Consider the following 72,089-nt stretch of genomic DNA (forward strand, 5'->3'; position numbering starts at 1 on the left):
TGCAAAGCTAACTCGAAAAACTTAGAGGTTGCACATAGACGAGAAATCGGACGATAATTAGAAACATGTGATTTGTTTCCTGACTTGAAAACAGAAATCACGCGTGCTATTTTCCACAGGCGGGGAAAGGCATCATTTTTCAAACAGTTTTTAAATATAGCAGTCAGAACTGGTACAAGGATATACGACTGAAGGTTTTTGTTACGGCGGCTGGAATGCCACCATAGTCCAGGAGACAAAGATGGTCTCAGACGCTTAAGACTCGCTGTTATTAACTTCTCGTCAAAGAGAAAGGAAATAGATGGAAATTTGTATACGGAGGAAAAATGCTGGGCAAAACTGTCTGCAACATTTCGAATTTCCGACCCCTGAGAGGTAACTAAGTTGATACAGGAATCCGATTCAATGGAACGCTTGCGAACGTACCGCCAGAACTGACTAGGACGATTAGCGGCACTCTTCTCTAAAGACTCAAGATAAGAGTCGTGGTCCCGCTTGTATAAGCGTTTGCAAGCGGCATCTACCTATCTACCTAATTGTCAAGACAGGGGCGTTTCGCTTTACGATGCGCCCGTCCCTACGTTTTAACGTCGTTCTAAGTTCTCTGGAAAAGCAGAAAGGAAACTTCCTAGGAGTAGGAGTATGCAGAGGTATCTACTGATGCATATCATCAAGACCTATTTCAGTGAAGCGACTGACGTGTCCATCGGCATCACTAATGTCATTTAAAGGGACCAGTCGACGGAAGAGAAGAAATTGAAGGGACCGATATAGTCACCACGTGCATACGCGAATCGGGGAGGTTTCCCGCCCGACCTGAATTAGTAAACGGTGAGGCAGAGACAGAAGTAGTCACAAGAAGTAGAGGGTGAAATTTGTCACAGCGAGTAAGCGGTATGTCGGATCTCGAGACTGGAACACTTTCTAAATTCGATAGACAGATATCGAGAATATTACGACAGCAGTTTTCAATGAAATTGTGTTGCTGCAAAAAGTTAAAGGTTACAAAACCAAGTAGCATGCTACATTTACTTAATATATAATGCTTATTGTGAGAAGAAGTAAATGAGTTCCAGTTGGTACCTGGAGTATTAAAATCGCCTAAAATGAGGAGTTTGTGTTTGCTATGATAAGTATTAAAATGTTCGATTGAGAGCAGAGCATCATCATAGGCTGGAGGAGGAAGGCTCGTAGGAATGTAGAAAGCTGCAAGTAAACGTTTTTCATGTCGATTTAAAGTGAGCTCAAGCCACACATATTGTTTAACAGTTTCCAGATCGGAGCATCGAACACACTGCAGAGAACTGTCAATAGAAATGAGCACTCCCCAATCCTCTCTGCTCGGGTCCTGTCTTAGGGAGGTCGCTAATAAAAACAGAGTAGTTATTAGGAGAGAAATCACTGAAGGGATATCGCTTTACAACCAGGTTTCGCTAACTACAACAGCGGTGTAACAACTGCCAAAACGCTAGAAAAGAATTCAGATCCCTTAGTCCGAAGACCTCGGGCGTTTTGATAAAAGAGGACCAAATTAGGCGCCACTGCAATTTAGCGTCAGTTCGGAGGAATGCAGCATATCGTCGTGAAGCTTCCCACGAAAGTCCTTGTAAATATAGCCCATCTGCCACATCGAATGCTCAACAAGCTTACTGTAGGATTCTTCATCACCTTCAATATGGAAGGACGAGTAGGAGTCGTACGTCGTTTTCAGCTACCGGCAGTAAATGAGGGTAATATTCATTGATTTTAGATGGTTGGTAAGGTCTACGGATGTTGTTTCGGGACTGAGCTTCGAGACGAAAATAATCTTCAGACGCTTCTTTCGGTAAATGGCAACATTCAGGACGGATGAGCTCGATGCGCCAGTGATGGCTCGACCTCGGTGCTTTTTCATCGCACTAGGTGGGTTAACCGCATGGGGAGGAGAGAGGCCGAAGGTGTACAGGTAATATCACCGGGAGTCATCCCTCGACGAAGAGCAGCGGAATAGTCCACAGACGGCTGCTCATCATGAGTAGGATTGCCCACAGAAACGACGAGAGGACGTTCGACGAGAGGACGCTCACACTGCGAAGCAGCGCGCCGCACAAGCTCCTGGCGTAGGCCACGAACATCGGCACGCAGAGAGGTAATGACCTCGGCTTGTTGAAAGAAGGCCCGCGACTTCTCCCTACGAAGGCGCACGTTCTCCTGTAGCTGGGCAACCTCATCGTTCAGAAAAGAAATTCCCTCAAGCGCGTCGAGGAGCAGAGCCCGTAGCGAGGCAAACTAACCGCCATGTTCGCAGGTGGCGGTCGAAGGGAGAAAACCAGTCGGGTGGCTGGACAGGAGCGGGGCGATAGGAGAAAGGAACGCAGCTGCCGGCGCACCACCGTGGCTAAGACAAGCACCGTGAGACGACGACGACGCACACAAATTGCACACGAATGACCGAGAGCCGAACTTCAAGAGTTGCAGCTCATCATCCGCCCAAGTGACGCACTTCATGTGAACACATTTCGAACAGTCGGCACAGCGTAAAACCTGCTGCTTGCCAAAGAAGTGGTGAGAGCACAGCGCACATTCGCCCTTACTGGGCGCCATCTTTGAATACTACTACTACTACTACTACTACTACTACTACTACTAAAATAATAATAATAATAATAATAATAATAATAATAATAATAATAATAATAATAATAATAATAATAATAATAATAATAATAATAATAATAATAATAATTATTATTATTATTATTATTATTATTATTATTATTATTATTATTGACAATGAATGCAAAATAATGATGATTCTTATAATAATAATAATAATAATAATAATAATAATAATAATAATAATAATAATAATAATTATTATTATTATTATTATTATTATTATTATTATTATTATTATTATTATTATTATTATTATTATTATTATTATAAGAATCATCATTATTTTGCATTCATTGTCAATGGCCGATGCGTGCACAGGTAGCAAAAGGCAGTACTGCCCTTACCAGGATGGCTTGCCGATCCTTACACAAGTCATGATCAAATGCGGCTGAAAAGTTCAGCACATGTGACCGCCTTCACGCGTCCTGCTTGACAAGCAGGTGGCGTGGCCCTTTCTGTAAACTGCACTGCTGGCTGGCTGAAAGACATTTATTTGTTTTTTTTTTTTTGCGAAATTGGCATGCCACAGAATAGATATCCAATTTCTATATTTTAATGTACTGTGTCTCCTTACAATCCCCCATTCTTCTTTAGATGTTAGTTTTGGTGTCGAATTTGTTTGTTTCGTCCTTCAGTAAACACGCCCATGGTTAACCACTATTCAATTAGCACATGTATATAACCTGTTATTGACCTTGAAAATGCTTGAAAAAAATGGCATCAACACTACGTCGGAAAAACGCTTCTAGTGAACAGAGCAAAAAAAAAATATCTATTTTTTCCTCTCTATAATGTTTTTCTTTTCTGGGGTTGCCCACTCTCCTTGATGGCCTCAGGGAACTTGCGGCCTCAGGAATTACTCGCAGCGGAATAATGTTAAACTATAAAATAAGAAGTTGTCCTGGAAACACAGTTCATCCTCGTAAAAACCAGCGCCTCGTTAGCCGTGGTTTTCTCCAAATGGCAGAAACTAACCAGCAATGTAGAGGCAGACAACATTGTTTAACTTCTCTCTTAGTTTCCACATTATAACATCCGGCCAGATATCCAAAGTGCTAAAACCATAAACATTTTCACGCAAAGAATGATTCTGATTTTCCATAGTGAACACAATGAGTGAGAGACGCGCTTTATCTAGAGGCTACGTCAGTCGCAAGGAAATTGACGAGATACGAATAAAAAGGCAGACACTGGAGGGCTTCGAACACGCGCAGAATACCATTGTGCTGCCTCTGAGCGTTCCGCGCGCGCGGAGCAAACATGCTGCAATAACTTCATAGGTTATGGTCCAGACAACGTGAAGATTATCGGTGTAAATTTAGTGACCATTCGTCGCCTCCAAAGGTATATGCTGTATAATCTGAAAAACTACATTTTGCCTCACTATAATTATTCCTCTTCTTTTTCATCTTCCTTCGATGACATGCTGTAATTTTTGCACCTACGACTACGTTAAGCGGAGAAGTAAACATCAAGAGGCAAACACAAAAACCCAAAATCTATGGTTTGAAAACAAGGTAACGGATTACCATAGATCTTTTCATCCTATGAATTAGCATCAGTCGTGATTAATGTCGGAAAGGGATCAATAAACTAATGAAGCGTAGGCAGCCGACTTAGCGGAAGAGACCACTGCGTGAAAGTGCTGGCTCCCAGCTCCATTAGGAGCAACAAGAGAGCCGTAAATACTCAACGCGTGTCCTATCTAACCTTCTAGAAAGCGCACTAAGTGCGTGAATTTACGACTTTCGCGCCCAGGCAGAACGCCTTTCTCCCATCGCGCTTGAAAAGGACGACAATGAAAATTCCATTATTTCAGGGTTAAAAGCTTTTTCATATAATGAGGTATCTAGAGGACTGTTTCAGTGGCTTTTAGCAGAAATCCACTGTGGACTTTTTTGCTTGTTATCTACTTGGAGCGGAGCGGAACTATTTTACGCTTCAGCAGCGGGATGGAAGCCACAAAAATTCTGAGTAAATAAACTAAAGAAATGCAATAAAATAGAGCGAAGTAGAAAGCGGAATGTTTTACATTGATGAAAAACAAATTGGGAAAACAAGTCAAAAGATGTGAGCACAAACTGGGGCACAAAATACATAGTGTCCATTAGAGATGGATGGAAACAAATGTGTCCACTGCGTGCTGGTGTGGTGTCTCTGGTGTCTTCGAAAGGGGAATGTGTGGTGTCTTGGAAATGGGAACGGAAATGTAATATACGATTTTACGTCGGATCAGTCCATCGATATCCTGATATTCTTTGTGAGGCACAACGTTTGGCTTTCCCTGTATAAATCATTATTCATTCTTTGCTGTTCGTCCCTTTAATTACTTGCAAGGCAATGTTATTCGCGAATCGCTGATCATTAATGAGGCATTCTATCAGAACTGGTCCCTATCTTCTCCCATTCCAGTTGACGCGTGCAGGCGTAAGCGCGGCGCTCCATTTTGACCTTCTAGGTGCTCGCGTCTTCGTTACCAGCGCCATGCCTGCGCGGGAACCGACACGGCGTCATGCACAACGCGAGGCTTCCTTGAATTCTACCAGATGAGACTCAGAAGATTTCCTGAGCCGCTCTCATCTACATCTAATTAATTAATTACCAGTGACAGCGTGAGCTAGAAAGACATGAAAATTGATGCCCGCTTCGACGCGCCCCGCCGCCAGTGCTGAGCTGTTAGGGTGCTCGATGTTGAGCCCGAGGACGAGGGTTCGATTTTGGCAACGGTGACCTCGTTTCAATGCAGAGGCTGTAGAGAACCCCGCATGGTTCAAATTATTCGTAGTGCTCCACGTTCCGATTGCGAGAGAGGGGAATCAATGCTGTGTTTCCGGCTTGCTTTTGGAGCCGTTATATTGCAATCCGATCATCTCTTATGATCACCGGTGCCAGAACTTTTTTCTACGTCCCAAATTTCTGAGCAAAAGAGACAAGTATCGTTCGAGTGAAAAAGATAAGCACTGTTAGTGACGCCCGCTCGAGGCGCCGTTATTCATAAAGCTCAATATTTAGAATATACCCCCTGGATCTTTCCACCTGAATTTTTCTTCTTTTTTTATATATTTTCTTCTCGTGGTTCGAAGACGGGGAGCGGGAATAAAGGGCACACAAAGTATACTCCCCAATTTTCAAGCGCATGTTTCCTGCAAGTTACTCGTAAAATCCCGCGAACCACATTAGCCCTCGTCTATTAGGAATCGGACGCATTTAGCTTGTGCTATTGTGCAGGGCCGGCTAGTCGGCCCGCGCTGATCATCCAGATCCCAGCTAGACAGAGCTGCTTCCCAGTGCGTGTTTGTGATGCAAAGTCTCCACTGTATACTTTCAATGTGTGTTGATTTAATTACTTCCCGACTGTTACATATGCTGATTTAATTTCTTTTGTGCCCACTTCAGTCTGGCCAAGTTTCTACAAGCGCCCTTACAGCCATCGGTAAAACAGCTGCCGCCTCCCTGGACGCCAGCTGTCTTCCCGACCGTAAATAGCCGAGTGCATTTGTTCTGCTTGGATCTAAAAACAGTGCTTCGCCCCATGGCTTGCATGAGGAGCAGGAAAAGTGATCTCGACTACTCCTTTGTGCAAATGGGCGGTCCCTTTAGACGAGCGATGCGCAGTGGGCAGTTACTAAGAATACTGCCCGGAAAAATGAAGCGGACTGCGCTGTTGTCTCCCCGAACGAGGTATGCTCGATCAGCCGACCACATTGCAAGCTTCATCCCTACAACCCAGTATCCTTTTCTCTTTTCTGTCATCATTGTCTTGAACATATTGAGGTGTGTGCGCGCGTAAAAGCCTAAAATTCATTCTCGAATCACAGAAAGACCTTTTAGCGGGTTGTTTGCCGATCCACCAAGGTACTTCCATGATGTATCCACCACCAACGGTCAAAAAATATTTTCACCAGCACCTGTTTCAGGGCGCGAAATGCGGCGGCTCTGGGAAGCTCTGTTTTGGGATGACATAAGAGTTTCGAGGTGTCTAGTGCCCTTCATTGTGCACCTTCGCAAGGACCACGTAGATGCGTATGCGTCGGCATCATCCTTGCAAAAAAGCAATCGCCTGTCCAATATAACACCTACAGGACATTTCCGGCAACGGAAGCAATAAAACTTTAGGCGAGATAAACAAAGCTGAACTTCGCGGAAATGGAAATAGAATTGAACTTGCTTTATTTTTCATTAACGGGTATACACATGCCTCATAGTAGCGGCTATTTTGTGGTTCATGGAGCTTAGCGAAAGGTTGAAAGCATATCTAATCGGAGTATTGCTATTTGCTTCTGTTTTCAATGCTGAAGCTGAGCTCTGCACTACAAAATAGTGCCCGTGATGTAACTTGAATAATTCTGATCGGAGACTTCCGAGGCTTACCAGTGAGCGCTATTATCGTTGGCTGTTAAGTTTACCTCTACTACCGGAAGTCAAGGCGAGGATGATAGCGGTAGCTGGACGTGTCGATGTAGTTGAACGTACAGGGCTGTTAGCTGGCTGTGTTTTCTTGAACATGTTAGATTGAGGATCGTAAGTTTCATTACTGCAAAGATTGCAATACCTAAACTTGACATCTGAGTAGAAAAATCTTTCTTTAGCGAGTAGACAGCAAATAATACAGCCAACACGGCCATAATTTATTATTTCTCATTCTTCTTCCTGTCTATCAGTTTTTCACCTGTGCCATCAATAATGGTATGACGAAATAAACAGCATTATTCAGGAAATTACATTTTCAAAATTTATCGTCGTTCAATGTTTTAAACTAAGCTTGCTTCTTCAGGTTTCTTGCACATCGTGAATTCGGCCGATTTCCGACGACAGTGTCAACGCCGTTTAATGTCCTCGTAATAAGATGAGGGCTTCCGTGCCGGTAGACTACCACGTTTTTCTGTCAAAAAGTAAAATTAATCGAAGCTATAACGAGGCATACGCGAAATAAACGTTAAAGTTGATTTTCTAAGCTCTCACGATTCCTACGATTGTCGGCACTCATCTTCTCATGGTTTAGTATAAATTAATAATAGAGTAATTCTGCTTAACTTGCTTTTCTCGCTGGCGTAAGAGCCATTATGTCCAGCTGAAGCCTCAGTGGAGCAGGTACGAGTACGACTATATGGTAGTTTGTACTTGGAGGTGATATGGCCGTTCACTGATCGGTCGCAGGATTGTCTGACGTTGCATCGCCTCATGACGTACCTGATTTGACAAACGCTACCCTCTGGGCTAGCTTTTTTTACTGGGAGCGGAAGACGGGAGCTAAACCCAGGTCTCCTGGATCCAGAATGAGACATTATACCACGAGGTAACACAGGCACATTCGTCTTCCTTAGACCGGGACTTTATGCTAGTCACAACGTTGGTGACCCAGACAAGCTGATAAGAGAGAGTTCAGTTGACATTTCATGATCGGAGCTGGCCGCACGTTTTTGTTGTCGGCCTCTGCAAACGTGGCACGTGCCCACCACGAGGGATCGACCAAGGTGTATAGTTATATAGAAAAATTATAACTACTCTGACACGACGGCAGTTAAGAGAAGGAAGATTCAGTGGGGTACTCTTGGTGGAGAGAGAGGAGGAAGTTGAGCAAGGAAAGAGGTATCGAAATATCCCGTAAATTGTTTTGCTGTAGTCTGTCAACCTTGTTCCGGTTAGATTTACAAGTGCCACTCCAAACAACCGACGCGTACTACAAAAGCGGCAAGCATATGAACAGGTACAGCTTTAGGAATGGCAGTGGAGTAGGGAACTCTATCGGAAGTTTGCAGACGAATCCGAGTGTCCGCATAGCCCACTGAGCAATGCGTTTAGTATATAAGAGGAGAAGCTGGAGGGTGCGGTCAAAAAGTACACCAAGGTCATTAATTTCATCAACCCTGTCTAATAGCATAGAATTCACAGAATAATGATAGGGAAAGCTGTGCGTTTTATGAGTAAATGAGACAGCCCTAGTTTTGGAAGAGTTAAGGGTAAGTGGATTCTTCGCACACCAATCAGAAAAAGCAGATATGTCCGATTGCAACAGCAAGCAATCTTGAAAAGAATTTATTACCTTGAATATTTTTATATCACCAGCATAAAGAAGAAACGAGGAGTTCTTAATGACGGAAGAAACGTCATTAATAAAAACGGAGAAGAGAAGCGGGCCTAATACAGAACCTTGTGGAACTCCACTGGTTGCAGGGTAAACGAAGAAAGTCTGTCCATTGACACTGACAAAGAAGGAGCGATCAAGCAGATAGTTACGTAGGAGTGCTACGATTGAGAATTCGACACCAGAGAGTAGAAGCTTTTCAAGTAGTAATGAGTGAGTAACAACGCCGAAAGCTTTGCTCAAATCACAGTACATATTGTCAACCAGACCACTCTGATGGACTGCTTCTGAGGCATATGTCATAAACGTGACTAGGTTGGTTGAAGAAGGGCGACCCGATAAGAAGCCATGTTGATTCGGTATGATGACATGTTTTAGATGGAAGGAAAGTACATTATGCAAAGCTAACTCGAAAAGCTTAGAGGTGGCACATAGAAGAGAAATCGGACGATAATTAGAAACATGAGATTTGTTCCCTGACTTGAAAACAGGAAACACGCATGCTATTTTCCACACGCGAGGAAAGGCAGCATTTTTCAAACAGTTATCTATGTTTGTCATTTCCTTAGAGTCTGCCCTACTTCCCGCGCCGTGCCGTAGATGTGCGGCGTCAGTGACTCTGCCGCAGCGTTCGCCGCTGCAGCTCGGTAATGGCGGCTCTCTAGGGTTAGCTGATCGACGTGATCCGTGAAAACGAGAAACCGAGAAATCGGCGGGAAATTTGCCGAAACAGGTCACTGCGCGTGGTACTTGTAGCTTTCTTCGTTCCTTGACGAAGAATCTTGTGGGTAGCTGGTCAATTTCAGCGACGGGTGGCGAAAATTCACAGAGCCCATGAAAATGGGTCGGGTAGACAGATCACCGCGGTCACCCTGAAAACTAGATCTCCTGAGGCAGCTGAGGAAGTGGCTGTAGCTCTAGCCTGCGCCCAGACAAAGGCGCATTTCGTGATCTGCGACAGCAAAACTGCCATACGAAATTACAGTCGTGGGTTGATTGCTCCCCAGGCAATTCTAATATTACAGCAATCACCAATCTCGCGAACTATACAGCTGATTTGGACTCCAGCGCACACTGGCGTTCCCGGCAACGCTTCCGCCCATGCCATGGCTCGAGGGCTCTACCACCGAGCCGGCGGCAGAGAGGGGGTCTTGGAGCGGGGAGCATAGAGTGTGCCAAATCTTACACAGAAATTCTGCAGCATTATAGACTCAGTAGACGGGTGGCTGCTGCGCCAGCCCTTACCCTAAATTACAGGCAGGCCGTCGCCTGGCGCCGCCTTCAGACTGGGACATTCGCACACCCGCTCCTGGTGAGCCATATGCTCCCAGGAGAAAGATCTGAATTCTGTGTAAACTGTGACTCGAGAGGGACCCTCGAACACATCCTCTGGGACTGCCCCTTTTCTATCGGGAGGGGTCTAAATCTGACGCCGCAACTCTGGGAGACCATGCTGCGCTGCTCGGACCCTGGGCTCCAGCTAGCCGCCATCCAGCTGGCCTGGGACGCCGCCGGCCAACAATGTCTGCCGGCCTGCGTCTGAGGCGGGGCACCCGCCATCCATCCCAAGCGACGGAGGGCCGGAGCCTCTTCATCCGCTAGAATAAATAAAAAGTTCTGTTCTCTCTCTCTCTTCAAACAGTTATTAAATATAGCAGTCAGTACTGGTACAAGGATATACAACTGCAGGTTTTTGTTACGGCAGCTGGAATGCCACCATAGTCCAGGAGACAAAGATGGTCTCAGATACTTAAGACTCGCAGTTATTAACTTCCGTCAAAGAGAAAGGAATTAGATGGATATTTGTATACGGAGGAAAAATGCTGGGCAAAACTGTCGGCAACATTTCCAATTTCCCATCCCTGAGAGTCGACTAAGTTGATGCTAGAATCCGATTCAATGGAACGCGTGCGAACGTACCGCCAGAACTGACTAGGACGATTAGTGGCACTCTTCTCTTCAAGACTCAAGATTAGAGTCGTGGTCCCGGCCGCTTGTACAAGCATTCGCAAGCGGCGAAACTCATCTACCTTATTGTCAAACCCGGGGCGTTTCGCTTTACGATGGGCCCGTCCCTACGTTTTAACGCCATTCTCAGTTCTCTTGAAAAGCAGAGAGGAAAAAAACTTCCTACGAGTAGGAGTATGCAGAGGTATGTACTGATGCATATCATCAAGAACTATTTCAGTGAAGCGATTGACTTGTCCGTCGGCATCACTAATGTCATTTAAAGGGACCAGTCGACAGAAGAGAAGAAATTGAAAAGGCCGACATAGTCACCACGTGCATACGCGAAACGGGGCGAATTTCCCGCCCGACCTGAATTAGTAGAGGGTCAGGCAGAGACAGAAGTAGTCACAAGAACTAGAGGGGGGAAATTTGTCACAGCGAGTAAGCGGCATGTCGGATCTCGAGACTAGAACACTTTCTAAATTCGATAGACAGATATCGAGAATATTACGGCAGCAGTTTTCGATGTAATTGTGTTGGTGAAAAACGTTAAAGGCTACAAAATCAAGTAGCATGCTACATTTACTTAATATATAATGATTACTGTGAGAAGAAGTAAATGAGTTCCAGTTGATACCTGGAGTATTAAAATCGCCTAAAATGAGAAGTTTGTGTTTGCTATGATGATTTATAACATGTTCGATTGAGAGCAGAACATCATCATAGGCTGGAGGAGGAAGGCTCGTAGTAATGTAGAAAGCTGCAAGTAAACGTTTTTCATGTCGATTCAAAGTGAGCTCAAGCCACACATATTGTTTAACAGTTTCCAGATCGGAGCATCGAACACACTGCAGAGAACTGTCAATAGAAATGAGCACTCCCCAATCCTCTCTGTTTGGGTCCTGTCTTAGGGCGGTCGCTAATAAAAACAGAGTAATTATTAGGAGAGAAATCACTGAAGGGATATCGCTTTACAACCAGGTTTCGCTAACTGCAACAGCGGTGTAACAACTGCCAAAACGCTAGAAAAGAATTCAGATCATTTAGTCCGAAGACCTCGGGCGTTTTGATAAAAGAGGACCAAATTAGGCGCCACTGCAATTTAGCGTCAGTTCGGAGGAATGCAGCATATCGTCGTGAAGCTTCCCACGAAAGTCCTTGTAAATATAGCCCATCTGCCACATCGAAGGCTCAACAAGCTTACTGTAGGATTCTTCATCAACTTCAATATGGAAGGACGAGTAGGAGTCGTACGTTGTTTTCAGCTACCGGCAGTAAATGAGGGTAATATTCATTGATTTTAGATGGTTGGTAAGGTCTACGGATGTTGTTTCGGGACTGATCTTCGAGACGAAAATAATCTTCAGACACTTCTTTCGGTAATTGGCAACGTTCAGGACGGATGAGCTCGATGCGCCAGTGATGGCTGGACATCGGTGCTTTTTCATAGCACTTGGTGGGTTAACAGCACGGGGAGGAGCAGAGGCCGAAGATGTACAGGTAATATCACCGGGAGTCATCCCTCGATGAAGAGCGGCGGAGTAGCCCACAGACGGCTGCTCATCATGGGCAGGATCGCCCACGGAAACGACGAGAGGACGTTCGACGAGAGGACGCTCACACTGCGAAGCAGCGCGCCGCACAAGCTCCTGACGTAGGCCACGAACATCGGCAAGTAGAGAGGCAAAGACCTCGGCTTGTTGAAAGAAGGCCCGCGACTTCTCCCCACGAAGGCGCTCGTTCTCCTGTAGCTGGGCAACCTCATCGCTCAGAAAAGAGATTCCCTCAAGCGCGTCGAGTAGGAGAGCCCGTAGCGAGGCAAACTAACCCCCATGTTCGCCGGTCGCGGTTGAATTGAGAAAACCGGTCGGGTGACTGGACAGGAGCGGGGCGATGGGAGAAAGGAACGCAGCTGCCGGCGCACCATCGTCGCTAACCCTAGCACCGTCAGACGACGACGACGCACACAAATTGCACACAAATGGCCGAGAGTCGGACTTTAAGAGTTGCAGCTCATGCATCCGCCCAAGTGACGCACTTCGTGTGAACACGTTTCGCACAGTCAGCACAGCGCAAAACCTGCTGCTTGCCAAAGAACGGGCGAGGGCACAGCGCACATTCGTCCTTACTGGGCGCCATCTTGGAATACTACTACTACTACTACTACTACTACTACTACTACTACTACTACTACTACATAAAGTAATAATAATAATATCAATATTAATAATATTCATGTAAATAATATTCATCATTATTTTGCATTCATTGTCAATGGCCGATACATGCACGGGTAGCAAAAGGCAGTACTGCCTATACCAGGACGGCTTGCCGATCCCGACCCAAGTCAGGATCAAATGCAACTGAAAAGTCCAGCACACGTAACCGCCTTCACGCGTCTTGCTTGACAAGCAGGTGGCGTGGCCCTTTGTGGAAATTGCACTGCTGGCTCGCTTTAAGACATTTATTATTATTTTTTTTGCGAAAGCGGCATGCCACAGGATAGATATCCAATTTTGATATTTTAATGTGCTGTGTCTCCTTACAACCCCCCACTCTTCTTTAGATGTTAGTTTTGGTATCGCATTTGTTTGTTTCGTCCTTTAGTAAACACGGCCATGATTAACCATTATTCAATTAGCAAATGTATACCTGGTATTGACCTTGAAAATGCCTGAAAGGAATGGCATCAACACTACGTTGGAAAAACGCGTCTAGTGAACAGAGCAAAAAAAATATATTTTTCCCTCTCTATAATGTTTTTCTTTTCTGGGGTTGCCCACCCTCCTTGATCGCCTCAGGCTAACACTTGCGGCCTCAGGAATTACTCGCAGCGGAATAATGGTTGACTATAAAATAAGCAGTTGTCATGAAAACACAGATCATCCTCGTAAAAACCAACGCCTTGTTAGCCGTGGTTTTCTCCAAATAGCAGAAACTAACCAGCAATGTAGAGGCATACAACATTGTTTAACTTCTCTCTTAGTTTCCACATTACAACATTCGGCCAGACATCCAAACTGCTACAACCATAAACATTTCCCCGCAAAGAATGATTCTCATTTTCCATAGTGAACACGATGAGTGAGAGACGCGCTTTATCTATAGGCTACGTCAGTCGCAATGAAATTGAGAGATACGAATAAAAAGCCAGACCCTGGAGGGCTCCGAACACGCCCAGAATACCATTGTGCTGCCTCTGAGCGTTCCGCGCGCGCGGAGCAAACATGCTGCAATAACTTCCCATGCAACGTGAAGATCATCGGTGTAAGTTTAGTGACCATTCGTCGCCTCCAAAGGTATATGCTGTATAATATGAAAAACTACATTTTGCCTCACTATAATTATTGCTCTTCTTTTTCATCTTCCTTCGGTGGCATGCTGTAATTCTTGCACCCACCACTACATTACGTGGAGAGGTAAATATCAGGAGGCAAACACAAAAACCCAAAATTTATGGTTTGAAAACAAGGTAACGGATTCCCATAGATCTTCTCATCCTATGAATTAGCACCAGTCGTGATCAATGTCGGAAAGGGAAAGGGGATAAACTAATGAAGCGTAGGCAGCCGACTTAGCGGAAGAGACCACTGCGTGAAAGTGCTGGCTCCCAGCTCCATTAAGAGCAAAAAGAGAGCCTTAAATACTCAACGCGTGTCCTATCTAACCTTCTAGAAAGCGCACTAAGTGCGTGAATTTACGACTTTCGCGCCCATGCAGAACTCCTTTCTCCCATTGCGCGTGAGACGCACGACAATGAAAATTCCACTAGCTCAGGGCTAAAAGCTTTTTCTTTTAAGGAGGTATGTTGGAGACTGTTTCAGTGGCTTTTAGCAGAAATCCACTCTGGACATTTTTGCTTGTTATCTACTTGCTGCGGTGCGGAACTATTTTACACTTCGGCAACCGGATGGAAGCTACAAATATTCTTAGTAAATAAACTTAACAAATGCACTAAAATAGAGCTAAGCAGAATGCGGAATGTTTTACATTGATGGAAAAAAAAAATTGGGAAAACAAGTCAGAAGATGTGAGCACAAACTGGGGCACAAAATACATAGTGTCCATTAGAGATGGATGGAAACAAATGTGTCCACTGTGTGCTGGTGTGGTGTCTGTGGTGTCTGTGGTGTCTTCGAAAGGGGAATGTGTGGTGTCTTAGAAATGGGAACGGAAATGTAATACCAGGATTTTACGTCGGATCAGTCCATCCATATCAGGATATGTTTTGTGAGGCACAACGTTTGGCTTTCCCTGTATAAATCATTATTCATTCTTTGCAGTTCGTCCCTTTAATTACTTGCAAGGCAATGTTATTCGCGAATCGCTGATCGTTGAGGCATTTTCTATCAGCACTGGTGCCTATCTTCTCCCGTTCCAGGTCACTATTACTTCCTCTAAGCAAGCGGTGAGCAGCATTGTGGAGACCGTGTCTCTTTTTCCAACACTTCTCCTTAAGAGAATTTCCTTCCTATATGAAGGCCTGCATGTATTTACTCTAGAGCCCCTATAGAAATCTTCCCACAGTTTCACACTTGGCTCATCAACTACCTGATTTCGCGATACCTGCCTGACTGCTTAGTTTTCGACTGAGCCGTATGAGTTCTCATTATCTACTGTTTTTGCTCGATTCTAAGCACCTCCTTTTCTCACAATTTTGATGCCCACTCTGAGGACGTATATATATTAGAAAATCGAAAATGGAGCCATTCTTATCTCCCCTTCCTTTCGTGCCGATATCTTGATGCGACGGGCGCAAGTAGTAACCATCTATATGGCAAACGTATCCAGCAAACGAGAAGTCAGTTCGCTTTTATTTCTAGCTTCAGGCAGCCCTTTAGAAATATATTATGGTGAGGCTACCCAAAAGAAATAGAAAATAATATGCCTCTGCACGTGTTACTAGGTATAACGGACTTAATCCTCTACACGTTCCAACTCTGTTTTCGGTTTGCAGACAATTGACACGAAACCAAGCAATGTATGCCTACGCTGGCAGTGAAACCTGCCAACGCCGCCGATACCTGGCCCACTTGACAACACAGTGATAAAGTTACCGGGGTCTCTGTTTGCGTTTTGTGCCGCCATTTGTTACGTAGTGTCTGAACACAGCAATACATGAGAAAGAAGTTTAGGCCATGAACATCGCTACACTTCCGTACTCGGAGAGCTCCGGTACGAAGACGGAGCAAGTTCCTTTGGCGGCCTTGAATACGCGCTCTTCTTGCAAAAGAGAGAGTGCTTACGCTCGTATTCGCAAACATGCCTCAACTTCGCTATATCTTCACTACGTACAGTGGAGAGTTCCTCCATTCCTGCACTCCAGCACCGATTCCGATTCAAGAACGCCCTTCGGCGTTTCCTTCGACAAGGTCTCCTCGAGAAAACCTCCTCCACTCGAAGCAGCGCAACTAGCGCGTGGAGACGAGATTAAGGAAAATATTTAGCGCTAAAACTGCGTGCCACAGTGTGTAACATTCATATTTTGTCAATGCTTGTAAACAACCTTCGCACACAGCCTAGTAAACGGGTTTTGCGGGTTGCATGAAAAAGGCGGCTGTAAAAAACGACCGAAAATGTTTTTACAGCTAGCAACAGTCGCTGCTGGTGACGTAGAGTTTACATAGAACGTGGTGCGATTATTGGGCTCATTAAGGTTTGGTGAGAAATCTACGCTTGCCGCTTGCTTACGGAGAGCGCGGGGGCGAGCGGTGAAAGCACGTGTGCTGTTCTACAACGAGTTGCAACGCCTGTAAAATTGAGTACACTGAATTCAACTCTGCAAAAGCCGATCCCGCTGGTGGTTTCCAAACAAGTTGGATTAAACGTTTGTTTTCGTTGACTATAAAAAAGCTATAATGTACAAGGAGCAAGCATTCTGACCGTGTGTTTTGGTTTACGTCAACTGAAATTCCTTACAATTCGCATTACGTAGTGTTACATATGGGTTGCGACCCCATCGGTAGCGTTGGTCTGGCGGCTCCGTGGCTCGGCAGACAGCATCAACGTTCCCAGCAAAGACGAGGCGTCGACTAAGAAAAGCAACGTTTAATTCAACATCACTTAGGAACTGGCAGAGAATGTGAAGAACGTATGATAATTTGATACAAGACGAAGAAAGAAAACGACGTTTGGGGAAAGAAGAAGAGAAAAACGTGAAGGTTGGCTCGAGGAGCGCGAGGCACGAGCAGGGGAGAACAGGCGAGCAGCGGAGCCGATCGGCTGTCCAAGGAGCTCGGAGCGGTGCGTCTTCTGCCAGGCCTGACCCGGGGATCAAGACCTGGGGCCTGCCGGCCGTATCCTGTCCTGTTCTCCTGTCGTCCACGAAACTCGGAGCGGTGGTCGGGCCCGGGAGTGCCACAGCGCCAGCTCTTCACTGGCACGAGCGTTCGGCGCCGTGCTGAGCCCAGGCACGTCGGGGAGGCCTAACGCATCTGCCGTGGAAAGGTCACTCGAGGCCTCTTGCCTCTACTGGGCCCCGTCCGGTGGCCTAGCCTTCCGCTGGGCTTACTGAGGCCCTACTGCAGCGACCCTGCTGAACTCTGACTACCCGGAGCGTCTGCACCGGCCTCTCCACCCAACGAACTAACTGGTGACTGTAGATAACTTAGTGTTAAGCCTTTGACCCACTTGATTGTTCTACTCTCGTCCAGTCCCTGTGTACATAAATTATTCGTTGTTAGCTTGGTCAGTCTGGTCGTCTATTTAGATTGCTGTCTCTGAATAAGCCACAGAATAAGGTGGCCAGAAGAGTTAAAGAAAAGAACCTCACAATTTTGGCGTCCACGGCAGGACCAGGCCTGCCAAGCAGCATTTCCCCGCGGCTAGAGATTGGAGAAAAATGAGTGAACCAGAGTTGCTCGCGGTAGGGGAACGTATTGGTTTGCAGGGAATCGAGTTGCGCGAGTGGGTTGAGAAAGAATTGAAAAAGGCAAGGGAAGAGAGAGCTGCAGAACGTGAAGCGGCGAAGCAGCGCTTGGAGCAAGAAAACCAGAATTTGCAGCTACGAGTACGACTTGCGGAATTGGGAGAAAACGCCCCTAGTTATGGAAGCGCTGAGCACGGTACCGTACCAGCTCTATCTTTCCCAATTAGTCCTCATGGATTGATCCCACTGTTTAATGAGGAGAGGGACGATTTGGACGCGTATTTAAAGCGTTTTGAACATGTCGCCATTGGCCAAGGCTGGCCGAAAGAGAAGTGGGCCACGGCTTTGAGTCTGTGCCTCGGCGGAGAAGCTCTCAGAGTCTTCGGACGACTCTCTCCTGAGGACTCAATCAATTACGATGTAGCGAAACTTGCCTTACTTCGGAGGTTTCGGTTCACGGCTGAGGGCTACAAAGAGAAGTTTCGTGGAAGCAAGCCGCAAGATGGTGAGACAGCTTCCCAGTACACCACAAGGCTGTTATGTTTTTTTGACCGCTGGGTTGAGATGCGAGGACAAGGTCGCACGTTTGAAGTGGTTCGGGACATGATAGTGGATGAGCAGTTTTTAAACAGCTGTCACAATCGTTTAGTTCTCTTCTTGCGAGAACGTGATTGTAAAACGGTGGACGAGATTGCTGAGGCCGCCGATAACTTTCTTGAGGTTCAGCGACAGAATAACCTCGCGATTTTTAAAGATAGAGCTGAGCAGAATTCTACGAAACCGCAGGACAGAGCCCCAAACCCAAAGACGAGAATTCGATGCTTGAATTCGAGATCGGACATAGGTCGGCGGATTGCCGTACAAAACCGAAGCTCCCATATTGAACATTATGTCGCAAATCTGGGCATGAAACCCAGTTGTGTCGATACGGAAATTCAAATGACCACGAGACGTCTGCTTGCTGCACGTCCCCTCGAGATTCCCGCACTGGTCGTCAGCTGGGAAGAACATGTCTAGATGTTAGAAGGGACGATTCGGCTCTTAGTCGATCTCAGATTATTAACAACATGCCAGTGAAGCATGGAGAAGTGTTCGCACAAGCAGTGTCGGTGTTGCGCGACACTGGTTTAATGGCATCGTGGTGCGTCAGGCTTTGGTGCCCGAGGCTGCATATGCCGGGGAGCGAGCATCTTTACGTTTAGTGGATAGTTCTGACATCGAAGCACCTGAGGCGGAGGTTATTATCAAGTCGCCATACTTCACAGGCAAAGCTATTGCTAGGTGCCTGCCGACGCCATCATATGACGTAATTATCGGCAACGTTCCGGGTGCAAGCGTCCCATTCGCCGACGCTCCAACAGTCTTGACGGGCCAGAGAAGCATACCTGCCACTGATGATGGGTCCAGTGCTTCTTTCCAGGTTCTGGCGGCGAAAGTTTCTGAGACTGGTTTGGGTGCCCCTCAAACCGCGCTCCAAATATCTCGGCCGGTCTTTCGCAAGAAGCAAGAGGATGATGCCAGTTTAGACGTGTGTCGTCGCAAATTGAACAAAACCTATCACGGAAAAAGGCAGAAGGCCTACACCTTCCATCTAAGTGACGGCATTTTGTACCGGACCGATCAACCTTGTCCAGGAAAAACAAACAAACGGTCGTTCCGAAGATTTTGCACGGTCAGGTCCTCGTGCAGGCACATGGGAGCGCACTTGTCGGCCACCAGGGTGTCAGAAAAACTACCGCAAGAGTGCTTGATTTGATAACTTTTACTGGCCAGGGGTGCAAGCTGACATTAAGCGGTTTGTGAGGTCGTGCGATGCATGTCAGAGGACTGTCCCGCAAGGGAACCTGAGGAACGCTCCATTAGGACGTAGGCCCATTAACACAAAGTTACGAAGAGCGCCAGCCAGTGAATGCCCTACAAACTTCATCCTTCGTAGTTCCTGATAACGTCGAGTCGAAAACTCCGTTGTCAACGTTCAATGAAGAACCTTGGTCCCAGAGTGGACTGGGGAACCGAGACTCGATACAGAATAGTGAACTGTTGAATCGAGAATGATACGGGAGACAATGTTAATCTCTGTGCTGTCTTCCAACGCCGTAGGAGATATGTCTTAGAGCACATTTCGTACAAAGCTTCTGGAGGTGTCGTCGTGCTGTTCATAGTATGTTTCTTAGAGTTTATTTCTTCTGACAAGTGTTGAGAGTTAATGTTACTTGTATTAGTACGAATGTTTTTTTTTTTATTTTGTGTGCGCGAGTGACTCAGACTCTCAGCAGACAATAGCAATGGTGTGGCCACTCTGTGGGATGTGCAGTTATGGGTGCAGCAGTATTGTGGTGTGCGGTCGTCCTCCGAAAGAGTGGATCAGTGTCATGGCCCCAAGTTTTTTTTCCCGAAAAAAAAAAAAAACTTCTCAAAGGGGGGGGGGGGGCATATTTGTGAAGAACGTATGACAATTTGATACAAGACGAAGAAAGAAAACGACGTTTGGGGAAAGAAGAGAAAAACGTGATGGTTGGCTCGAGGAGCGCGAGGCACGAGCAGGGGAGAACAGACGAGCAGCGGAGCTGATCGGCTTTCCAAGGAGCTCGGAGCGGTGCGTCTTCTGCCAGGCCTGACCCGGGGATCCAGACCTGGGGCCTGCCGGCCGTATCCTGTCCTGTTCTCCTGTCGTCCACGAAACTCGGAGCGGTGGTCGGGCCCGGGAGTGCCACAGCGCCAGCTCTTCACTGGCACGAGCGTTCGGCGCCGTGCTGAGCCCAGGCACGTCGGGGAGGCCTAACGCATCTGCCGTGGAAAGGTCACTCGAGGCCTCTTGCCTCTACTGGGCCCCGTCCGGTGGCCTAGCCTTCCGCTGGGCTTACTGAGGCCCTACTGCAGCGACCCTGCTGAACTCTGACTACCCGGAGAGTCTGCACCGGCCTCTCCACCCAACGAACTAACTGGTGACTGTAGATAACTTAGTGTTAAGCCTTTGACCCACTTGATTGTTCTACTCTCGTCCAGTCCCTGTGTACATAAATTATTCGTTGTTAGCTTGGTCAGTCTGGTCGTCTATTTAGATTGCTGTCTCTGAATAAGCCACAGAATAAGGTGGCCAGAAGAGTTAAAGAAAAGAACCTCACAGAGAAGCAGGCCCGGAGAGAATAACTGACACGCCTCGCGACAGCGACGTCTCTGAAGTCACTTTGTAGTAGACTCTCTGAAGTGTCTCCCTCGCAGCGGAAACTACCGTTTGCGGATGCTTTTCATACGCTCGTCAGTTCAGAAGGAAAGGGAGAAATTTGTGTCCGAGCAAGCTGTGATAACTCAGTCTCGGTGTCACGACAGAAATCTCCTTCACCTCCTACAGACGGGCGAGGGCGACGCTCTCCCCCTCGAGCGCCGGGCTTGGCCAACGTTGGCACACACACGCACGCACACTCATTACGGCACATGTAGATCTGACAGGTCGGAGCACGCCCGCGGGAGGGAGCGTTGGACGGCCGATTGCATTTCGCTACTATACCCGACGCTACGCTGCGGCCGCATCGGCTGTCGCACAAGACGGAGGCGAACCGTAGTAGTAGGCATCTTCGGAAGAAGCATAACGAAACATGAAGAAAGCAAGCATCAAGCATAGCGAAAAATGTTGCTTAATAGACGGCCCTTTGTGCACATGTGCCAGATTGACTGCAATCTCTTGTTTAGCTCAACCAGCTCTTACCCCTTCTCACTCCATGGCGCAGATTCAACGCAAATGTGCACTTCTGAAGCGACAAAGAGCTTGCTTCTGCCACAATTTCAGGTTGAACTTCGAAGCCTAAAATATGTACCTTATGCACTCGACTAATGATTGCGCTTATGTACGAGGAGCACCTGACGCCAAGCGGGAAGCCAATAATTAAAAGAAAAAAATACATGTAGAACAATTTCGTCTCACGCGTGCAGGAATTTCTTTACGCAGAACTTTCTCCTTCGAGTAATAATGGCAAGCTGAGTTAGTTGGTTTGACATTGCCAAGCGTGGTGCGAAAGGACAAGGACAGAAGAGATTACACGCGACAAGAGATGGCTCATTTATTGGAAAGAAAACGCCAAAGAAAACTCTTACTATGCACACCCAGGCGTCCCAAAAATATTAGTTGCCGTATTATCGACATCTAGTATTATCGGCAACCTACAATGGCCAGGCGGCGCTAGTGGAGCGCAGCGTTCAGCGCCGCCAACGGCGGCGCCAAGTAATATGATGTGGCCGGCGCGGTCGGGTTGCATTCGCGTTGTAAGTCGGGAAGCATCTCGGCTCTCTTTTTCTACGGTTTTAAGGCACTCGAATATCTTTAGAGCTATTTCCGAACACCAATACTGTCGAAAGGACACCGCCGGTTCGAGAGTGGCCATGCTTAGAACGTGAACGGTATTGATGTAACCGTGAAGTGCGCGCCGCTCGTGACGGATCAAATGCACGCACAATGTTGAATTTCGCGTGAGTAAATGGAGTTTTTTTTTTATTTCTTTTGTAATGGTATTTATTTTAAAAATGGTTAAATGAATGGAAAATGTTGGCTGATGTAAACGGACCTTTTCATTAACCTAATATATTCACACCTCATACCCAAACATTGAAAGTACAGAGAGAACCTGAGAAGAAATTGATCGCCGTTTCTTTTTTTTTTTTGTTCTTGCTGTTTGATTACAACAGCATAATAATTTCCTCGCGGTTTCGCTTTACAGTTTAATACCATGACGAACACATTTGTTGTGGTGCACCTTTCAACAGTGCCGCGGTGGTTACAGGTAGGCAGGTGCGGTTCGCGCTAAGGATGTCGTGGCGATTGCAAGCACTGTGCGGTTGTAGCGAGCGTGATCAACGAAGACTGGCATGCATTTTATACTTCCATTCCTCAAGCTTGGGGAAAGCCGGCAGGAAATGAACGACAAAGCTTCCGTAAATGAGGCCGTTAAAGTTAGGATTTTTTACGGTTGCTGCTAATGATGTAACGGTCTATCGTCTGGGACAAGAAAGTATTGACCAGCTTGAGCAGTTGATGCAAGAAATGTTTGTTGCGGAACGATAAAACGAAGTTCCATGCTCCGCCTACACCGTATCACGGGCCTCCACACTCCACCAGTTTGACTTTTTCAGCATCATAAGAACTAATTTACGAATAAATATTGCCACGCTACTGACGACGATGAAGGATTGTGATGCTGTGGCAGAAGAGGAGGAAGAAGCGTTGGTTTCTGGGCACTAGTAGGCTTCATCTTGTTCCGCTACATCATCACTGTATTACAGCGTATCAACTTGGTGGAGGTGCTGGGTGTGATCCCAACCTACAGCGCTGCAAGACCAACTGGATCTTCGACGCAGTCGCCGCATCGCTGGACTGCCACCGCTCCCGACCATCATGGACCACACCGACTCAAACCGCGCAAGCCGCGACGCTGGAAGCCAGGCTGGCGGCATGTCTGCCCACTCCAGCCCTATTCCGTCCCAGCCTTACCAGGAACCACGACATTTTGCCGGAGAAGGTGAGGACGTTGAGAAGTGGCTACTTGATTATCAACGAGTTAGTCGGTACAACCGGTGGGACCCTCTTACCATGCTAACAAACGTCGTTTTCTTTCTCACACACACGGCTATGACCTGGTTTGAGAATAACGAGGACAACTTAACGACTTGGGAACGGTTCGCCACCGAGTTAAAACTGCGTTTTGGCGACTCTGTTCCCAGCAAAAAGCGGGCTGAGCAGACCCTTGCTCAAAGTGCTCAATTGCCCGATGAAACTTGTACAACTTACACAGAAGAAATCTTCAAGTTATGCAAATGTGTCAATTCCAACATGCCCGAGGAAGCCAGAGTCGGTCACATTTTGAAGGGTATCGCGGTGGACGTGTACAACTTCTTAATCACCAAAGACAACCTTGACACTGTCTCCGATGTCATTAGACACCTCCGCGCGTTTCAAGCTTTTAAAACACGTCGCATTGCGCCAAAATTTGGGCGGCTGGCGAACGTGCCTACCGTGGCCAGTCTTGATGACCATGCCCAACTAGATCTTCCGTCAACTATCCGGCAAATCGTGCGCGAAGAACTTCTACGGATCAACACGCTTCCCCTGCATGAATCTGCTGAGGTTTCTGTCCAGGGGCCTCTAGACGGCCGGCTTCACGACCACAAGCGATTCAAGTGCAGCCTTTCTCCCAAGCTCCTGCAATTGCAGCTTCTACTGACTACCCGCCAATGCATTTTGTCAACCCGACTGTGTCGATGCTTGAAGCCCCAATGTATGACGTCACCTCAAGTGCACCTAGATCTTCTATTCGATCTACCAGGATTCCTGTGCAGTATGAGTATTCAGCCAGATCTACGGCGCGCCCTGCTCTGCCTGGCTCTTATCCACAACAGCATTTTCTACCTTCACCACCGATATGCTACCGCTGAGGCGTCGAAGGTCACATCGCCAGGTACTGCCGCAGTAGGTTCCCGCCACGCTATAACCGCCCGGTGCCTCTAGCAGTACCCAACAATCGGCAATACAGCCCCGTTTTCCAGCAACCCAATACTCTCCGTGGGTACTACCGCAACATCCAGAACGAGAATCTCCGCGACCATTCCCCAGGATCTGATCGAAGTGTTTACTCCTCCTCCCGCCTTCCGTGCGCGTTGTTCTCCATCACCGCGGCGGCTCTCCATGTTGCCCCACCAGGAAAACTAACCAGCGCGACCAATGGGGGTGTGGCCGCTGGAATTGTGCTGCGTGCCAACATCCCTCCAACTTCAATGCTCAAAACCAAAATTCTTGTGTTCATCGATGGTGTGTGTACATTAGCTTTGGTAGATATGGGTGCGACTGTGTCTGTGATGAGTAATCAGTTTAGACGCTTATTGGGACGCAAAGTGATGTTTGAATATGACCGTGCTTCAACGTTTTGTGGTGTGAGTGGAGAGGCGTTGCGGCCACTGGGTGTGTGCAGTGCGCAAGTGTCTGTGGGTGGTGCAATTATTCAAGCCGAATTCGTAGTCTTACCCTACTCTACGCATTGCATCATTTTAGGAATGGACTTCTTGAAGTTTTGTGGCGCTACCGTGGGCTGCCGAAGTCAAGAGGTTCATTTTGATGGCTCGCATCTGCCGACTCTTTTTGAAAGTAGCCGTGATGAAGAAACAGTTTTTAGTATTACCGAAGACACAGTAGTTCCACCCTTGTCCGCCATGTTCGTCCCCGTGTCCGTTCCACTTCTTGAGCAGGTTTCATTCCAGGCCGTGGTGCACCCAGTTCACTCAGCATGCCTGAAGAAAAATGTAAGTATCCCTCACTGTATGATCTCCGTGCATCACAGTAGTGCCTCGTTATGGACAATCAATCCATCGTCCAAGCCCGCAGTTTTACCAACGGGATTGAAGCTTGCCTCCTGTGGACCCGATGCGCCCCACGTCGTTGCTTTGATCACAGATGCTACGAGTGCCAGCGTACCTCTGCCTGCTGATGAAACTTCGATCTTCCGCATGATTAGCACCGATCTCAGCTCACGTCAACGCCGTACTCTTGTGGATATTCTACCTTTTTCGCCTATGTTTGACTTTTCTCAAACAGATGGACCAACCTCTCGCCCTGCACATCGGACCATCGACACTGGTTCGGGTCGTCCCATTCGTCAAAAGCCATATCGCGTGTCCCCATCTGAGCGCAAAGTCATTCATGAGCAAGTGGAGGACATGCTGCGGAAGAAGGTGATACGGGAATCATCTAGCGAAAGACGGTTCGTGGCGATTCTGCGTCGATTATCGGCGTCTAAATTCTGTTACGAAAAAGGACGTCTATCCTCTTCCTTGCATAGATGATGCCCTCGACTGCCTCTCTGGTGCGTCCTATTTTTCTTATCTTGATCTCAGATCTGGCTGCTGGCAAATTCCAATGGACCCAGCGGATAAGAAAAAAACAGCCTTCGTAACGCCAGATGGCCTTTATGAGTTTAATGTTATGCCATTCGGGCTCTGTAATGCGCCAGCCACATTTGAACGCTTTATGGACACAGTTTTGAGTGGCTTAAATGGGACATTTGTCTTTGCTATCTGGACGATTACGTCATATTTGGGAAATCCTTCCAAGAACACAATGACCGTCTAGTACGTGTCTTGAATTGTCTGCACAACGCCGCCCTAATTTTGAACTAAAAATTGCCGCTTTGGAGAGCGCCAAGCGCGGGTATTAGGACACCTTGTGAATGGTGATGGTGTAATGCCGGATCCCCAGAAAACCGCTGCTGTTAAGTCTTTTAGACCCCCGCAGCCAATGGAGGAGTTGCGCAGTTTTCTAGGGTTGTGTTCGTATTTTAGACGCTTTATAATCGCTTTGCTGACGTTGCTTGCCCATTGACGTGCCTTCTCCACAAAAACTCTACTTCTGACTGGACACCAGACCGCGACGCGTCATTCCGTCAACTGAAGTTTCTTTTAATATCGAAACCCACCCTACGTCACTTCGATCCTACTGCAATGACAGAAGTACACACGGACACTAGTGGAATAGGCAGTCCTTGTCTAACGGCACGATGAACGAGAGCATGTTATCGCATACGCCAGTCGTACCCTGAGCAAGCCTGAGCGAAACCACACAGTCCCCAAAAAGGAATGCCTGGTTGTAGTTTTCGCTGTGCAGCGTTTCCGTTCATATTTGTACGGACGGTCATTTACTATCGTAACTGACCATCATTCACTCTGTTGGCTGCGGAACCTTCGAGACCCATGTGGTCGCCTTGCACGCTGGGCCTTCCGGTTACAGGAATATGACTTCACCGTGGTGTACAAAAGCGGGAAGCGTCATGCAGAAGCAGATTGTCTTTCTAGGATGCCAATGGCCACGACTGGACCTGAAAGCGACGATTTCGACAATTATATATCGACCCTCGAGCCAGCGTTCCCCGACACGAATGTTTTCAAAACGGAACAGCAAAATGATAGCAGTCTGCAGCCTCGCTTTGCCCAAGCCAGCGTACCTACAAGCCGTTTTTGTGTGCATGATGACCTCCTATGGAAAAAGAGTTATTCGCCTGTCGGCCAGCGATACCTACTCATAGTTCCCAAGACGCTGTGCATGGACGTATTGCGTGTTGTGCATGATGATCCAACTTCTGGGCATTTGGGATCGGTTAGAACACTCCACCGTGCTCAAGAAAGATTTTACTGGCCCAGAATGCGCTCGGCGATTGAACAATACGTGGCCAGTTGCAAGCAATGTCAACGCCGAAAACGTCCAACTGCAACTCCATCTGGCTTGCTGCACCCTGTGAAGACCCCGACAGCTCCGTTTGATCAAGTAGGCATTGACCTCGTAGGTCCGTTTCCCAAGTCATTGGATGGAAATCGCTGGATTGTAATCTGCGTGGACTATCTCACACGTTACTGTGAAACCGCCGCTCTTCCATCTGCTACGGCGCATCAGGTGTCGCTTTTCTTGCTACACTCAGTCATATTACGACACGGGCCGTCATGACTTGTCATCACTGATCGGGGCCGACAATTCACGGCTGATGTTGTTGAAGAGCTAATGCGTTTATGCGCCGTAACTTTCCGACACTCGACGCCATACCATCCCTAGACAAATGGCTTGACTGAGCGCGTCAATAGAACGCTTATCAACATGCTAGCCATGTATGTGGACGCAGGGCATAAGAACTGGGACACCATACTACCCTTCACGTATGCGTTTAATACCGCCACGCATGAGACGACTGGGTACAGTCCATTTTTCCTGCTCTATGCCAGACCGCCACGCTACTCCCTGGATACTATCCTGCCCTTCACAAGCCGTGAAGACCCCTGCCTAGCTGAGACCCTCTGTCTCGCCGAAGAAGCTCGGAGAATCGCCCGATTACGGTCTGGTGCTTCACAAGAACGTTCTAAAGTGCGATACGATGCCAGTCACCGGCGAGTCACGTACTCTGTAGATGATTTAGTCTGGCAATGGCGTCCAATTCGGCGCCGTGGCCTACATCAAAAACTCTTGGCCCACTATGACGGCCCATTTGTGGCTGTCAAACGCATTAGTGATTTAACTTATGCAATAGTCCGCCTGACAGGATCGGGCACCGGTCTGCCAAAACCGAACTATGTCATGTTGCCCGCTTGAAGCCGTGTCAGCCTCGCACGACTCACGAACACGCCCAGAGGTCTTCGTCGGAGTAGAGGGGAAATGTCACGCTACTGACGGCGATGAAGGATTGTGATGGTGTGGCAGAAGAGGAGGAAGAAGCGTTGGTTTCTGGGCGCTAGTAGGCTTGATCTTGTTCCGCCACATCAGCACTGTAAATAAACACCCCTTCTTATTACACCGTAGCAATATGCTTATCCAAATCTGTAATCGAAAGTTTTGAACGTACTTTGGCTTTGAGGTTCGGAATAGACACAATTATTAGAAATCCGGTTCACAGAGCCCACGATCATTTTTTTTTTTTTTATTTTGCCACCGATGAAATGCGGCTGGAATTCGATGCTGCCGCTGCGCTACTTTGTTGCTTTTTAGACGATACGTTCTTTAAAAAAAGGAAAATGTCACTCGGTCCTGCACAGCATATACCACTACACGTCAGATTTTACAGCGCGGAGCGCGTACTGAGGAGAGTGCCCCAACCAGCATGCGGCTCACCGACTCAGAAGTTTATACCGTTTTCTCCGCTCAACGAACAATCGTCTTATTTTAGCTCCTTGGCATCTGTATACGCCATTGGCCTCATGAGTCATAACAAAACGAATTAAGTTACATTGCTCTCTCACAGCCACTATCCCCTTCTCTCATCATTTTCCCCAGGTTCACCACAGCAAGCGGTACGCTTGGGTTTCCTTAGCGATTGTGGCAGTCTTACTCGCCGCCCCTGCGCTTATTTTTATTCTTGTTCGCATTCGTAGTAGTCGAAGCATCGCATGAGACTTTTGAAGCCACTAAATTAGTAAATCACACTCAATGGGATAAAAAAAAAAAACGAACGCAGAAGGAACACAGCGGCCGCAACCTACACGGCGTCTGTTTCTGCGCCGCCTCAGTGCTAGCTCCCGTCGGCCGCCAGGTGGCGCCACATGTCTCAGCAAACTCCGTTGCAGGTTGCCAATAAAAGCAATCTGCATGGTACACAGTGCGGCTGTGAGATATTAAAGGAGGTTCAGGCGCCTCTTATTGCAAGTACATGGTAGAGTCTGATGAACAATCTAAAATGTATGGAATGCTAAGGGGAACATTATTACAGGCTCCATTACAGGTATTAATGGTGTCTGCGGATATGATTTAAGATTTAAATTTGGATAAATTAAGAATGCAGGGACTTAAAGCAAAGTTGACTGCTTTAACGCCAGTTGGGAGGTGTCGAACCAGAACACTGCGCGCACACACACACACACACACACACACACACACACACACACACACACACACACACACACACACACACACACACACACACACACACACACACACACACACACACACACACACACACACACACACACACACACACACACACACACACACACACACACACACACACACACACACACACACACACACACACACACACACACACACACACACACACACATGTGCAGACATAAACGGAGCACGCTTTTAAGTTCGAGCAGCAATCACGTCTTTTGCATTGGAGATAATGTTACTTGTCCAAGTGAAAGCGCACTGGTGTCTACTGCAGGTATATACACATTCCATGACTGCTGGTTTTCAAATAGAGAACACGTTATTGTTTTAGGAAATAGTGAGCTTTGTTTACTTTTGTCCGCACCACTACATACACACGTACGTACATACATACATACATACACACATACATACATACATACATACATACATACATACATACATACATACATACATACATACATACATACATACATACATACATACATACATACATACATACATACATACATACATACATACATACATACATACATACATACATACATACATACATACATACATACATTTACTTTAAAAAACCCCAGGTGGTCGAAATTTCCGGAGTCCTCCACTATGGCGTGCTTCATAGCCTGAGTTGCTTTGGGACGTTAAATCTCACAAACCAAACATACATACATTTGCAACTGGTCGCTAGGCATAGCATCTGACAATAGATAAATTTAAAGTAGCGTCTCTGGACTATCGTTGAAAAATAAAATTCAAAATGCCCCTTTCGGTAAGGTGTCACAACTCGGAAAACTCGATATCAAATATCTTATTCGTTGTCGGGTCTACAGTGTAAGTTCGCTTCTGTATTTCTCGTGTGGTTCTATCTGTTTCGCATGCTAAAAAACCTCGCCAAAATGCTTTCGGTGAATATTTGATTCTAGAAAGGACTCAGTGGTATAGCTCGCCATCTGTATTTATTTTAATAGCACTGTACACAACATACGTTGCTTCATGTGCAAGTTCTAAGAAGAGCTTGCCTATCTAAACCCCAGAACGCATTCTAATTTAATTCCTTCCTTTTCTCCTCACTGCTCAAATAAATGGCTTCTCAGCCTACTCTTTTCGTATCATTCGACAGCATTTCTGTGAACGATAATGTTCAGCTCCGGGTTTCAATCCCCAATTTCCCACCTCGAAGAGAAGTGGAAAACGCACTTTTTAACAAGTGTTTGTGAAAAAGCTCCTGAAGCCTTCCCCCCCCCCCCCCCCCCCCTATGCTTTCCAGAAAATATTTACATAATCAACTTCATTACGTAGTTTTTCGTTCGCTGCAATCGTTTGATCTTTGCTGTTGAGAAAATATGATGGCTTGTGTTCTTACGCGAGGCTTAGCGGAAGCGGACTACTTTGAACGTCCGAATAAAGCATGGTAATGGCACAACCTTCAATGTATGATTAAGAATGCTGCCACGCGGCAAATTGTAGTAATTTTATCCGAAATAGAAAATTAACGAGAAAATTTAGGTGCGCTGATCCTTATACCTATATTGTTTCTGTTGGCGCTCCTTCTGATTTCACTACTTGTGCTTTTTTTTTCTAATTGCTTTTGACGTTTAATGACTGTTTTGCTGAATTAGCCTTATTTTCCGCGAACAGAAGAAACTTTTCGTACTAAGCGTGCCTGGCTCAGCTGGTCGGAAGTAACGAGCCCAAAATGCGCAGGAATACGCTTCAGCGAACGAGATGTTCCGAGATGAAACTTTTTATGGCCGTCCCCAACAGGTGTAAATTACTTGGATATTTCGTTTTAAGAGAGAGGAAGCATCAGCGAGAAGCTAGATGATCACTTCACTGATGGACTTGTTCTCACGGTCGACAACGTTCATAAATCACCTTGCTGACGGAGTTCACATATTTCCTGAGATCAAACAGAAGCATCCGACGCTTTTAAGCCTGCATCCGTGAAAACCCTATTTTGTGTTTTTAGGGGTGGGTAGTGATTTCCTTAATGGCTTCTTCGCCTTGTCGTAGATTTGTTATAGCTTTACCTGACGGTTAATCTTAGGAAAATACCCTTTCATTTGATTATGTTTTGTGTGATCACACTAAACTTAGAAACCACCACCGAGATTCATACCTCCCTCTCCATTTTTCTTTTTATTTCGTACAGAGGTTTGCGCGGTTATCTGCTTTAAGGGTAAGTTTATATCTCAAAAGCGCTGTGGTACCTGGGGAGAAAGTGTCCTAAATATTATAAAACAAGAGAAACATTTCTTCGAGGCTGTTTATTAGCGGTAGCTGCTTATAGGACTTTGGAATAGGTGGAGAAGCTTATCTGGAGCCAGAGTTATATGTCCCAACAAATAATGTACTGCCCAGTAGTAAGGCTACCTAGTTGAGCTTTTTAAAAGAAACTCTTAGAAGTAACCTTTTATGCGGGTAAGGCCTTTTCAGCCCTGACCATCCAGGTATTTCAGCGAAGAAAGGTAGGACTCCATATATTTCTTTCATTTCATTTCTTTCCCTCAATATGGCAGAATTTGTTGGAATTTCGTCAGTATGTGATGTAGCAATAAGGATGGGATAATCACAGTAGCTTATAAAGTCTACACTAATCTATACAGCTGTAGACGTTTGGAGGATGAGGCGCCGCTCATCCTCCAAAGCAAACATACCCAAGTTCTGAAGATAAGCCAGTAATCTAACGCCGCTCCGAAAGGAAGCAAAGTTCCTTCTGCATCAAGAAAAAGGAAGCGGTGCTGATACTATTATCCGCTTGCATACTGATGAAAAACGCTTCAAGAATTTCGCGCTCCACCTTTCTCTTGACTCTACCAACAATACTACCATCAGAAAACAACGGGTAGCAGCCACATTCTCGGCAATGGCGAGACATGTTTGCTCCGTCAGTAGGACTTAGAGAGTTTTGGTGCTCACGAAGCCTTTCATTGATACGCCCGCATATTTGGCCAATGTAGACGTTTTCACAGGTCAGCGGAATCTTGTAAGCCACATGGGTGGCACATGTGGCATTGCAGTTTGCATGCTTTGTCATACAAACAGGACGCCAAGTTCTACTCACAACACGCGATCAAAGGCTTGAAAGTTTACAGGGAGCTGAAAAGGCGGCATTGACGCTCTGCCTCACAGCAATCTTTTTTTATTTTATGGGATACCCTTTGCACATTAGGCACTTCAAACTTTTTTCCTTTTAGCTGCCAAGGTCTATGATCAGTCTTTGATCATCTGGTTTCTTAATCTTTTGCAGCAAGTTTTCTGCCATCGCATACAAAAGCGGTTTTGGAAAGCCGGCAACCACCAAGCGTTCAAATTGATTATCAAAACTTGACATTTTGCTGTGGTGGCAACTCTTTTGCAGTGCCTTCCGAAAGCAGTTCATAGCTATGCCTCTGTTGACAACGTTTGAGTGAGTAGACGAGAACAGCAATAAGGCCTTTTTACTTCTAGGTAGGAATCATCAGCAAACATGGCCATCACCCGAACGGTTATTTGAGGTTCTAAAAGTCTAATTAAAGGGTTAAGGGGAAGTTTATGCGCAAATGAAAGAACACTTGAGCAAGCTTTACAATCTTTCAAGACCTGGTCTACCACCACATGCAAAGAGTTATTCGGTGAAAGATTTAAATAATCAAGAAATCATCAACATACGTGAAAACTTTGCACACACGTTTGTGTGCCTCGTCTTCCACTTTGTCCTTCGTCTTTTGACTAGTTTTTCAAGGAAGTAATATAGTCAGTAAATCAGTAAATCTGACTATATTTACTGGCTATATTTACTGTGCAGTAAATCACAGTAAATATAGTAAGTAAATCAGGTAGTTGTTCTCATGAAGCGGAGCTGTGCATGGAAGGCCTTCACCGTCGATGATCGCGGCGGCCAGTGGAGTAGCATCTTAATTTCTCTTAGCGGGCGTCCATTTAGACGTTCCATCGCAAGGCAGCGAGGCTGTCTTTCCGTGTTGTATATGGGGTACGCACAAAGAATGTGGGCTATAGTCTCGTCACACCCGCAGATTGCACATGCAAAGCTATTAGCCATACCTATCACAAATGAAAATAGTTTGTGACCGGCACAGCAACCTTGCTTCACGTCGCGGTAGGTCGGGTGGAAGCCGAAGCTTCAGGTCAGAATCCGGGGATGTTAAGTGGGAGTTCGCAAACTGGCCACGATTCCACAACCCGAGCGTGAGCTCCCGCACAAGTGCGCGAAGCGTTCCTGGTGCGTCTACTCCAGAAAAGGGGATCGGCACACAGTTTCCGTCTTGGTAAGCGGTACGCGCGACCTCGTCCGCTCGGAGATTGCCCTCTATGCTGCTGTGTCCTGGAAGCCATTTGTAGATGGTGTAGTATCCTTTACAATTACACAGTGATGGATCGAGTCCCCGTATTTCCTCGACGGGTTGCTGATGGACTCCGTGACGAAGAGCCGCTTGTGAGGCTCGGAGGGCTGGTTTGGAATCTATGAAAAACGACCTCTTCTGAAGGCTGTGCTGACTGATCTGGCCGACTGCGACACGAAGAGCGGTTAGCTCTGCGGCCGTAGAAAAAGTCTGGTGAGTTGTCCTAACTTTGATTTCTGGTGCCATTGCGGGAATCACAATGGAGCGTGAACAACTGATGGTGTTCACTAAGCCGTCAGTGTAGACGTGCAGACGGTTTGCGTGGTGATCATGAGGGTGAAGTTCAAGTAAAACGAAGGGTGATGATAAATAGTCACACGTGTTTATGAAGTTTACGAAAGGTGCTCACACTGCAATATTGCCTGGTTAGTTTTTTCCATACAACCTGCACTTTATGTAGCATTCACTACTGCCAATATCCAATGGCAGGCATATTTACTGAAATTAAACAATAAAATGTATGAATTGTGGAGAAGAAGCATTGTTTATGCACAATCTATTTATGCCGTGCACACTGGAATTAAAAAAATGTGATTGTATTTTGGAAGCGCTTTATCAAACTGTGCCAGCGTTAAAACGTGTCCGCTCTATCTGGAAATAAGTGATTTGAAAAAGGCTTTTTTTTTTCAAATTTTTTATGAATTGGACGTTTTTAAACATGGTATCTTGTGGAATTAAGGTACTGCCAAAGAAAGACAGCTTAAGATATATTAGCACCGGTACCCCAAAAGCATGACAGTGCGATGCCGGTATGACAGAGTGGCCGTAAAACAGTCTAATAAATTACTTCCTAAAAGAACATCATGAAAAAATGAAAGGTAAAAATGACCGTTCAATACTAATGCAACCTTATAACTACGCTAGGGTAAGCTCTTTAGGTAAGTTGGCCTGATCAGCATGATAAGAAAGATAAGAAAACTTCCGAACGAATTGTTTCGCCACACCAAAATCCTGATATTATTATGGTAATGGCTGGGAGTTGCTGCATGCAGATGTAGGTGGGTTGTGCCTTTGAAAATAAGAAGCAATGCGACATTGTGCAGCAAAAAAAGAAAAAGAAACAGACGCTAATGAGCGACGTGATTAGCCACTGGAGTCGTTTCAAACACCTTCGCTGCTGAGCTTGCGTAATTCCTACACTCACAGCCCAACAAAAAGCTGCACTCTTGTGCAACGCGCGTCCGCAATCAGTGTCCGGAAATATTTTTGCTCAGCTTTTTTTACTACACTGTAGTGCGCCTATCCTTGCGTATTCTTGCGCCAAAAAAAGATCAATGCATAGACAGAGAAAAACAAGGGCCTTCTTTAATTTACTTCTTGAAGAACTTCCAGGGGTAATTAATGCAGTCGCACTGACAAGGCGAGCTGTGTAATTACTGAAATGTGACATATTCATATTTAGTGACTGTTAAATGTCACTGCTACACCCATCTTCCGGCCGTCTCTCAGTATCAGTCACATCGTACTGTGGCGACCCAAGGAGCCAACGACATGCTAGTAGATTTTGTTCAGAAGCAGGGACGACCAGGCCAACGCACAAAGCGTTGTTCCAATTTTCGAACCCGGCTAAGCCGAAACACTCCTCACGCAACAACCGCTTCATCATCATTGCGGCCCAGTCCGGAGGCGGCGTGGTGCTAAGCACGTGGCATTGTTCCCTCCCGCGAAAGTTACGCATCCTCCCAATGCGAAAAGAGTTATCTACAAAAGAACAGCGAAAAAGAAAAAATAACCACGCAATAACTACAAAAAGATGCATTACACAGTCTGGGAAAGGTGGGCAACGCAGAGACGTAGTAAATACAGCATCTATGTCACGCAGAAAGTAAGGCTTCAGCCTCACCACGTGCAAGACTTCGGGCCGCTGACACCGATGACGAACTGCCACTGTGCAGTCAAGAAGAACTACGTATAGTTAACTTTGCCGACGCGGTGGAGTACTTTGTACGGCAAAAATAGCAACCTAAAGGCTTTTCACACTGGCCCTTGCGGAGCCCGGGGGTCCACACCCACACCCGGTCACTAGGTTTGTACTGCACATTTGGAAGGGAGCTCAAAGATCCGGCTATAAAGTATAGTAATGTCTTCTTAATCCTTGATATATCGAACCATTCCTTGTTAATAAAAATTTGACTACCATTCTCTTCGAAACACTTTGAAGGTTAATGAGTGCTGGTTTTTATAAAATTTCGCGCACTGACGGAGTTCTGTACCTTATGTTATTCGTATGCAGAGTTCATTGGAGGCAGTGTGAATACTGGGCAGCCGAAATTTCTTTCTGTTTCAATGCGAGACTTCAAGGCGCCAGTGAGGGGCCAATGCTGCCAACCATTATAAATGAATTGGCGCCAGCGCCAAAAGAATTTCGTTTCCAAAGACGAATCCATCGTCTGATAAGGACCATGACAGAATGGAGGGTTGACAAGTACGCCTCCATGGTACATATATAAGAAATGAATGTGCTCTATCTTAGTGAGGTTTAGTTCAGACGGAGCTGAATTTGACCTGAAAGTGATCACTGACCTTGCGTTTGATTGATCGCCTTATATACCGGCACAGGCAGTTGGTACGTACACAAGATGAAGAATCGCTAGGAAGCTTCTATGCATAACCTCCTAGAGTAAGTACAAAATAATCATGAGCTATTAAAAACCTTTCAATCTATCTCCTTTAGAACCCGCCATATTAAATGCTGCTCAACGAATAGAAGCTTAAGGCAGGCCGATTATCGAAAAAAATCTATATTTTTCTGGGATGAATGTTTTAAAAATTCGACCTTAATTTTTTCGTGCTGTTTTAGTCATTTTGAAACAAAAACAAAACGCTCGCCCGGTTTGTTGCTATGACGTTGACACTGAGGCAAGCAGCTGAGTTACTTGCTTAAAGATTGATTGATTGATTGATTTGTGGGGTTTAACGTCCCAAAGCGATTCAGGCTATGAGAGACGCCGTAGTGGAGGACTCCGGAAATTTCGACCAGCTGGCGTTCTTTACCGTGCTCTGACATCGCACAGCACACGAGCGCCTTGCTTTTTGCCATTATAGAAAAGCAGCCGCCGAGGCCGGGATTCGATCCCGCGTCCTTGGGAGCAGTAGCCGAACGCCGTAACCACTGCTCCACCACGTTTTTTTTTTTCTTTATTGCATGAATTGGTACAAATACATCAGTAAAAGATCGTGTTTGCCATGCCCCTTGGCTGACAACTGTGTCTAATGGACTTTCATTACCACAAGTTCGCCCATCAGGCTCAAGACCTCCTCCGCAGCGTCTTGCTGCTTCAAATTTTCTTTTAGTTTATACACTTGTCCAACAAAATAATCACATACAGATCGTGCATCGACATCACAGTGTCTATAATCCATCCTACTCCTCCAAATGCTGTGAAGGCCCAATAGCATTATGAGGTCATACTGAAAATCATCATTAACAGTTGTCAAGTACCGAATTCCACGTGGCGTCAATGGCAGGTCTTTTTTAATTGTCCTTTGTAACACATCCCAGTAAAACACCGCATCCCAACAATCCAGGAACACGTGCTCAACTGTTTCAGGTTTCCTACATAGTGGACAGTTTGAGCCCCAAGGTACAAAAAGGCCCTTTTCTTCCATCCATGTTTTGACTGGGAGGGTTCCTGTATGCAATTTAAAAAAGAATGTTTTTACGCCCGGTGCAACAGTCATGTTTTTAACTCGTTTGAGCACATCTGCTCCACCATGGTGGGGCACTAGCTTAAATAAGCGAATGCTTTAATTATCGTGTGTGGTATAGGCAGCGACAATAACTTTCCTCTTTTCTACATGTTCTGGTTTTGTTTGCGCTCATTCAACGATACTGACGCAAGCTTGACCAATACCGGGAAGGTTCGTCCGACACAGCAAATAACACAACAGAAACAAAACATTTGCTCCTTTTATAGCATACAATGGAAGCGTTATTGTGTGAGCGTTCCGATGACTTAAGGCTTCTGTAATACATATGTAACAATGCGAATAATTCGAATAAACTTTTTCATGTGCTCTCGGACGCGAAACATGCATCGTTCATAACAGACCTGCCATCTCGAAGTCAGATTTTTGACATCGTACAGTCCTTTCCCGCTTGCAATTTAATAATCAAACTCCTCTCCAAAGTTCTCTGCGAGAGAACAAAAGTTTAAAATAAACTCAAATTTTTAATCAGTCCGGTATTTTAAACTCCGCTTCAGTGTTTATGTACAAGACATTATATGACAAGCAAACATCTAAAAAGGGAGTTCTAAGGCTGTTGCGCATCAGAATATGGAAGTTGATAAGAGAGGTGAGATCCCAGCGATCTCTTGTAGTTTGTTCCGATTAGTATTTTTATCTCTGCAATGTCTCTTAGTTACATATTCATTATTCATCATCTGTTAGTTGCGCCTATTTTTTCACGGTAGATATTATTAAAGCTACTGGAATTTTGTAAAGTAAACAAGTCCTTCAGTCTATCTTTCCCGCACATTTGCGAGGAATGAGGCGCTGATGTACACTTGTAAGGAGTTGCTTTTATTGGAAGGCCTTCAAATTAAAACCACATTTCGCACTTGTAATGTCTGAATATACTCTGATACCGGCATACGTGAAAGAAAGCAATACCAGTTTTAGATTAATTATTACGGTCGAGATGCACAATATAGTTCCTTCAAAAGCTGACCATCGACTATCTTCGCATTGCCCTTGCGCATTATAAACATTAGGGAGCGCTATTTACTTGTAACATGAGCCGAAAAAGAAACCTACCCTGCTTAATTTTATGGGAGCTAATCTTCGCGATATGTCGTCTAAGATACCAGAAATAAAACGGCGAACTTTCATAACCAGGTCGGGAGGCTGGAGTATCTGAAATGCTGCAGTTTCCAGCTTTTCAATTCTCTTTTCTACAACTGCGAAGGCACAGCTATCAGTTTTCTCTTATAAACATTTGCTATGCTTCTAAACTATCGCTATAATTGTTTTCTTCTAATGCTTCATTAATCCTGGCGCGTGGCAGTGAAGCACATATCCATGACAGCTATTTCTCAGTTTAAAAAGTTGCACCAACTGCGCATAATTATATATATATGTATGTATGTATATGTATATATATTGGACGGTTGAGGGGAGCATAACTAGTTCAGTGTGAGCATACACGGTTTATCACGATGACTGGACAAGCGTACTTTCTGAACGAATTACAATAGTGTTATGTGATCCGTAGAATATTATTGAGCTACACGAAGGGATAATAGGGCCTGTACATTTATTAAGTGGCATTGACTGACCTTTGAATGGTAGGTCGATTGTAAAATGCTTATACGTAAAGCACGACATTGTGTACGCTCCCAAGGCTCGGCATAGTAAGTAAAAGGCTTCTCTTTTTCTCTGTCTCTTGCTGGTGCAATTCTGCAGTGCGGCCTTGTTGCTGGTTGCCCTAAATACTTCGTATTAGCGGGGATACGCCTATATCTCGGCGGTTCTTTCCTAACCCCTTCTTTCCACGCAAGCCGCCAGCTTCACGAGAAGAGTGTCGTAATCCCACCTTTTCGAGCTGCGTGTACTTTGCCGAGTCTTTTGCTCGTTCATGTAGTGTACTTGTTTATTTTGGTACGCGACCACAAGCTAATGGAATTTTCTCGCTCCTCTGCCCCGCTTTCAGGAGAAGAAAGATTAACACAGTTTTGCAAGCACGCCTGTAACTGTCCTTTTATCACGCAGATTCTACTCCTGTCTGGTAACGCGACCGCATTAAAATGCGACCAATATTGTCAAGTAGGCAGGAAACGTTTACTTTAGCATTGATGTAATTAGTATATAACAGGTGTAGCTAAAGTTTATGAAACAGAAGGTGCCGTTATTCCGGGTAGCTTGAAAATGGTAACCCGTTCAGTCACTAAGCTCTTGCGACATGTGATTATTTCAGAAAAATCGATGTCTTGGAACAAGGAAGAAATATATAAACTGCTACAACCAATGGAATCTGGAACTTGAAAGTCAAGTTCGTCAGTCCGACCACGACAAGAGTCGACCTGGAATTAAACCTGTTTTGTGGCAGGCTCGCACATCTGGTCTCTGCAAGCATACCATTTTTGTATGTCACCCTGGCTCTTCGGTGCTGCCTGTTACGTTTACCTGCTCCTGAAACGTAATCTGTTACCCTAATCTGTCACTGGTTGCATCTTTTCCGCATTTCACGTTTCCTCCACACTAGTTTCACCTTTCTTCAGCAACCAGAAAACCATTAGTTTTCGTTTGATCGCTAACCCGCTCTGCACCCTTCCGGTCTAAGCCAACTTAGTGGTGCAGTATGTCGTCAGTTTTGCTGACGTTAACACAGAACAATTAACCGCGTATAAACTGAAATCCCAGTCAAGCATACTAGGGAGGTGCTGGCCTATCTGGCAACGATAAATGCGTGCCAAACGCTTTTCTAATATTTCTGATAATACGTTTAGTGCAGGTACGCGCAACTCAACGACAAAATGACAGAGAAGCTGAGAAATATACCTGAAATGTTAAACACTAAAGCAATTTTTATCATAAATTTAGTTTCTATAGTTAGCTGGTATGTGCTTCTGCAAAAATTTGGGGCCATGCATTTTTGATTTACTGCAGTGATCGCGTTTTCAATCGGCCGAACAAGTCGCTTGAAAAAACATTTAATCATTTGTTCAGTGCGTAAGGCTACTTCCCTTAGTTTTAAAGACCCGTAGATGTCGTTCCCCTAAGAAGGAGGGATGTAACGATTTTCAGTCCTGCGTTGCTCAGATCACCTTTATTTAGGCTTAGATGCTCATACTTTCTGAGAAAGACCTACCTGAAGGGTAAGAAGAGGAAGACCTGGATGATGCAGATATGGTGGACGTCATTTACTGACATGGTATGACAGCGGTGGCGTCATACCATGTTGCATGCGAAGGCGGATGACGCCATGATGACGTCATACCATGGCATCATCCGCCTTCGCATGCAAGAGGAACGGGATTCGAATCCCGGTGCCACGCAATTCTTCCCCGGATTAAAAAAGATTGCAAGACCGCCACTGGAAAATTGACCCTGTCAACGTTTAATGCTAGAAGCCTAGCTAGTGAGGCTAGTTTAGCAGTGCTGTTAGAGAAACTATAGAGTATGCAATGGGATATCATAGGGCTTAGTGAGGTACTAGTGAGGTACTCGGGCATATACTCGTGTTATCAAGGTTTACCGGGTAGACGAGAACTGGGGGTAGGTTTTCTTATCTATAAGGGTATAGCTGGTAATATAGATGAATTCTATAGCATTAATTAGTGGGTTGCCGTCATCGTAATTAAGCTAAAAAAGCGGTATAAGCTGAAGGTTGTGCAAGCATACGCACATACATGTAATCAAGATGACCAGGTAGTAGAAAGCTTCCATAAAGATGTCGAATCGGCCATGGGGAAAGCAAAAACATGTTATACTGAACTAGTTGGTGACTACAATGCCGACCTAGGTAGAAAGCAAGCTAGCCCACGCAGTGGGCAACTATTGCATTGGACTAAGAAATGGCAGAGGGGAGTTAGTAGTTGAGTTTGCTGAATGAAATAACTTAGAAATCATGAATACCTTATTCAGCAAACGGAATAACCAGAAGTGGACATCAAAAAGCCTTGACGGGAGAATAAATATGAAAGTTATTTCATACTGTGTTCTGACTTCGGCATTATGCAGAATGTAAAGGTAATCGGAAAGGTGCCATGCAGTGACCACAGGATGATAAGGTCTTTAATCATTCTGTATTTGAAGAGAGAGCGGAAAAGGTTAGTGAGAAAGAAGTCCACCAAAGAATTCGCGGTAAGAAGAAAAATGGAAGAAATCAGGCTCTCACTGGGATATTAATATGAAGGTGTCAACCAAAATTGGGCTTGGACTGTTGTCTTAAACAGATGGTAATAAATTTTCATAAAAGACTAGAAAGCATGTGGATTGTCCATCTGGTGAGAGAAAGACAACAGACATTTATTTCGTTCTTCACCGGCAATACCTCGTAGTCTTCCCACATCATACTCCATTTCCTTCCCGTCGTAAAATGAATCACAGCGTCATTACCTAGTGTTTTGTCACGCTTTTGAAAAAAAAAAAAAAAAAAGCTTTCATAGCTATCGATATTGAGCATTTTGCAACCATGTGAACACCAGGTCTCGGATATGGGTTCGCACCTATAACAATCCATCTTTCACATGCATGAGCCTTCCCCCAGTATCCATTCACACATATCGTTCCTTCAGGAAGCCACCCGTCCTTAACCAATAAAGCTCCAGGTCGAAATGTGGTTGGAAAGCGGGGACGCAATTGAAAGTCGATGAACATAAAATCGAAATGTACCAGTACTCCTGACACATTTTCGTCGCATGATATCGTATGATGGATGAACATTCTTTTTACTGTAATAAGCTGGCCATATAGCAAAATCGAGTCATAAACTGCCTTGCTTGCCCCTGAGCCCTCCCCCTACCCCGCTCCAAAAACATGAACCTTAAATATAGAAAGAGCAGATAACGATAACATTTCGCCCCGTCATCAGTAAGGAGATAAAAGACTAGTACAAAGATATATATATATATATATATATATATTCAGAATAATTTACGAAGGGAAGAAACGGAGCACGGAGCGTCCAGTTCATTTATTTTCAAATATTTTACACTAGTAAATAAATGACCCGGAGTGCAGTAAGCAAACGAATATGGGAAAAGTGAATACAGTAGTGCAAAACAGTTCCGTCAGCGAGAGCGCAATCAAAGTCTTTTTCTGGCGAACAATTTCCTCTAATTCAAAAGGCGATCTCTTTTCGTTACTCCCCTCAGCAGCGTATATTTCCTGCCGTTGATGAGCCGACGCAAAAGCAAAGAAGTGAAGACTGTGACGTCCAAAAAGGGCGCAGCTATTTTAGCGACGCTTTCAACCGCACTCTTTCCGGCAGCAAGGCAAAGTCACAATTCCTTCCCCAATGGAGTGCATAGGGAATTCTGGCCGGATGTATTTGTAGGAAATCACGTCGAAAGACTCGAATAGCTCCCGTGTCTTTCAAAAGTTTGACGTGTTACTTCAGATGCCCATTGCGCTTGTCGTCTAGTTATCTGTTATCTCTTCTTCGCTTTGTCGGAACTACTCCATGTCACGGCGAGGGATCCCAGGCGAAAAAACTACAGAACCACGTCACTAATACGACGGAATACTCTGCAGTTCTGTGGTAACTTCAGACGTTTTCTGTAGTGTAGTTTCTTATGTAGCACTTTACTGTGGTCTGTAATACTTCTCTCTAGTAACGGCACAAAAGTATGATGTCGCTCAAGAAACTTCTGTTGTCACAACAAGTTAGTGGTGAAACACTGTGCAGAAATTCTGTTGGGACAACAGAAAAATTTCTCCTTCAACTGGGATCTGCCGTTCGTTTGCACCACGTCGCGCCTAATATCGCGCGACGACTGATTGTAGTCTCCTCGCAGTTCTGTCTTCTAATTTGTCATAACTTCAGACACTATGTTTTGCAGCATAACATTTTTTTTTTTGCCCATGGAGGTACTCCGCCGGTACGCTTTTGCGGGCGCGCTGTCACCGTCACGTCCAAGCGCCATTTCCGCGTTTCTTCAGACTCGGCTTCTCGCTGGCTTTGCACAGTCGCAGTCTTTCTATCTTGACTGTCTTCGGGCACACAAATCGTAGAAAGAATCTCATCCATAGTCAAATTTATCCCAGTACATTGCAGTACCATGCTGAAATCTCTACAAGAAAGCCAAGCATGCCTGAACGCGTTCGAGTTTTCGGTAGGGCATCCAAGTTTCTGCGTGCTCTTGCGTCTGAAAGCGGTCGCCCAAAACTTTGAGATTGGCGGTTGGTCGAAAGGAGCGGAAAGCAAAACTAATCTGTTCGCACCATTGCGATTTTGAATAATTCACGACGACACACCCTACGTGTGTCGTAAATAATGAAACACGTCATCTACTCACAAATCATGAACTTCCTGGACTCAAACCAATTCTTTCACCCTTCACAACAAGGCTTTCACAAAAGCTTCTCCTCCGAAACCCAGATAGCGCTCTTTCTTAGTGACATATACATATGAACCTCGACACTAAGATGCAGATCGGTGCAATCTTTCTAGATTTCATGAAAGCTTTTGACAATGTTCCTCACCGCCTGCTATTACCAAAACTTGCGCATATAAACATACAACCTGATATACTAAAATGGATTGAAGAATTTCTAAGCAATCGATGTCAGTCAGTATATGTTAACGGCCACATATCTAAATCCCTTCTTGTTACGTCAGGTGTTCGCAAGGATCTGTCTTCGGGCCTCTTCTATTCTTTAAATATTTTACCGACTTACCCCTGCATGTTTCCTGCAACATTCGAATGTTCGCGGATGATTGTGTCATTTATCGTACCATTACCAATAGGCTTGATCAATACACACTTCAGACAGATCTTAACAGCGTAGTAAATTGGTGCAATAATTGGTTAATGTCCCCAAACCCTACTAAATGCAAAGTAGTGCTTTTTCTCGCCGGAAAACTCCTATGTTTTTTTTTTTATTCAGTTTCTACAACAGAGATTGAGCTGACACAATCATATATATACTCAGGAGTCACCGTCTCATCATATGTATTATGGTGCAATCAATAATATTAGCAAAATCATTTAAGCATAAAACAAAACACTAGGTTTTCTTAAACGCCACTTCCGCCTTACTCCACTCAAATAAAATTGCTCTCATATATATCGCTCGTACGACTTAAATTACAATATGCATCTGCCATCTGGAGCCCACCTTAAGCATATCTGATTCTGCATTGGAATTCATTAAAATCGTTCTGCCCGGTTCATTCATTAATCATACTGATATGACCCGTGTTTCTGCAATGAAAGCAAAATCCTGGTTTCCACTTTTTTATTTTTGTCGCCGCATCGCAAACAGTGCTCTTATTCATAAGTTTTTATTAATCTCTGAATCAAGCACCGTATGTAAAAGCTGCAGCGCGCATATCTCACCGCACAAGTCATCCACTTCTACTTGCGTGCCCACAATAACACACTACCACCTTTTTTTATTCGCTCTTTCCTTGATCAGCTACAGACTAGAACGGCCTTCTCTATTACATCGCAGCTATTGCATCGTCATCTACTTTTCATGAACGTGTCACCTATCATCTGAACTGTTAAATAACCATCGCTGTTTTTTTTTTTATCTTTCAAGTGTATTCCCACCCCTTATATAACACCCCCTGAAATGGGGGCATTTAAAGAATAAAAACTGAACTGAACCGAATAACGTCCTCTTTTGTCGTCGTCTGTTTGCCGAGAAATTACCAAGTCCTGCTCTTCGTTCGACATAGCAGTAAGTTCTGAAGTTACCTCATTTATATAAAAGGCATAGCATTCTGAGTTCCAAAGAAAGAGCAACACCAGCAAAAACGGATGGCTCCCCAGAAGGGCTTGCTGTGCTCTTGCCTTGTCGAGCGTGATGCTGTGGTTGTACGGAAAGAGGAGCTCGAAATCACAGGCGACAACCGCGAATTCCGGGCACTTGCGAAACCTTGTAGGCGATCCTCCGTGCAGTCGAGGCGAATAAGGGGACGCATTTCACCTTTCAATGAAGCGGCAGAAAGTAAGAGACAGTGCTCATATTTATCTCCACTGCGATGATTCTCGAGCAGAAGCCGTGAATCTGTGACAAAATAAAGTAGAGCTACCAGGGAAGACAGTTCCCGATGATGGTGGGGACGGTAGCACTTGCTCGAATCGTGCCGTGAATACATTTGTTCTTGGAAGGAAGCAGTGAAGCAAATAGAAGACGACGCCACGCATTGCGAGTTATTTCCTTATCGGCGAGAAAAACGGTGGGCTCACCTTTCTAGGATCTCTGTTGTGGTCTTTCATTTGTAGGGTTGGCTATTACTTTCTGTGGAGCCGACAGTCGAGGTCGGTTCAACGGGGTATTGAGGATACCCTGCGACTGTTCTTCCGCTTGTTTTTGCCGACAGATGTTTGGAGAGCTCTTTTCAGCTTTAGCTCTTTATTGTGAATTGTCTTTCGTTGTCTGCGCATCAATTCAATCATAGCACAAAGCGTGTGCGGCTAACCGTGGGTCGCCTTTAGAAATTGGCTTATATCCTGATTGTCTACGTCGGGGTAACAAACCTTATCTTTGTCCTCGATCTTAGAATAACCCGCCGCAATCAAAACCTAATCCTGAGCTTTTCCTTTAGGTATAAGCAAGTTCGTATTAGCTCTGAGGAAAAGAAGTGTTCCTTTTCTTCGTCATTATAAGTAGTGGTTCACGCCACCAAATAACACAGCCACGCTATTTCCGTTCCAATCATCCCTGCCCTCAGAGCCGAACGCTATAAGCTACCAATAACGCTGCTCTTTTGCCCTGGTTATTATTGCAGAGCACAAAAAAAAAAAATCAAATCCGTACACAGAAGAACACGGTCCGAAAGAATGTTTTTCACTCCAGTGGGAAATTTTGAAAGCCTGGTGTAGTACACAAGTCAACGTACGTTCAGCAGGGCTGTGTACAGCATTTAATGAGAGGAAGTCTCAAAGGGTCGGATACGCCAAACGAGTAGCCGGTGTCTTTGCCCTGGCATGCATCTTTAGGTGCGTCCATGCTTGAAGAGTGGGAATGGCCTCCGAGCTTCATTTATCTGCTTGAACAGGGGTCCCACACTCGTAAATGCAATGGAATATAAAATAGTTCTTTGTAGAAAAGGTTAGCATTTAAATTAAGTTTTTTTCGCAAAACAGAGCCGTTTGTAGAATAATAACAGCCCGCATAAAGATCATTTTCCAGGCGGAATTGTTCGCACGAAACCAATAATAAATGTACAAAATTTGAGAAGTGTGTTCTAGTATACGCTTACGTTTCATTTGGCTAGCCGTTATTAAATTGGATGCGATCACTTTTGGGAAGTTGTCAGATATTGGCAGAGCGTGTTGCGTTGATGTCGCGCAGCTACAACGCACGCCTCGTGGCCATCATGACCAGCTCTTCACATGCTGTAAGGTGAGCCCCCCGAGCACGCAGGCCGCCTACCTCGGCGCCTGCCTTCAGCGTGCAGTTGAAGCCGAACGGCTTGCCCATAAAAGACCAGCAACAGACTGACCCCCGACGATACAATGTGCGACGACGCAACGCAGATTACAGGCCGGGAGACCAATTGTGGGTTTCAGTTCAGTCATTCAGTCGTGTCCGACTCTTCGTGACCCTATGGACCATGTCACGCCACGCTTTCCGGTCTCTCACTGTATTCTTAACATCACTAAACTTCATCTGCAGTGCCTCGAGGATGCCATCTAACCATCCCGTTCGCTGCCTACCTCTTCTCCGGCGACCCTCTACCTTTCCCAACATCAAATCTTTCTCCAGCGACTCCTCTCTTCTCATCAGATGACCAAAGTAGCTGAGCTTTAACTTTACAATTTGACCCTCCAATGAGCAGTCAGGTTTAGACGCCAATAAACCGCCGCGAATTGAGTGACATCCCTTGCGGCGATACTTGGGACCATACACAGTCCTTCGACGCATCGGACAGATTGACTACGAGGTCATCTCCGACGGCACGACCACATCCAAACGGCACCGGGCGCGCCCAGCAGTCGTCCACGTTGTGCGCCTCAAACCTTTTTACGCACGGTAAAGTTATTTTATTACCTAATATTTTGTTTACCTTTATGTATTTATTTTGTAAGCATCGGGCCTTTTAAAATGCCGCAAATCATTCAAATCTTTATTTGCTCTTATTCTACAGGCGCCGACATTGCGAATCTAGCGGGCGGATCAATTTTATATTCTTTGTTTGTTCATCTCGTTGTCGCGAGACGACGCTTTATCATTTTCCTTGTCACGCTAGAGCCGTCGAGGTGTATCTAGAAGATTCCAGCCACTGGTCTGTCGTTCCACAATGTTTCAGGTTATTGTGGCTTTATCTATACGTTTCTTCGCCGCCTTTAAATTGAGCGTTGACGGGCGCGACAGTTATTCTTCGATACCAGCCAGCACATTTGCTGTTATGATCACTTAGCTCGTTTGCAGGCGCAAGTCAGGTCAATAAAGTTTCTTTAGTGAACTCCCGGACGCTTCCTTAGTTGTAATCGGCCTTGTCATCACCACTTCACAATATAATAAACCTGGTGTAGGGCGTCTCCTGCGTCTGTCTTGGTTCTCTTGGATTTTTTGCCTCTTCCATTTTGACTCGGCTATACCTTTATCTCTCTTCCTGTTTTATTAATGTTTGATTTATCAGCGTTTTCTCAGAATTTTTATTTTACTTTATTATTCTGCTCCTTACTTTAGTTTTTTTCTTTGTGGATTTTTGTGGACCATAGGAGACTACAAAACCCCAGCGTAGGGTCTTTAAGTTAACCAATGAAAATGTAAGTCTCTCTCTCACCGCAATTTTTTTTTCGTTTTTGTAATTCAGTTGTTTTGCTAGTGTTCTTTGCTTTTCAGGTTCTGTTTTCTTTTTGTCTTTTTTGGAGTTCTGGAAACTGGACTTGTGGTTTTTTAGGCCAGTATGAGCCTCCTTCCGGCTCGCACTTCGTTATATATATTCGTTATCATTGTTATTTTTAATTCACCATTTTACAAAAAAAAAAGATGTATTTTTTTATTCTTGTGATTTTGCTCCTAATTTCAATTGGCTTCAAGCCAGGGAATGATTTTGCTGGTCTGGGTTCTTTCTCTTTCTTCATGTGTTTTTGTGTACTTCTTCGAGAGGACCAGTAAAATGGGAAATGGGGCAGTAGCCACCGTATTAGTGATTTAACACAAAATCGAAGACATAAGTAACACAGTGTACCCACGTAAGTCATCTAGGTGGTTATTGTGATCTCATTTCTCGCATTATAAATGACATGTACAGAGACTTACACCAAGCACTGTGTATAGAGCCTGTCACCACCGCCTGTCCTTATAAACCCATTAAGAAAAGAAATCGTATCCATGCCACGACACAAACCATATCATACTTCCGTGTCCCAGCCGAGCGTGCTAACCATTGCGCTTAGCACACTTCATACGAATGTGTCCACAATTATTCTTGTCCAGCCGAAGGACTCTGGAGAGGGCGCTGAGGAGAAGGAAAAAGATAAGACATACTAAAGGTAACGTTAGTAGGTAAGTGTAAACGTATATAAAAATGAAGAAAACACTTGAAATAGGAATCATCATCACATCACCCTGACTATACCCACTGCAGGGCGAAGGCCGGGCTCTCCCATACTTCTCCAATTAACCCGGTTCTGTGCTAGCTGCATCCACTTGACCCTTGCAAACTTATTAACCTCATCCGCCCACCTAACTTTGTGCCGCCCCCTGCTACGCTTTCCTTCCCTTGGAATCCCGTTTGTTACCCTAAGCGACCATCGATTATCCTCTATTCGCACTACGTGTCCTGCCTATGTCCATTTCTTCTTCTTAATTTCCGTTAGAATGTCGGTAACTTGAGTTATTTCTTTGACCCACTCTGCACGCTTCCTATCTCTTAATGTTACCCCTACCATTTTTCGTTCCATAACCCTCTGGGCTGTCCTCAACTTAAGTAGAGCCCCCTTGGTTAGCCACCACGTTTCAGCCCCATAAACACAAAGCTAGAACGCAATAAAATGAAAAATAGAAGGAACTATAGCAAAAAAAAGAGACAAAAAGAGGCAAATAAAAACGTGTTAAAAAGTAAATAAGGGAGGTAATAGTGAACTTGTACACATCGCCAAAGCAACGAAACGCAGGACGAGCTCATGAAAGAATCAGGCCCTGAGCACGCAATGCTCTCGCATTTCCTCACCTAAGGGAACGTAAGTGCACTCCGGTAGTTTTTTTCTGCGTGCGCTGACATGGTTATACCACAACGGTGTCTTTTGCACTTCGCCTTCGGAAAAACTTGGCCGCTGCCACTGTAAATAAACCTTCTCCTCCTCTTCCGCGTTATATTTACCAGCGTAACACGCTAACTACCTATAGCCACCAGTGCTTTGGTTTCTGTAACGAGCTACTGCACATACAGCCCAGCGCGGGTAAGGTACGGTAAAGAAGGTGTGCCACGAAACGACGAACTTGCATTGTCCTTGTAATTAAGGCGAAATACGTCCCGAACGACGTGATGCACTGGAGGGGCACATGGCACTCGCTGTCATCGCGGACGTTTCACCAGCACTGAAATACGGCATGGCAATGCACTGCAGAAAACGGCAACCACGTGAGCTGGTGTTCAGAAGCGATAGCGAAGACGTCATCGCGCAAGAAAATATAGAATGATATGCACTACTATTACAGCAGTTACCATTCTTTTCCCTGAAAGTTCTTGTAGCACCTAGACAGACGTTCAAAGATTGTCGTACTGGCGCTTCAAAGGTATAACCGCGGCGGCCACGAGAGTTCTGTGCAGTAAGTACTATACCACCACTCGGCTCCATTTTAATTGCTTAAGCGTCCCTGGAAAATGGTTGTGTCCCTCAAAACTATTCTATTATATCAATTATTAGGTTCAGTTTCCCATTTCATTTCTTTTTATTAATGAGCTATGAAGGAGCTTTCTGCAAAGCAACTCCGACCCCGTGTGGCATGATGAAACAGTGGGTCTAAGCTTCGAAAGAGACTGCAACGAGAACAAAGTGTTCATTATCCAGTAACTCGACAATCGAGTTAGTGGAAGTGCGCAGCGTGCAGCTCGCATGCAGAGATGGGACGTAATTGCAGCCCTTGCCTCCTGGAGGACAGATGCCCAAGTGACGCCTCGCGATGCCGCGACCTTGTTTCGCCAGTCCCTACAGGCTAAGGTTGTACATTTGGTCGAAAGTGATTAAGTTGTTCAATGTCAGAAAAGCCATTTTAGAGTTGTTCTAAGCAGAAACGTGTGTGAAGTTTCTGCGTGACAAGATTCGTTTCAGAGTTCATTCGTTACAAGTCAACTGCAGTTCCGTTCCCAGGCGACCTAAAAAACACGCTTTTAGTTCTCGTTCACTTAAATGGGTTCGGAAATGGCTGGCGAAATAAATAAAAAAAATATTTCGTTTGAAGGTTTTGAAAACGTTTTAGTTTTTCTTCTCCAACTCCCATTTACAGGATGGCGCGAGATAACACGTACCTCACCTTGGAAACTGCGACAGCATAAGGGCGTCCACTTGCATGCATTTTACAACATGGCTTCTCGCGACGCGAACTCCGCCGCGGCTCATTATCATGTGGTTTGAACCGCTAACTGGCGCCGATGTAAAACAGGGAAGAAGAAACAAAAAGCACATACCGAGTTCACAGTGGACGCTGAGGAGTCCAGTTTTATTTGTGCGCGATGCATATACGTCACCGCAGGAGCCGTGTGCCCCTATAGTACTGCAAGATATTCTGCAGGAAGCGACTAATTTATTGCGAAAACACTACACCGCAGGCAACTACTGCGATGAAAGTGTCATCGCTCTTTGATCTTTTTTGTTTCGTTTTCTGTGGTTTAGAGATTTCACGTCCCAAGGCATCCAAATTAATTGTGCCAATGAAAATTGTGGCAATAAAGCAATTACATGGCGACTAAGGCTATATGACAGACACTGTAGTGTGGGGCACCGGAAAAATATGCGTCGACATCGCACATCTTTCAAAACTGGGAAACAAAACCCTGGCGCAAAAACTTCACACACACAAAGCGATCTCTAATGGATTTTTTTTTGACATCCGTGCAAGTGTACGAAGAGATGTGCGAACAGTCGATCGCAAACGAAAGGCTCATCGCCGCGGTGGATTGGAGGTATTCTCTGTGGCTCGCCAGCCATAAAAAGCATAAAAATATATGTATGTGGAGGGAGGTGGTGTCTCAGGTGCGGCCGGGAGCACCTCGCGCAGGTAAGTGCATTCTTTAGGGGAAGTGAAATGTGCTTTAAATCCTCGATAAATGTGCTTTAAAGTCGACAAGGCAAGTGAAATGTGCTTTAAAATCCTCGTGTTGCAGTCCCGCAGATTGCACCGAGCGTGTGCAAAGGCGATGGAAGTCACTCCGAGACAAGCTTCAATGGTCAGTCGAAATGTTTCCGCCTGTTTCAGCCTACGTATGTTCTTCAGTATCACAGCATTAGCTCTTTTTGTGACGCGTGAGTTCATTCATCCCGCATGAGGTAGCACTGGTGTCAAACACAGCAATACTCGAATGTTGTTATTTCTCGTACGAACGAAACGTAGTTAAAAAAAATAATTGAGCTGTAAACTTAATAGGCCATGTGTCGACTGAGCCTTCCACGCTTTCTGATTGGTTATGTCTAACTTCTGAGCCGTATGATACGAGCTCAGCCCCGGCGGCAGAGGTCACTTTTCAACTGAGGCAAAATTGAAATGTTTGCTGTGTGCTGTGCGATGTCATCGCGCGTCAAATAATTCCTAGTTGTTGAAATTCACCCGAAGCCGTTCACTACCGCATATTTTTTATGTGTCGCTTCGGGCTACTGCAACTCGCAATGTGAAATACAAAATTTCGGCTTAGGGAGGAAAACAAATAAAAATGTCAAAGTAAGAAAATATTAGAAAGACCACGAAAGGCAACATTGATGCAAAAGAAAATGCTGGTTCATTTTAGATGGCGATGGATTGGACTTAACGCCACTCAATTCAGCTTATTTTATATGCAGCACAGTATAGCCTGTGGCATAGTTATCAAGGCATAACGAAATGTCACATTCTTTCCTGACCTTGCGAAATATAGATATTTACGATAAGAACATCTAGGTGTAGAGGGATAAAATTCATCCGCTTGATGTTTTTTTTAAGTATAATTCTCAGTGCGCACGTTCGCTTTTAAATGTTCAATTTTTCAATTAGGATGTTTACATGGTGTTTTCTTGACACATAACACTGTGCTGAAGCGTGCTAAGCTTTCTAGAATTTGTGGGCAAAGTTTCTTATTCGTTCAGTTTCAGGAGCCTCTTCTCCTTCGACTTGAATGCGTATTTTCCTGGCTTATTAACGTAACTTTTTTTTTTTCTTTTCGGAGGTTGTTTATGTCAGATGGAAAATTGCCTACGATAGCAACTTATCTATTTGTTAATGACCCTTCGGTATTTCTTTTACACCTCAGACATGTTCTCGTTGCATCTGGAAGCCATACTAGCCACGTAGTCAGACAAGTAACAAATATAGTTTTTACATAAAGAATGCAGAATTGAAGGCACCTTTTTATTTTTTTTTTCATCTTCTTTTACAATTTAGCGGCATAAACGTTACCAACGGGTTCGTATTTCTCTTACGAATTCTTACGAACAACGAACTGCCAAGTGCACGCAGCTAAAGTATTTTTTCGGCATGCTGGTGATTGGTAATAGGAACCTCATTAACTACGGCTGCCTTCGCAAAAGACGCGCCTCGTCAGTAAGTGATAGTACCTAAGGCGTAACTATCTTTGTTCTGGTCTCATTATAATGCCCCTTTTAAAATATGCCAGTACGACAAGCAAGTGTTGCGATGCCCTGAAAACGTATAGCGAGTTCAATCCCCCTACCGTAATACCCCCCCCCCCCCCCCCCCCCCCCCCCGCTATCCCTGGCGAGGTATGCCGAGCGAGATTGTTGCAGAGAGTAACTCACTGTTCAAATGAGGCAAACAAATCGATGTTGACTCAACTCGGTTACGCCTGGCTATGCTTAGCGAAAGCTACCAAAGAAACTGTTCGCAAAGTTAGACTCGAATGTTCCCGTCACAAATGCATGCAATGGTTGGAAACCGAATGATGCGATTGACGACTCGGTGCGTCTTGATGCCCTCCGAATCTTCTTGCTCCCTTCGACCGGCTGCTTCTTCGTCTCTTCCATCTTCTCTCTTTTCTTTCTCTTCGCGTCTTCTTCTTATACTTCTTGTACTTGGCATCTTTTGAATTGTCTAGCTGAATTTGACCGGATTCTTCTTCTCCTCCATAACTTTTTCCCTTCTTCTTCTCTTTCTTCTGTGGCTCGCAGCACATAGTTGCCATGGTTACGGCGCATGCGCCGTAGGAACTAGCTAGATATACAAAGAATGCTCCGCTTACTAGCCTTGTGTAGCTTTCGCTACAATATATTTTTATGGGGCAAACCGCAAAGCAATTAGAGGGCCCTATTTGTGCAGTAATTTTAGTCTCAACTCAAGAAGGGCTCCAAATTCGTGCTTCAAACTTGTTTCAACGAGAGCGTGCTCAATGAAAGGCCGCTTGGGCGATTTGATATAAAAGAGCTTAGAAAATATAGAAAGAGAAAAACAAATTGGCAATTGCTAAAAGGATATAAGCCAAGTTATACAAGAGAACAGTAGAAGTCATGCATGAGATCGAATCGTTTTACTGTCGTTCCTCTTGTCGCACCTTCTTCTATGTCGCCTTGCGTAGTCGCTTTGCAAATCTCTCTTCTCGCTATTCAGGAGTTTCCATCGCTGCATTTAGTTCTCTCAGCTTCATTTTTCTTACAAGCCTCTTTTTCATGGCGAACGATGTCAGCAGGATCAGTAAACTCGTCTTGTAGGCGAGCGTTGCGACCGTTCGCACTAAGCGTTATTGCACCATCCATGGCACTGCACCAAGCATACGCCGCAATTAGCAGCATGTATATATACTTCTTAGCAAGCCAGTGGCTGCTCCATGACTTGTAGCCCCCGCTGCGGTGCAGCATCTGAAGAGAATCGCGCATACGCAGTGTGGCGTATAGCATAGTGATAATCTCATGCTCGGCACTCCACTAAGAGCGGCGACATGCACCGACGCTATCGAGATTGTAGCGATATAGATTTTGCCAGGTGTCAAGAAGTAGGTAGAAGTAGCCGCCCGCTCCGTCGATTACATATGCGAAAAAGGAGATGCGGGCGGCGAGCGTGCAGAGCACTGTTAGGCACGCGGCTGATAGTCGGCTGAAGCTAAAACATCGGCGTACACGAAACGCTCCGTAGATAGCCCAGTGAAGCTTCCACTTCAAAATGTGGCTGGTGTTGCAGTCTTACTATTTCAACTCAAAGAGGTCGGCTTCCGTCGGACATGACTTCGGACAAGTCATAACGACTAGACGTCGTTCACCAGACCGCACAGCTGGCCAAAAAGATGGTGTCTCCAACAAAGTGGCGCCTCCAACAATGCCAAAAATGGCTGGTGGTTTAGCTACGTTAAACCTAGTGTGTACGGGATATCTTACTTGGCGTCCCTTTCTTCGGGCTCCGTGATGCAGCAATGGCCTGGCGCGATGTGCGCTCCTTTTTACTCAGTCACAATGTAACATCAATTGTCACGTGACACTGAGCCATATGCTCACGTCATATGCTCTCACGACTGAGGTGGAGAAACGGCTGTTCAATCTCCTACCGTCATATACTTTTGTGGAGCCTGTAAGCTATTCTTGAGAGTGTTCGCTGGGGTCACCCACCTGAATAGCGGGGGATGTGGAAGGTAGTATGATACCGGGAGTGCAACGTGTAACGTAATTTACCAATGACGGAGAGAGCGGTGCAATATCCCTTTTGCGCTACCCATAACAATAACCCTCTTGCTCCCTCGTTAGTGGTTTCAGGCAATAAGCGCTGAGAAATGAAGGGCTCCTTATGGGATTCATAAAACCCCATAGCTCATTGCTACAGCCTTTGACCTTGACATCTGACATTTGACCTTTGTTATTAGTGGGTGCGGTACCATGGAAACACGACAAGTGTTTCGTGGTTTGAACTCTGGCTCACATGAAGATCATAGTCATGTAATGGAGACGTTGGCTTTATAACATGCAGTAAAGCTATCGCTTTAAGAATAACGCTCGTCTCATGCAGTGAAATGCTAGGAGTTGCGAAAGGTGAAAGAACAGGCAAGTATACTCTGACGGATGAAGTCTTTTACTTCTTCATGAACCTTTTCTGAAGATCTCTGTTTCAGCCCAATACTTTAGCCCTTTAGAAACCCCTTTTTATCCCTTGTATTGCTCATCCCATGTAAAAACCAACAAACAAAACATGTAAGCGAAATGGAGAGCGACCCGGGACCAGCAAAGCTTTGCTGAGTGTAGACCAATATGAGATAAAGGAGAAGGAGCTGAATGCCGATAATAGAAGAAAGTGATTTGAAGACAAACATGAATGTAAAAAAAATAAAATAAAAAAGAACCAAAGAACAAGATAACGAAGGACGACTACAGTTCGGCGAAGAACAAAAAGGAGAAAATAAGAATAAAGCGAAAAGCAAGATCAACACCACTTTAATGTATCCCCGCCGGCGTACATGGTAGCAGCAGTGGAGGATGCTATTTGACATGTTGAACCTACAGCCTGTATGTTGGATATAACTGGCGCAGTTTGGTAAAACGTGATCCGATGCCAGATAGCCAGTTGCAAGCAAGAAAACATCTGCAAAGTAGAAATTTCAGCCCTCTTAAAACATCACGAGGACATAAATATCCCTATCATCTCGAGAGACATAGAGAAGTAAACGGTAGTCCTCGAACCGAATGACTACGAATGGAAAGGCAGAACTCTTTTTGACAGCCCACCAGACGAAAAGTCAAAGTTTAAGAAATCCGAATTCTCAACTTCAGAATAAAATAAACAGATGGCTGGCTGACCCCTTTAAGCTTTTCCAAAAATTGTGAAACTTCTACAAACGCCTCAACTTTTGAGGTGGGTGTAGGCACTGGCCTTTTAAGCGAAACAGAAAAATCACAAACCTGTTGTTACGCTGGGCCCCATTATAGATATTGCCATCTCACTTGTCTGGGCACTGTCGATCTACCTTCAACGACTGTTCTTGCCTTTACAACCAACACATCAACAAATGCACGCAACTTTGGCCACTTTGCCGAACGCCTTTGGATCGTACGATTGGGAGCTTATTAGTGCTGGGGTCATTTGACGTGCTCTCACTTTTTAACAACATATAATGTGCTCTTCAAATGGAAGACTAAGACTTGAGCCAAATATAAAAATTGTTTTCCTCTCTTTCTCCTGTACCCGTCCCCACAGCGAGACAGGCTGTCGAGGAGACGATGACCTGAGCCCGAGGTGAAGGCTCAACTCAAAAGGACTTTGGCGGTTCTTTTACCTTTGCCTTTCTCCTTGAAGGGGAGGTCTCCAAAAAGAAAACGAGCAACACTGCCATAGGCATTGCATTCTCGGAGACTGCTGTCAACTTCAGGATAAAGGCCTCTTAACGAACAGCACTGCAATCTTCTTTTTCTGCTGAAAAAAAAAAACGAAATTATCTGTTGCATTTATGGCTGCTTCTGCAACATAAAAATTCATAAGGTGGAAACATTTACGGTGTGCCTGTACGTGATCGAGCGCTTTATCCAATTCACAGAGGAACGAGGAAAGGACGATACTTTGTCATTGCTTGACATCCTCGTTGGAAAGCAATGGGATGGCTTACGTTCTCTGTGTGTAAGACACCTATACATACCATACACAGGCATATGCACATACACGTCCAAATACCTACACCATACCATATTTCCAGTAACCCTTTCAACCACAAGATTTCTGTCGCCTTCAATGTTCTGACAATGGCAAAATCCACCTGTTCCTTTGAAGTGCAGAGGAAAAAATTGTAGGGGCGACTACAATATTTCGTAAAGCGACATTTGAGCTGAACGTTTCAAGCCTTATATGATATATTGAGGGAGAAAATTTGAAAGATGCGTGTGCATGTATATATCTGCAGTTACAAAGCGCCCTTTATTTTTATTTGAGCTTAATATAATATTAACGTGAAACCTTCAAAACTGTATTTGTTGTTTTAACAGAGTAATTATTAGGAAAGAAATCACTGGAAGGGATATCGCTTGACAGCCAGGTTTCGATAACTACAACACGGTATAGCAAGAGAACAAAACACTAGAAAAAATTCAGATCCCTTAGTACGAAGACCTCGGGCGTTTTGATAACAGATGTCCAAATTAGAGGCCACTGCAATTAACCGTCAGTTAACCGTCAAATGACGCACTTCGAGTGTACACGTTACTTACAGTCGGCACAGCGAAGAAACTGCTGCTTGCCAAAGAACGTGCGAGAGGACAGCGCGCATGCGTCCTTACAGGGTGTCATCTTGAATAATGATAATAATAATAATAATAATAATAATAATAATAATAATAATAATAATAATAATAATAATAATAATAATAATAATAATAATAATAATAATAATAATAATAATAATAATAATAATAATAATAATAATCAATCAATCAATCAATCAATCAATCTTTATTTAATGTGCGCAGGAACAACCATGTGGTCTTTGTGCTGCAGCACAAATAAAAAAAAAAGAAACAAAAATGAAAAAGCACAAACATGTTTACACACACAGAGAGAACACAAAAAAGAAATAAATAATACATGAAATGACAGACGAAAAGTATCACGGAAAGTAAGCAAACAATGAGTAGCATCACTTATATACACAGTGAGAGAATTTTTTAGCACACCAGGAAATAAAGAAGAAAAAAAAAGAACGGTAGATAGAAGAAAAAAAAAAACAAATAACTGACATTGATTATAGTAATATAGAAATATACATAAAATAAACAACCCTTCCAGGCGCAACAAGTGCATGGTACTTAAAACACAGGCTAGAAATACAGAATAATACAATAAAGAAGTAAAATTGAACAAGGGGCAGTAAGATTCGAATATAAAGTTTAAAGTTGAAATATAAGTAAGAAACGGATAAAAAGTAGTTCACGATACAGACAGCATTGAACAGGAGAAAAAGCAAAAAGTGAAGTAAATACAATTTAAGGCTAGAAAGTGGGAGTTTTAAGTGATAAAGTACTATTTAGAATACAACGCTACGAACATCCAATGTAAATGAACAGAGCGAGTTTTGGAAGATGTCAAGGTGAGGACAAAAAGAGTTAAATAACCACTGCATCCTGTCCAGAGGGGAGTGGGAATGAAGAGGAGAAACCTGAAATGGTCTGAATTCCCTCATGCTCTTTCGCGGAACGCGCAGTAGGATGTACTCTAAGAGCTGAGGGCACATAATGTGGCCATGAAGGAGTTTGTACAGAAATATGATATCAAGTCTGATACGACGGCAGTGAAGGGAAGGAAGATTCAGTTGGGTGCTCCTGGTGGAGCGAGAGGGGGAAGTTGCGCAAGGAAAGCGATAATGAAATATCCGTAAAAATTTTTTTTGTACTCTGTCAACCTTGTCCAAGTTCGATTTGCAAGTGCCATTCCAAACAACCGACGCATACTCCAAGACCGGCAGGCATATGGACAGGTACAGTTTTAGGAACGGAAGTGGAGTATGGAACTCTCTCGAAAGTCTGCAAACGAGTCCGAGTGTGCGCATAGCCCGCTGAGCAATGCGGTTAGTGTGAGAGGAGAAGCTGAGGGTGCGGTCAAAAAGTACACCAAGGTCATTAATTTCATCAACCCTATCCAACAGCACAGAATTCACAGAATAATGGTAGAGAAAGCTATGTGTTTTACGAGTAAAGGACACAACCCTAGTTTTGGAAGAATTGAGGGTAAGTCGATTCATCGCACACCAATCAGAAAAAGCAGATATGTCCGATTGCAACAACACGCAATCTTGAAAAGAATGTATTACCTTGAATATTTTTATATCATCAGCATAAAGAAGAAACGAGGAGTTCTTTATCGCCGAGGAAACATCATTAATAAAAACGGAGAAGAGAAGCGGGCCTAGTACTGAACCTTGAGGAACTCCACTCGTTGCAGGGTAAACGAAAGAAGTCTGTCCATTGACACTGACAAAGCAGAAGCGATCAAGGAGATAGTTGCGTAGGAGGGCTACGAGTGAGACTTCAACGCCAGAGAGTAGAAGTTTTTCAAGAAGTAGTGAGTGAGTAACAACGTCGAAAGCTTTGCTCATATCACAGTACACAGTGTCAACCTGACCCCTCTGAAGGACTGCTGCAGAGGCATACGTCATAAACGTGACTAGGTTGGTAGAAGTAGAGCGACCCGACATGAAGCCATGTTGATTCGGTACTATGATATGTTTGAGATGGAAGGAAAGTAGGCTGTGCAAAGCTAATTCGAAAAGCTTAGAGGTTGCACATAGAAGAGAAATCGGACGATAATTGGAAACATCAGATTTGTTTCCAGACTTGAAGACAGGAAACACGCGTGCCATTTTCCACACGCGAGGAAAGGCAGCATTTTTTAAACAGTTATTAAATATGGCAGTCAGTACTGGTACGAAGATATAACTGAAGGCTTTTATTATGGCAGCTGGAATGCCATCAGGTCCAGGAGACAAAGAAGGTCTCAGACGCTTAAGACTCTCACTTATCAACTCCTCGTCAAAGAGAATGGAATTAAATAGTGCACCAGATGGGAGGCAAACGGAATCACAATGTGGATGTTTGTAAACGGAGGAAAAATGTTGTGCAAAACTGTCGGCAACATCCCGAATTTCCGAACCCTGAGAGTCAACTAAGCTGATACTTAAATCTGATTTAATGGAACGCTTGCGAACGTAACGCCAGAACTGACTAGGACGATTTGAGGCATTCCTCTCTAAAGACTCAAGATAGGAGTCGTAGTCCCGCTTGTATAAGCGTTTGCAAAGAGAACGCACACGGCGAAACTCATCTGCCCAATTATGAAACCCAGGGCGTTTCGCCTTACGATGGGCCCGTTCCTTGAGCTTTAACGCCGTTATTAGTTCCCTTGAAAACCAGGAAGGGAACTTCCTACGCGTAGGAGTATGCAAAGGGATGTACCGACGCATACCATCAAGAACTATTTCTGTAAAGCGACTGACTTGTCCATCTGAATCATTAATGTCATTTAAAAGGGACCAGTCGACGGAAGAGAAGAAATTGAAAAGACCAACATAATCACCACGTGCATACGCGAAACGGGGCGAATTCCACACCCGATCTGAATTAGTAGAAGGTGAGGCAGAGAGAGCAGTAGTAACTAGAAGCGGAGGGTGAAATTTGTCACAGCGAGTCAGCGGTATGTCTGAACTCGAGACTCGAACACTTTCAAAATTCGATAGACAGATGTCAAGAATATTACCGCAACAGTTTGCAATGAAATTGTGTTGCTGCAAAGAGTTAAAGGCTATAAAATCAAGTAGAGCGTTACACTTACTTAATATGTAATGATTGTTGTGAGAAGAAATAAGTGAGTTCCAGTTGATACCAGGAGTATTAAAATCACCTAAAATAAGAAGTTTGTGTTTGCTATGACGGGTTATAACATGTTCGATTGAGAGCAGAACATCATCATAGGCTGAAGGAGGTAGATTCGGAGGAATGTAGAAAGCTGCAAGTAAAAGTTTTTCATATCGATTTAAAGTGAGCTCGAGCCACACACATTCTTCAACAGTTTCCAGATCGGAACGTCGAACACACTTCACAAAACTGTCAATAGCAATGAGCACTCCACCTCCTCTTGATTTGGGACCTGTTTCAGGGCGGTCGCTACGAAAAACAGAGTAATTATTTGGAAAGAAATCATTGGAAGGAATATCACTTGACAGCCAGGTTTCGGTAACCACAACAGCGGTATAACAAGAGGACAAGACGCTAGAAAAAAATTCTGATCCCTTATTCCGAAGACCTCGGGCGTTTTGATAATAGATATCCAAATTAGGGGCCACTGCAATTTTGCGTCAGTTCAGAGGGATGAAGCATATCGTCGTAAAGCTTCCCACGAAAGTCCTTGTATATGCAGCCCATCGGCCACATCGAAGGCTCAGCAAGCTTACTGTAGGATTCTTCATCAATTTCAATATGGAAGGACGAGTAGGAGTCGTACCTTGTTTTCAGCTGCCGGCAGGAAATGGGAGTAATATTCACTGATTTTAGATGGTTGGTAAGGTCTACCGATGTAGTATCGGGACTGAGTTTAGAGACGAAAATAGTCTTCGGACGCTTCTTTTGGTAAATGGCAACGTTCAGGACAGATGTGCTCGATGCGCCAGTAATGGCTCGACTTCGGTGCTTCTTCATCGCACTGGGTAAGTCAACCGCACGGCGAGGAGCAGAGGCAGAAGATGAACAGGTAATATCTCCAGGAGTCATCCCTCGATGAAGAGCGGCGGAGTAGTCCACAGATGGCTGCTCCTCACGGGTAGGATTGCCCACGGAGACAACGAGAGGACGCTCGACGAGAGGACGCTCACACTGCGAAGCAGCGCACCGCACAAGCTCGTGGCGTAGGCCGTGAACATCGGAACGTAGAGAGGCGATAACCTCGGCTTGTTGTACGAAAGCCCGCGAGTTCTCTACACGAAGGCGCTCGTTCTCTTCCCGTAGCTGGGCAACCTCATCGCTCAGAAAAGAGATTCCCTCAAGCGCGTCGAGGAGGAGAGCCCGTAGCGAGGCAAACTCACCGCCATGTTCGCCGGTCGCGGCTGAAGGGGGAAAACCGGTCGGGTGGCTGGGCAGGAGCGGGTCACCAGGGACTCTAGCACCACCGTCGCTAAGCCTAACACCGTCAGGCGACGACGACGCACACAAATTACACAAGAATGGCCGAGAGCCGGACTTCAGAAGTTGCAGCTCGTCATCCGCCCAGGTGACGCACTTCGTGTGAACACGTTTCGCACAGTGGGCACATCGTAAAAACTGCTGCTTGCCAAAAAACGGGCGGGAGCACAGCGCACATGCGTCCTTACTGGGCGCCATCTTGGGGAGAAAAAAAAAAAAAGAAAAAAAAAAAAAAAAAAAAAAAATAATAATAATAATAATAATAATAATAATAATAATAATAATAATAATAATAATAATAATAATAATAATAATGATAATAATAATAATAATAATAATAATTAACTAAGCGGCTATGGTTGAAGGTTCAACCTGACCTCGAAGTGTTGGAATTACATCTGAAGCACATGGTGACATTGGAGTTTGTTCGCATCGGGAAGCTTTGCTTCAAAATAAAAAAAAAATACTTCGTCTGTGTGTGTGAAATGCCATCGCGTAATACCCTTAAAGGCAGAGCTTAGGTGTGAACCTAATTGTTGCTCTACGCCAATTAGTGTTTTCCGTCCATACGACAAATAGAATGTTTAACACAGCTTCCTGGGAACCTCCTTGCCTCTCCTGCTCCTCCTTCCTGGGATAAAAGCTTTTATAACAACTGTATGCGAAGCACGAAACGAAATGCGATTAGTTTGTGAAAGGCAAGTTCGCTGGTATTATCGTTAGATGGAAGTGATGGTATTCGACTTCTGCTTGCCGAACCTTTTTGCGCTTTTTTTTTAAGTTTCATCAGACCGTCAAAAAAGAATCACACGATTTCAGCATTGCCGACTTCAGCACGGTAAACGCTGTCGGTGCTTGTGATGAATTGTACTGTGTAACGTATTAAGATTATACGGCACTGCAGAATTACAGTGAATAGTAATCTTCTAGACCCTACGATATATAACACATTTGGGTGCTTGTACCCTTTCAAAATTTTTCTGACACGTTTTGTTTGGTGTAAATAAAACCTCCTTTTGCGTATTCACCTTATAGACGGTCACCGTATTGGCGCCATATATACTGCTGAAAATGCAAAACATTAAAGTGAGCTGATGTCTGGTGCTGTGTAGAAATGCACAGTTGTTTGCTCCTACTGATGCCAAGGAATTACGGCACACTTTTTTACGCACCTGTTTTGACGTCATCGCTTCTGAAAGTTATTTAGAGTCACGTGACATCTTGTTGCGTTCACCAGTGGCTTTTTTCTCAAAATGCTAAAATTCTCTAGATCTAGGAGAAAATATATAAGGTTGTCAGCATGTCTGGTTTGACGTCATTGCTTTTTGAGAGTTATTTAGAATAACGTGACATCTTGTTGCGTTTACCAATGTCGCTTCTCTAAAAGTTATGCAATGTTCTCGAGATCTATGGGAAACTTGGGAAGCTTGGCAGCCCATGCAGTCACCTTGCTCGCCACGTAAGCATCCCGACAGCCACATCCGCCGATGCCGAGTTGCGTAAACTACACCCCGCGCCTACCACTCAGAAACCTTCAATTCCTCGTAGCAACCTTCCCCTGACCAATCTTGATTATTCGCTCACGCAGCGGATTTTCGCTCGCTTCCCTGATTACGATGCTGAATTTTTCCTTACGTAGGGCCCTTTTCCTACTGTACAATATTTATTGATGCGGAAGACAAAAATGAATCCTGCTTTAAGCTTTCAGCATGCTTATTTCTTAGGGCAGGACGAAAACTTCATTGTGACACATAGTTATTCATCAGAACCTATTAGACTTATCTTCTTCAAGCATGACACCTTGGAAACAAATACAATCCTCGAAAACCTTGTTCTTGCAAAAATGAAAATGTTGAACAGATCCTCAAGAAAAAAAAAATAATGCCCGATCTATGATAAAGCTCTCTTTCGCTTCAATTCGTTGTCTATGGTAATGCTAGCAAACTGTAAATCTATATCAAACATTTGATTGTAATTGCTGCATTTCAAACGAAATTGACTTGATGTGGTGACTGCGATTCACCTGGTTTGATTGAAGACATGCACCGGAAAAGAGCACAGTCCAAAACTTCACAGATCTTTGCTTTTCGGAACCGTCTTCTTATATAGATCGATCCATGGTGGCCAGGCATAACCCTCCACTACCGAGAAAGCATTTTTTACCTTCAACAGATATTAACAGATTGCAAAATAAGTTTTCGAGTAAGGCTACCTCCCGCATCAATACAGGTTCACTAGAGAGAAAGTAGAAATGATGAGAAAATTGCAGAAGTGTATTAAAAAACTCGAAAAGGGTAAATAATGAGTGCAGAGTTGGGATAAAAAGAGAGATAGAAACATGATAATGTGTTTCTGTACCACCTTTCTCGCAGCCAAGTACTCAGAGTTCTAGGGATAGCACTACGGTTCTAAGTCCACCAATGGGTTGTTTGTGCATTTGCCTCAACCCAGATGAACCTGCGGAACGAAATTACAATAAAATATACAAGCTGCGCCAAGTCTCGGTCTCAAACCCGTGGTGGCGCAAACAGATCAGCTACACTGGCCGCTGTACTAAACCAGTATCATATAGCCGCTGTCAATCACGCCGCGTGTTCAAATGCCACTCCCTCGCGAAGTGCATTCAGTGTCGTCGTCATGAATAGCTTAAGGCTCAATAGAGGCAGAAAACACCGCTAATCGCATTGCATTCTGAAGGTACGCTAAGTGGTTCCAAATATACTGCATTACAAATAAGGTCCCCAATCTTTGACGCCGACCTTTGTCTGAAATCTGACCTTGAATCCCTAGCCCTTAATGGAAGGCGGCGAACAGTGACGTGCTCTCATACGTACTTACATCGCATTTCGGCTGTGATTTCTCCCGTTACTTTTTGATACTCTTTATTCTGTGTTTTTCCTGGTTTCCTTTAATAGGTGATAATTAAAGAGACGGATGTTAAAGATTCCTCCAAAAAAGGCGCAAAATGCGCTGATGATGGTATAGAGCAAACGTTTTGTCTGATAGCTGAGACCGCCTATTCGCGGACATGCATTTGGGCCAAAAATGACGGCAGCTGCGTTTATGTGAAGATATCATAAATGCAGTACATTGGCTAAGAAAACTGCGACTCTCTAGGTAAAAGTACCACAGTTCAGTTCAGTTCAGTTCAGACGTTCAGTCGTGTCCGACTCTTCGTGACCCTATGGACCATGTCACGCCACGCTTTCCGGTCTCTCACTATCTTCTTAACATCACATAGCTTCATCTGCAATGCCTCGAGAATGCCATCTAACCATCGCGTTCGCTGCCTACCCCTTCTCCGGTGACCCTCAACCTTTCCCAACATCAAATCTTTCTCCAGCGACTCCTCTCTTCTCATCAGATGACCAAAGTAGCTGAGCTTTAACTTTAGAATTTGACCCTCCATTAAGCAGTCAGGGTTTATGGTCGACAATATCGACTGATTTGATCTTCTGGCAGTCCATGGAACTCTTAAGAGTCTTCGCCAGCACCACAATTCAAACGCGTCAATTCTTCGGCGGTCAGCCTTTTTCACAGTCCAACTCTCGCATCCATACATCACAACTGGAAAGACCATAGCACGGGTTATACGGATCTTGGTTGGTAGACTAATGTCTCTGCTCTTTACTAGGCGGTCAAGGCTAACCATTGCTCTCTTTCCCAGAAGCAGGCGTCTCCTAATTTCATGGCTGCAGTCTCCTTCCGAGGTAATTTTGGCGCCCAAGAACAGAAAATCTGTCACAGCTTCCACTTCTTGTCCATTGATGCTCCAGGACTTGATAGGGGAAGACGCCATGATCTTCGTCTTTTTAATGTTCAGTTTAAGCCCAAACTTCTCACTCTCTTCTTGTACGCGCATCAGAAGTACCACAATATTTAAAAAACTGCAAGAAGAACAGATAATGTCAATAAGCACTCTATGTTGACTTCCGGGAACTAACCATAGAAATTCTTCCGGGGCACATATTTTCCATTTTTGTGGGGTCTTTCTTACTCTTTAGTTTGGCTTTAATTTTAATTTTAAGTGTTGGAAGCCTCTTGAAAAGTTTACAAATTTTGTAATCTTTGCTCGCTGTTGTGTTTGGCTAAAGTTGTCGAGCACCATACTAAAATAATGCTTCACACCGCAATGGATTGAATCAAATATTGATATTTGGACCTTATCTGATTGCTATGCACACCCGATTTAAGAAATCTTTTGTCCCCCCTCTTGGGTTTGGAATAAACATCTCACTTCAAAAATGTAGGCACAGTAAATTCCCTATTCAGAAGTAAAATGAAGCTAACTTGCAAGCATTTAACCGTTAAGTTTTTATTAATGCTTTTTCCTGAGCACATTTACTAACAGAGTAGTGGAGTGCTATTAGTACGCTTACGTAACGAAAGTACGTGAACTAACGGCCCGGTGTGTTCAATTACACAGTTCTTCTCACAGCAACCTCAATAGAATACGCAATCAGAAAAATTTAACAAAAAGGACATATTTTATTTCTCAAAGTGCTGTTTTTCAATGAGAGATGGATAGCTTAACGGCTTTGCTGATTTCGTATATGTATCCACACTAAAAACCACGAGAACCAATAGTACTTTTTTATTACCCCCCCCCCCCCCTCCAAATGTAGTAGTGCATAGTAAGCCCCGTTGAAAGAGATGCAATAACTTTCTGGTACTACGGCAGTAAACTGTTTGTGCCATGCGCTGAGGAATGAAATTATTAAGTTTGTTATTTCACTTATCCCAACATTTGAAGTCATGTAACGTTAATTTATTCTTGTGAACCCAGGTAAAAGTAAATAATTGACATCGACAGCATTACTGTTTCTTTGAAAGTGTCATCTGTGCGGAGAATAGACGAAATGAACCCTCAAATTCTACAATGAGCAAAATGTATTGTTCTCTCATTTTGGCTAAAATGTATCAGCAATTGCTTTTTTACGATAGCGCTCTCACCTGAGAATGGAACACCAGAAAAGTAGTTGAAATCAGCAAATCAGGATCTAAAGAATTGCCCTGTAATTGCTGCCCCTTACGATTGCCCAGCATTCCCTACAAAGTTACTGAACGTGTACTTTACACAAGAATTGACAATTTTCTCACCAGCAAGTACCTATGTACAGTGAAAGACAACGAGCCAATAACAGATTATGAGGGCATGGAGAATCCGGTCCTGGATCGAGAGTTCGATGTCGAGGAAATACAGGCGGCGCTTGTGGCCACGAGGAGGGGCACGGCACCAGGAAACGACAGGGTGACGGTGGGATTGATTGTCAATGTCAATCGCCAAGCGCTTCATCTCACGCAGTACATCAGCGAGTGTTGGAAACGTGGACGCTTACCGTACGCATGGAAGACGGCCGATGTCAGCTTTATTCCCAAGCTTGGAAAGGAGGTGCACATCAATACACTGAGGCCAATTTCGTTTACGTCGCGCACAGGAAAACTGACGGAGGAGGCGGTGCAATTGAGGCTTTCGACGTATATAGAAGACCAAGATATTATGCCTCACACGATGTTTGGGTTCAGGGCACACTTGTCAACCCAGAACGTGTTGCTGCAGCTGAAGATGGAGGTTATCGATCCCCCGTGCAAACGCAGCAATAGGGTCATACTTGCGCTGGATCTTAAGAGACCTTTCGACAACGTGAAGCTTCACTCCAAGATTCTGGGAAACCTACAGGGTACTAACTGCGGAAAGCGTACCTTTAATTACATCAAGGCTTTCTTGCAAGATAGGCAAGCACACATCAAGATGGCGACACAAGGTCCGAGCCTATACCCATGGGAACAAGAGGGACGCCTCAGGGAGCGGTCCTTTTTCTACTGCTCTTCAACGTTGCCCTCATGCACCTGCTAGAACAACTTAATGCCATAAAGGGAATCCGCCCCGCCCTCTACGTGGATGGCATAACCATATGGGCAACGAAGGGCAACTTGGGACAAATGGGGGAGGCCCTCCAAGAGGCTGTCATTACGGTTCAAAACTATGCAGAAGGATGCGAACTGCGCTGTTCCCCAGACAAGTCGGAACTCCTCGTCTTGCGCGAAAAGGGGGATACTGCACCGCTGGAAGTCTCGGTCCATGATACACGTATTCCCGAGGTGGAGACAATGCAGGTTTTTGGGCTGCTTATTAACAACAGTGGTGTGCACGCAGCCGCGATCACCAAGCTCCGAACGGTGTGCGAACAGGTCATCCGTATGCTATCTCGGAACGCAACCATGAAGAACGGTATGCAAGAAAAGGATACGCTTAGGCTTATAAGAAGGCGCTCGGGTTACCCATGAAAGCATCTACGCAGCGTCTGCTACAACTGGGGGTGCACAATACGGCTGATGAACTGATTAGCGCCCATCTTACAAGCCAGGTAATACGACTGGCCACAACCAAGACTGGTCGCAGGGAGGGTCTTAGAACATTTGTACATTTGCTTTCCACGACAAGTGGTTGGGAGACAAGATATGCCTCAAGAGTGGAAAAGCAAATTCCTTACGCTTCCGCTCTCCAAAAGCATGTATCCGGAGCATCATCATGCTAGACGAGTGGCGAGAAGCAAGAAGATGAATAAATCTTATTCAAGAGAAGAAGGAGCCTGCTTCGTGGACGCTGCGGGTTCTGTAGCGGGGATATCAACAATATCAGTGGTGCACCAAATGCAAGTCGTGGACGGGCTTTCAGTTCGTAACGGGGATACGCAGGCTATGGAGGAAGTGGCGATAGCCCTTACTGCAACGCAATCCGCATCCAAATACATAGTTACAGATTCCCAGGCAGCTTACAGAAACTATATGCGTGGCAGAATCATGCCGCTAGCCTGCAATAATCTGAGTCAATGTAGGACTTCAGCTGCACATAAGGAGATAATATGGGTACCATGTCACCAGAGAGCTGAAGGAAACGAGCGCACATACGCTTCGGCCCGAGCTTTTCTTCCCCGAAATCCTTCTACGTCCTCCCTTGCTGATTTAGCCACCTCCCACCCTCTCCGTTAACAACATATTCATAGATATTACAGCATTTGCGCCACGAAAGGCAGACATTCCCGAAGCCCGATAAGGGTCTTAGTAAATCAGAAGAGTGTCACCTTCGAAACCTACAAACTATGTCATTTAATAATCCAGCAACACTTCACACCATTGAGCCCGAATCCTTTTCGGCGCAGTGAATATTTTGTGGCAGTAGGCAAACTTATACCATATGGTATGGGCTTGTCAACAAAATACTTGTATTGGCATAATAAATCAGCCAACATGGGAAGGCTAGGAGGTGGCCCTGTCCAGCTCGGACCTCAAGGAACAACGAGCCCTCGTCGAAAGAGGACGGGCAGCGGCTTTTACCAACGGTGTCTCAGACTAGGGACCCGACCAGCATTCCCTTAATCTAAGCCGATGTCAATAAACATTATCATTATCATAACCATCAATGTGGTGCATTTTTTTAGGCGGATGCGCGAAGTAATTTCGGCGGGATCGTTTCTTGCGAAACGCATCATGCTTCATTTGCCGGTAAACTTCATATCAACCATGACCTTCGGTCCAGAGCATATTGCGCTTTTCTCGAATTTCCTAAACCCCTTTTAAAATGGTTGCCATCAGCTCCCACTTACTCAACTAAGCAAATTAAACATAGATAAGAATATTCTATTTTGGCTTGAACATTTCCTCTTACGCTAAGTAATGGTTTCAACTCTTCACTTAATGCCGTCTAGTTTAGTATGCCACAAGGTTCTGCGTTACCTCCGCTGTTATTCCCTATCAACGATAACGATTCAGCCCTAAAATATTCACCATTTGCCGGTAACTGTGAATTCAATCGGTAAAAACAACTACAGAACGATTTCATCGTAATGCGAAAATATATTAACAAAATTTCCATTTGCTATCACCTCATGTTAATGGAACTAAACATTTACAAATTCTACGTAACAATTGTCTCCAAATCCTCTACTACAACCGTCTCGTGTTGTTTCCGTAAGATCTCTTTGGAGTTTCTTCACACCGCTAGCTTAGTGATCACAACATGTGTAGTCTTAAACTGGTCATTACGTATTACTAAACTTACGCTGCTGTACAAGTCTTCAGTCTGCAACGAGCCTAAATATTTCGCATTTATCATGGACATTAGCCAGTGACAACTTTACATATTTTCCAGAATTAGTTAGAAATAACTACACCTGATTCATTGTTTTCAGCTTTAATTCAATCGCTTACGTAACTCCAATCAAAATTTCATTGTAATTTACACCACTCACAATGATTAGTAAATGTTCGTAACTCTGTTTATCTCCTATATTTTTTGGAACCTCCATTTAGCTGAATACGTTTGTGGAAAAAAATCTCTTCACCAGAACAATGTAAACAGGAAATATGTATACATATATTTTAATTCTCGAGTTTATTTAAATGGTAAAATGGCAGAATCACCAGAAAGCACGATGTTCAAATTGTTCGGCTTAATTAACTGGAGCAATCTAACGCACTGCGCAACTCTCTTTCTCTGTAAACATGCATGTTTTACCAGCGTAAGCACAGCTCCTTCCAATCGTAGCATTGTAGCGTTGCATCTGCAGACCACGCTTTTTTTCTCATCAAGCTCTTGTTCTGGTTTCTGGACGACATTTGAGCCTGGACGTAGGAACTAATTAACTTTTTTAGCATAGAAATCATGGTAATGAGTCCGCGAGGATTTGGTAGATAGAAGGGGCTCGTAATTATTTATTTTTAGTATGGTAATGGGGACGCAATTTGCATCTTTCATATACCAGACGGCGGTCTTAATTAGTATCAACAGTTGTAGCAATAGCAAAAACAAAATAAAAAGGAGATACCAATCTATTTGGAAACCTTTCTCACAGAACCACCTAGATGATAACGCCGGCAAGCTAGTTAGGAAAAAAGCTTTTTGGAAGCTTGTATTTATTGCTCTGTCCGAGACAGCAAATTCCAAATAATTGGCGTCATTAGCGCAACAAGCACTCCGCGTTGAGTTAATTACGAACGGAAATATACTGGTGTGGCTCAGATAACGCCAATCATCGATCCGTCGCTGTTACCCCAATCACTGATGGCATCGTATTCAAAGACCCTCCGAAAACATTACAGCCATCCTGCGGCGAAGAGCTTAAAAAGATCAATAATAAAGCAGTGCTTATGACAATAATAACTCACGGCTGATACAAACTCACTAGAAAGTTGTATGTTCTGTTTTCGGCACACAGGGACGGTTGCACACAAAAAAGGGCCGTTCATAAATAAAGCCTTATTTATTCGCTAGGTATATATAACGAAAATGATTCTACATAACACCTAAGTAGAAAACTATGCTATGAAAATATGTACAACGTCCATGTGCATAATCACTTCAGGCTAATTAGCTGTCTATACGGGTTTCCAAACTAGTGGAGAAGAGGATAGAAGAAGAAAGATGTGCAGCCATCGTTCGTAGGCTCCATGCAAAGAACAAATTCTATGCAAATTTGTATACTGTATGTACGGGGACACTGATCACATGTATCCAGCGACGCCTTCTTTTTTTTTCTTTCCCACTGAGATCTCACTGAGTTGTTGGCAAGGCTTTTTCACTTTCATACCGGCAGACGCCTTATGAATATACTTTAGAAAGCATATGGTTAATGAGAAAGTATATACGAGGCTGCTTGATGAATTCAGTGATCCAAATCTACTGCAAGGCTCATTTTGTTTTAATTTGTAGAGCTGCAGCAATACATTTCCTCATATAGCTTTGTGTGAATTCAAGAATATCTACTTCGGGGATGTTAAAATAAATAGAACCCAGGTGTGCCCCAAGCAATTAGCATTTTTCGAGATTTTCCGAGGAGTGCAGTTATATTCCGAGAAAAGATGCCATTTTTCTACCAGAGTTTTGTTTATATATATATATATATATATATATATATATATATATATATATATATATATATATATATATATATATATATATATATATATATATATATATATATACCCCGTCGGGGTGGTGCAGTGGTAAGACACCCGACCACTGTGCCGCAGTGCCCGGGTTCGAACCCGACCTCGGCGGCTGCGTTTCGATGGAGGCGAAACGGAGGTGGCGTCCGTGGGCTGTGCGATGTCAGTGCACATTAGAGAGCCCCAGGTGGTCGAAATTTGCGGAGTCCTCCACTATGGCGTCTCTCATAGCCTTAGTCGCTTTGGGACGCTAAACTCCACAAACCAAACCAAACCACACAGACATATATATATATATATATATATATATATATATATATATATATATATATATATATATATATATATATATATATGTCTG

This window comes from Amblyomma maculatum, chromosome 4 (assembly GCF_055883805.1).
Source record: "Amblyomma maculatum isolate TAMU_Amacu chromosome 4, ASM5588380v1, whole genome shotgun sequence".
NCBI lineage: Eukaryota > Metazoa > Arthropoda > Arachnida > Ixodida > Ixodidae > Amblyomma > Amblyomma maculatum.